This window comes from Nicotiana sylvestris, chromosome 10, assembly GCF_000393655.2.
Source record: "Nicotiana sylvestris chromosome 10, ASM39365v2, whole genome shotgun sequence".
Taxonomy (NCBI): domain Eukaryota; kingdom Viridiplantae; phylum Streptophyta; class Magnoliopsida; order Solanales; family Solanaceae; genus Nicotiana; species Nicotiana sylvestris.
Window position 1 is genome coordinate 86,395,886 of NC_091066.1, and position 72,089 is coordinate 86,467,974.

The following is a 72,089-nucleotide window of genomic DNA, read 5'->3' on the forward strand; positions in this document are numbered from 1 at the left end:
TTTTAAACCTCAACAACAACATGTTTCTTTAATTGTTCCAATTTCTCTCATTCTTGTCTACTTTTGCTTATGTTTCTGCATTCAAGTTATCTTACTAGCATGCTATATGTTACCTTCCCCCTTAGATTAATGCTTCCTTATGTGTGTACTCTGTCAGTCACTAGTTGTGTACTTGTTGTCTTATGAATCCCAAACCATATCCCCTCCAATGTACTTGTGTTCTCTGGCTGGTTTGTGATCATGCCAGCATCAGCTATTGCTGTAAATGACCAAACCTGACCCCTACTAGGGTCATATGCTTCAGACAAGTGTATTCCCAAAATCCCTTGCCCCTTTGAATGATTTTGTGTAGTTTGAGTTTTACTACTACTGTTTTCAAATCACCCTTGCCACTTACTATTTTCAACCCAGTTTTAAATGAATCTCTTTCAACTATGTTCTCCACTTTTACTATATTCTTAGAACCTAGGTTCTGCCCCTCTTGTGTGAGCCTTGCCTTGGGACCCTTGAGCTCCCTCTGAACTTGGACACATAAGGTCTGGCCCTTTCACACTGCACTAATTCTATTTGGTTATGTAAATCTGGGTGTGAGCACTGCCCGGGATCCCTTGAGGTCCTTAGGGAACTCTAACACACCCAGGTATGAGAAAAGGCTTTGAAATTCTGGCATTGAAGTGGTTCATTACATAACTCAGAGAGGAAGTCAAGATCAGGCTTTCCTTTGGTTGTAATTTCTTATTTCTGCACTTTTTTTGTAATTCAATCATTTGGGCTGTAATAATTTGTAAACAGTTATGGGGTGATTAGTGAAAAAGGTGGGTAATTGTATGTCATGGCCTTTTAGATATCATGCCTATAAGGTTTGCTCTGGTTTAAAATAAATTCTGCATGTTTTACTTCCACACTTAGATATCATGCTTATAGGATCTAAATGGCTATAATTAGATATCATGCCTATAGGGTTAAAAATCAGCTTTGTAATTAGATATCATGCCAATAGGGTTAAAATCAATTGAAGTTCAATTTTCATTAGAGCATGTATCCAGATTCGTTTCCCTTAGAAATCATGCCTATAAGTCCGAAGTCAGTTTTTAATAATTAGATACCACGCCTATAGGATTTAAAATTAGTTGTAATAGAAATCATGCCTATAAGGTCTAAAACCAGTTTAGTTAAAAATCATGTCTGAATCAGATTAAATAACATACTCTTTCCGTGTTAATCAATGTCATTAGAAATCATGCCTATATGATCCAAATCGCTTGTTTAAAATTAATCACTGCTTTACTGTATCAATATAGATATCATGCTCATTGGACATCACCATTACGCCTAGGCAAGCCTTAGGTAGCTACTTAAATAAAACTAGAATTGCCTTTGTTTAATTACCAATTGCTACAACCAGCAAGCAGGCCTGATTCAGACTTCTTTTCTGAGTTATATAATGAATCTGGTTCTGAATCAAACTCCTTGCTTTAGGATTTTTAAAATTTAGACCTTAAGTGTGTTTAAGTCGTGCTATTTATGTGTTTTATTTGCGGAGGTATACATGAGCTTATAGCTGCTTACATGTTTCCCTCTAAATGCAATCCTACATGTTTTTGTATGTCGCCTAGCCTTTTACCTTTAAACCTAAGAGTCAGCCTGAACCCTCCCTCTTATAGGAATAGTAGTCTCAAATTCCTCTGGGACTGATAGAAATGGGACGGGTAATAGCATGCAATAGAGGTCGAGACCAATCCGCGCTTTAATACCTTAACAGGGTGAGAAGGGTAGATATGGATATGATGACCGGTGTGCTAATACCACGTGTATCCCCTCTTCTGAGGAGTGTCACACCGGGTAATGCATTGAGGTGATCCATATTATAAACAAACCTAGGACCCCCCTTTTATTTCTTTACAAGCATATTTAGTTTATAACTCTTTCAAGCCTTGCCCTTCAATAATTGCTTTAAAACGCTTGTGTGTTTAACTTAAATCCCCTCTTACGTGAGCCTTTATTTATTTACTTGCTAATTGCACAAATTCACAAAAGAACCATCTAGCCGAGAACCACATTAGTGGATCCTGAGGGGTGCCTAACACCTTCCCCTTGGGATAACTTCAAGCCCTTACCCAATCTCTGGTTATCAAACCAAGTTGTAAATGAACTCTATAGGTGTCCTAATGCTCCTTAAATCATTAGGTGACGACTCTTCAAATACCCAATTCCCAAAAGGAAATGAGTCATTATACCCCATGAATATCGAAACCCCGAAACTCCTCTCCCAACGAAAAGGGGGAAAAAGGGGGCGCGACAATGATGAACGTCACATTCTGTGTAGAGAAGTGATAAGTGGGGATTTTGACTACTTATTAACGCATTTTAACTTTCGTTTTAGTCTAAAAGTGTTTAATTGTATTCCCAAAAACTGATGAAGTATGCTCAGTTGCAGGAATATCGAAAAATGAGCCACTAAGATGAAATCAAACTTAAGAAGGAGTGATCTGAACTCAAGGACAAAAATCAGGCAGAGGACTTAAAGTGCGGACCGCAGATTTCCATGATGTCGCAGAATGTGAAGGAAAATTTATCAGAGCTTAAGTTCAATGTGCGGTCGCAGAAGCTAGCCAAGAGCAGAAGTTCAGAGAGATATCATTTCGGGATTAAAAGAAACGCAGACCGCACAATTATTGTGCAGCCGCAGAAGTCACCTACATGGCCACACTAAAAAATGTACGGTCCGCGGAAAAGCCCTACGCGATCGCACCAATGTGTACCGCAGAACATAATAGATGCGACCGCATTTTAGAAATGTGCAACAGCATATTCAATTCCTGTCAAGACTGAAGCAAAATGCGGACCGCACATGGAATTATGTGGCCGCAGAACCTCCGAAAGGGCATTTTTGTCTGAAAATTTTAGCTTTGTATAAATAGAATAGTTGCATGAAATTAGGTAAAGTTTTGAATATTCAAAGTGATGTAGCCATTTTTCTTTGCTTCTTTAAGCAACTTTAGCTTATTTTGATGATTTAACATTGGATTTTTATATTTTAATCTTTCACTATGAGTTTTATTATCTTTTATTCCTTGTTTTCTTCTATACCCATTATGAATAGCTAGATTCCCACTAGGGTTGTATCCCGACCCTAAAGTGTAAACCTAATGGGTGTTTGATTTATGGATTTTTTAAGGTTGGGTGTTTATTATTTAGCCTTGTTCTTGCTTTAAATTGTAGAATTAATGGTTGCAAATATTAGTTCATGCCTATTTCACTTGGTCTCTTCTTGAGAAAGAGAGACTTAGTCTAGAAAAACTTGGCTAACAAAAAATTGGGACAAATCAAGAGATTAATAGTCCCAATTAAAGGGTTGAACCTAGAGATAGTAAAACCCGATTTGAGCATTTTATCAACTGTTTTATTCAATACTCATCACTCTCTTACAAAGAGGTATTGAGTGGGTACTTGAGTGTTAATAGCTATAATACACCCCAACCAAGAAAACAAGCTTTAAAGTTTACAACCCGCTACGCAAACACCTAGGTGAAGGTCATAGCCCTAGGCCTTTTACATTATTCGAAAACAACAACAAAAATAGCTGCTTAGTTTTAATTATTTATCTTGCAATCTTAATTTAAACTAGACCTGGAATCAACCAATTTTGTGGAAGTGTAATTTAAGATAGTTCAAGCTCATTCACCATAATATATAACTCTAAATCCCATTGGTATAGCTCCCTATAGAATTTGACCCCGACTCTCTGTTAGGTATTACTATTGCATTGACTATTTCATAACCTCAAATAGAGGTATGACTTAGACGAGATCAAGAAGCTCCATCATCACTAGCTTCTCCATCATCGTCGACCACCATGGTGTCTATAGTCGGCCCGGGAGGAGGGCTAGTGATCATAACTTACGGAGAAGACTCAGGGGCAATAGTCTTCTCCCTCTTATTCTTTTCCACGACCATAGAAGAATGCCTTCTTTTTAGTTGCTTGTTCTCCAACCGGGGACTCTATGGTAAAACATTTGTGACCGAAGCAGGCCTGGAGATACCTGTTCGAGTAAGTGCCTCTTGAAGCAGTCTCGTTGTATCAGCAGGATCAGCCAAGATGTTCTCCTCGGGGACAGCAACAGAGCCTGCGGCTAGACCTAATTTCGTATACAAGTCAGAAGGGTTCAACCAAGTTCTTCACATAAAAAATGGAAACAAGGTAAGTTTAAATTACCATGATTTTTGGCCTTCCACCAATATTTAAGGGCCAGTTCTTTCCACAAATGAGTTTCAGGCGTCGTAACATCCAAGATCTTATGAAACCACCAGTCCAAACCTTTCACCATCGGTGGGATCCATTGAGTTGCTGGAACATGCGGAGAGTAAAGGGTCAATACGGCCATAGAGGAATGTTGATACCCAATTTTTTCCTATATATTTTCAATATGCAAAATAACTTCAAAATAGCATATAAATTCATACATAAGCATATTCAAATGTTTTATTATTTTTTCATAATTTTTAAAGGTTTTTAAATTGATTTATTTCCCTTTTTCATCCATAAAATCCCAATAATTATGTCCAAAATTATTATTTTTGATGATTAATTTATTGTATCTTTATATTTATACCAAAATATGGCTAATATAATTTTTATATATTTTTATAATTTTATTTAGTATTTTTTAAAGCTAATTGCATATAATTGCAATATTAGTCTCTTTAAGGTTTAATTGTGTTTTATATTCATAAAATTAAGCCCTATATTTTTAAATTGTTATTTACATGCTGTGAATCATTTTAATACTTTCAATTTATTCCCAAAAATTTATTTACTATTTTTTATAATTTAAAAATGGGAAAATTGGCTATTTAAATAATAGCCCAATTGCATTTCAATTTTAGCCTAATTTTAACCCTAAATTAAACCCAATTTGCCCGACCCAATTTTAATTAAACCCGACCCCTAACCCAATTAAACCAACCCAACCCGAATTCCCCACCTACCCATTTTAATCTAGGTCGTTGATCATTCAGATCAACGGCCACCGTTCACCCTTCCTAAAATAAACCTAAACGACCCCTTACCCTAATTCACTTTTCACCGAACGCCGCCCTTGAATCCCTTCCCGCTCAATTCTCTCTGCATCCTCACATAAACCCTAGTCGTCGCCACCCCATTTCACCCTAATCCACTTTAATCCCTACCTAATCCATGGTCTCCCATGGCCGTTTGAGATGTATACCGGCCTCCTACATCTCCTGGTGGCCTGTTTGTGTGGTTTTTTGGCCAGATCTTAAAGAGATCTGGTCCAGTCCTTGCTCAGCCTCTATCTCTGGTCTTTTTTCGGCCATCCATGGCCGTTCAAGTCAGATCTTTGACTTTTCTGGCTAGATCGGTAACTTTTCAAGGCCTTTCTCACCTTTTTTGGGTTCTCTAAAACCCTAGCTTTAAGGTCTTTTGATTTTCTTTCAGATCTATCTTAGATCTGTGCTTATTATGAACTTCTTAAGTGTTTTCTTGAAGGTCCTTCGACTTTCTTTCAAAATGACTCTTCATTTTTCAACGATTAGGGTTTCTCTTAACCTCTTTTTAAAGATATCTTCTCTGATTGTTGGTGTTGTTTCATGATTTTACTATGTTTAAACAACTTGTTTATGCTTTCCTCCTACTTGATTCAGCATGTTGAAAGCCCTAGGTTCTTTTTGGTCTTATCCGAGTTCTGAAACTGTTTGTTTAAATGTGTACTTGTTCGATTAAGTTCTTTGTTTCTGACTTTCTTTTCCTTGTTTGACTAATTTGATTCTGAGTTCTTATCACCTCTTAAACTCGGATATTGTTGAAACTCAAATTTCTTAAAAGGTTTTCCTCACTTGCTACTGTGAGACCTTTACTTATTTCTGACTCTCTTACATGTTACTATGTTCTTCTTCACTTTTGATTCTATGTGACTACTTGACCTACTTGACTACTGTACTTCGAATAGGTCTGTTTTACTACTGAATCCTAGCTTACCCCTGTTGCTACTGTATGTTTGTGTTGCTTTTTTTGCCAACATGTTTTACCATGCATGCCTGTTCATTCCTTGCTATTTATATGTTGAGGTGGAGAATCATGACCCTTTCTTGATTGATTCTGACTCTCTCAATATTATAACTGATTGCAAATGGTTTTCTTACGAACCCTAATTTTTTACTCATTTATTTAAAATTAATTGATTCCTTTCATTTACTGTGATGTTTGATCTTGCTGAATCCTTTCCCAAAACTAAGCATATTTTGAACTTAGTCTTAATTATTTACTTCATACTTTTACTGCCCCCTTATATAGCAATAATCAATCTGTCCCAAATTGATTTCTTTCCTTAATTAAACCTGTTAGTATCCGTTAAGCAGTGATTCCTTAATTAAAGGGAATCACTTGTGTTAATTGATTCTGACTATGATTATTTCCATGTTTGTGTAAGAATTTACTTATTACCTTGTTCTTCACTCGTTTTTAAAAACTATAAATACTCACCCCTTCTTCTTTCAAACACAGGAACAATTTGAGTTCAGAACACACACTTACACTCAAAAACTCTCTCTTTCTTTACTACTACTTGTGTTACTGCTTTGTCTAGCCGGCTGAAAGCCAAGGGCTAGACTGTGGAATCTTACTTACTTTTCCTTTTTTCACTTTGCTTCTTTACTGGTGTGTCCTAGTTAATTTTTTTAAACCTCAACAACAACATGTTTCTTTGATTGTTCTAATTTCTCTCATCCTTTTCTACTTCTGCTTATGTTTCTGCATTCAAGTTACATTACTAGCATGCTGTAATATATTCCCTTCCCCATTAGATTAATGCTTCCCAATGTGTGTACTTTGTCAGTCACTGGTTGTGTACTTGTTGTCCTATGAGTCCCAAACCCTATCCCCTCCAATGTGTTTGTGTTCTCTGGTTGGTTTGTGATCATGCCAGCATCAGCTATTGTTGTGCATGACTAAACTAGACCCCTACTAGGGTCATGTGCTTACAGACAATGTATCCCAAAATCCCCCTTGACCCCTTTGTGTGACTGCTGATTCTGTGTGTTTGAGTTTTGTTCATTACCCCAGCTGATTTCAAACACTTCTGCTACTGATTACTTTTAAAAAATGGACTTTCCAGTCAAGTTTTAAATAAATCTCTTTCAACTTTCTGCATTTCCACTATATTCTTAAAACCTAGGTTTTGCCCCTCTTGTGTGAGCCTTGCCTAGGGACCCTTGAGCTCCCTCTAAACTTGGACACATAAGGGTTGGCCCTTCCACACTGCACTAATTCTGTTTGGTTATGAAAACCTGGGTGTGAGCACTGCCCGGGATCCCATGAGGTCCTTAGGGAACTTTGACACACCCAGGTATGAGAAAGGCTTTGAAATTCTGGCATTGAAGTGGTTCATTACATAACTCAGAGAAGAAATTGATCAGGCTTCCTTTGGTTATAATTTCTTATTTCTACACTTCTTTTGTAATTCAATTATTTGGGCTGTAATGATTTGTAAACAGTTATGGGTGATTAGTGAAAAGAGTGGGTAGTTGTATGTCATGGGTAAATTGGGTAGATAACATGCCTATAGGGTCTATTTTTAGTTCCAAACATGGCCTGTTAGATATCATGCTTATAGGGTCTGCTCTGGTTTAAAATAAATTCTACATGTTTTACTTCCACACTTAGATACCATGCATATAGGATTTAAATGGCTATAATTAGATATCATGCCTATAGGGTTAAAAATTAGCTTTGTAATTAGATACCATGCCTACAGGATAAAAAATCAGTTGTAATAGAAATCATGCCTATAAGGTCTAAAACCAGTTTAGTTAAAAATCAGTTTGGCGCGTGCCTGTCTGAATCAGATTAAATAACCTACTCTTTCTGTGTTAATCAATGTCATTAGAAAGCATGCCTATAGGATCCAAATTGTATGTTTAAAATTAATCACTGCTTTACTGCATCAATATAGATATCATGCTCATAGGACATCACCATTACGCCTAGGCAAGCCTTAGGTGACTACTTAAATAAAACTGGAATTGCCTTTGTTAATTACCAACTACTACAACCAACAAGTAGGCCTAATTCAGACTTCTTTTCTGAGTTATATAATGAATCTGGTTCTGAATCAAACTCCCTGCTTTAGGATTTTTAAAATTCAGACCTTAAGTGTGTTTAAGTCGTGCTATTTATGTGCTTTATTTGTGGAGGTATACATGAGCCTTATAGCTACTTACATGTTTCCCTCTAAATGCAGTCCTACATGTTTTTGTATGTCGCCTAGCCTTTTACCTTTAAACCTAAGAGTCAGCCTGAACCCTCCCTCTTATAGGAATAGTAGTCCCAAATTCCTCCGGAACTGATAGAAATGGGAAGGGTAATAGCACGGAATAGAGGTCGAGACCAATCCGCGCTTTAATACCTTAACGGGGTGGGAAGGGTAGATATGGATATGATAAGCGAAGCGCTAATATCACTTGCCCCTCTTCTGAGGAGTGTCATACCGGGTATTGCATTGAGGTGATCCATATTATAAACAAACCTAGGACGCCCCCTTTATTTTTTACAAGCATGTTTAGTTCATAACTCTTTCAAACCTTGCCTTTCAATAATTGCTTTCAAACGCTTGTGTGTTTAACTTAAATCCCCTCTTAATTGAGCCTTTATTTGTTTACTTGCTAATTGCACAAATTCACAAAATAACCATCTTGCCGGGAACCACACTAGTGGATCCTGAGGGGTGCCTAACACCTTTCCCTTGGGATAACTTCAAGCTCTTACCCAATCTCTGGTTATCAAACATATTTGTAAATGAACTCTATAGGTTTCCTAATGCTCCTTAAATCATTAGGTGACGACTCTTCAAATACCCAATTCCCAAAAGGAAATGAGTCATTATACCCCATAAATGTCGAAACCCGGAAACTTCTCTCCCGACGGAAAGGGGAAAAAAGGGGCGCAAAAAGGAATACTTAGTAAAAGAAATACTAAACGAAGATCTTACGAGTGTGGTTCCAAGCAGTCGAAAAGGATGAAGTCGTTGTTAGAATGATATTATTGGTGGCAACTGCAACAAATTGTTCCGTCCACCCACATCGCTATCCTCATCCATGCTAGTCATCAGAGCATGGTAGCCACGTTTGCAGATTAGAGATTCATCATACGAGATAAGGTTAGCTCCTTTCCAATCTCCTGGCACAAACACCGAAGGCAGGCGACCATCCTCCACACCGAAGGGCTTACTTGTGCCAAACACACTTAGCAGCAAAGGCAAAACTCCGCAATCACGAAATCAAGCTCTCCACTCAAAGAAAACGCACTTAAAGTAAAGGGATACGTGTAAAAATATGCAAAACCCTCCTTAGGAAGGGGCACTCACTTCGATAGATCAGGAGCAATGATATCCAACTCATGGCAGCGGCAATCTTCTTTCACAACAGGAATACTGAAAGGATGAATGGAAGAAGGGTACCTACTGACAGCCCATATACGAGGGTTAGCAGTAAGGAATTTCTCTTTGAAGTCTTTTATGGTATTGAGTCTTCTAGGAATGATGGAACCCATCGTTGGAGGAGCAGAGTTTTCGGCCTTGTTCTTATTCTTTGAAGAACTCGTGCACTTTGAAGAAGAAGCCAATGAATAGAAGAATGAAAAGGTTTTTTGTTTGAAGAGAATTAGAGAAAAGATGGAGAACAAAGATGCAAATCAGAAGCTCGAAAAATTATGAAATGCAAAGGAGAAGGATGATGCGTATAAGTAAATGTTTGGCGGCTAAATTCATGGCCATGATTACCTCGATAATCGGCAAAAGCTATGCTGAATCATGGGATGACGCGTGTTTGGGGCATTAAATGCGGAGAGACGTGCGTCTAATCAACTGTCAGAAGCCTTCAGAGGGAGTTATAGTAATTCTCGCCAAAAGAGTGTTTCTACCAACTTCCAAGTACCATAAAGTTATGTCACCGAAAAGCAGGGGGACTATCTGTATAGGGTAAAATATGATATGACGCGTGGTCATCTAAAGGAAGGATACGTGGAACCCAAGACGGAGATGGCCGAAGACCAAACACAGTTATTCCGCTTGTCACCGGAAGAGATAATGTTCATAAAGGTGTATTAAATGCTCTTCGCCCGGTAGCATTTAATAAAGAATATTCTGCGGTATTAAGAGCGACGGCCCGTTACAGAGAATTTGGTATTTATGTTCACCGTTACATCTTCATCAATGACCCTCATAATTGACATTAAAGGAGGGCACGATCCTACGACCTCATTTCCTATACACAACTATAAATAGTGAACTCAGTTATCATTGTAAATGATACAAATTTCCTGGCATACTTACACTATATTTTATACGAAGCTTAAATACAATCTTACTTTTTTGCTTTTTGATTTCACTATTGTGTCCAGAAACCTTGTTTCCGGAGCTGCCACTTCTGCCGTTTTGTCAATATTTTAAGGCTAAATATTGCATAATTCCTCGATTATCTTATTATTTCAGGATCAAATTAGTTCACTTGTCTAGAAACCACGTATAAATTCAACTGTATCGTTTTACGGCTATATATATATACAGCGAACAATGTAGATAATGGATAAATGGATTTATAAAGAGGGTACGAGATGCAAATCCCCTTTTGTTAATTTTGTATTGAAAATTGTTTTTTACATGAGAAAATGTTTGTATTATCTGTTATATAAAAGTAGAGGTTCAAGTATATTCTAGCTATAATTACAAAGATACTCCAGTGCAATACAACATTTTTCCCTCTTTTGAATTCTTCATTTGCCAAAGGGTTTTTAGGTTGAAATGATTAGAAATTATGTTCGAGACTTATAGTTGGAAAGAACCTGCAGTTCAATTTGAAGTAAATATTGAATAAAAATAAGTATTTTTAGTTGTTGCTGGAAAATGGAAAAGACAAGGGGACAAGAAGAAGGGTGGGGGAAGGTGGTAAGAGACATGGTGATGTAGTCCAGGGGTGAAGAACCTCGGACAAAGAGACATCCCCCTATTGCCAAAAGCACCATCATGCATATCAACTTGTCCCCACTTGATTAAGTAATTCACTGAATCCAACCCCACTTCAACCCCCTCTTTTCCTAACCCTCTCTAATTAGGAATATATAATACCAGCAGAAACCAGTAATATAATATTTCTCAAAGATATAGTGTAACCACCATATATCTATCCAAATCCCAACCAAAGGCCATATCCCAGAATTCCCAAAAAACAAGAAACATTTCATTAGTATCAACAATCAAAATTTTAAATCAAGAACACAACTCATTTCCTTTCATTCCTCTCCCCTATACCAAATCTTCTGCTTAATTTCCTTCTGGTTTCTTTCCTTTCCACCATAATATACAATTTATCATATAGCTGGTTGAAGAGAAACTACTTGCTGATACAACTCTTCCATATATTTACTGGATGTTACAAGATTTTGAGGAAATCACAAGATCCAAAATCAAGATTGGTTCAAGTCAAAGAATTACAAGCATCAAACACAAAATTGTGCAGATTAATCCGAATTCGCACCGTGTAGGACGTAGGTTCACACCCTAACAGGAATTTCTCCAATTAAGAATTTTTTTTAGTTCGGAACCCGAGCCCTCTAGTTAAGAGTCTAGCATGCACATGGAATCATCTGAAGCTAAATTGAGGTCATCCAACGGCTTTATTAATTTGGAACATAAGTATTTGAGCAACATTATGGATTTGAAAAGAGTAAACAAGTCTGGTGGTGTCCAAAGAAAGAATGTACAAGGAAAGAAGATGGATTCATTGACACAAGAGAATAGCAAAAGAATGTTATCCATGAGTTATTTCAGCTTAGAGTCAGTGCTTTTGCTCCTTTGTCTAACAGCATCTTTGCTACTTCTGCCATTGATTCTTCCACCATTGCCACCACCACCTTTCATGTTGCTGTTTGTCCCCATTTTCATACTGCTTCTTCTCATCATCTTAGCATTCATGCCTAATTCTAATGTGAGACATTCATATTTGTAATGTTGCTTAGAAGAAATTATCGCACATCACATATAGCTCTCTTGTTTTCTTATAGTGATAATACATTTTTTCATCTCCTTACAAAGTAATTTAGACTAGTTTGTTTATTTACATTCTAGTTTGTAGTTCCTCAATAGAGTTGAGGTTAATTTGTGGCAGTGTAAAAGAAGATGTAATAGAAAATCATCAAGTTCTCAAACGATGGATTAAGAGTATTTCTACAATTCTCCCTTTGCTCAACTGTCTTTTAAGGCTATGTTCAAGATGGTGAAATATTCTTGATTCAAGAGTTTGTATATGGGCATAATACCCACATCAGGACCCCTGGCTTTGACATTAATTATTCTGTGTACATATCTGAATTATTATGAATACACCTGAATTAATTTTTAGTCCTAATTATCCTGAAATACTCTTGACCTTGTATACTTTGTACCGGGCAGCACCATTTTGGATCATCCACTTAATTTGAATATCTTTTAACGTTTGAAGGTGTTGCACGACGGATGAACAAGGGGATAGATTATTTCGAAGAACAAAAAAGTGAAATTCTAACAAGTAATGTTCATGCCTTCGACCAATGATGCGTGTGATATGTAGCTATATAAGCAGAGAAAAACCCCCAAGCACGAGCTGCGATAGTCAGTGCCTCAAGTAGTCACATTCTAACAAACTAAAGACACGCGCCTTTGTTTACCTCGAAAATACGAGTAACAATTAAATTTAATTTGTGATTTTAAAGATATGTGATTTAGTTCAATAACAATTAATAATCGAAAAATATGAAGTAGAAATGAAAGATAGAGTGAATCAAACCAATGTTACTCAGCAGTAGTGACTTCGAGCTTAGTGGCCTCGAGGTGGCTTAGGACAGTGAAAACAATTAAGTAAGAAAAGTAAAGTAAGAAAAATAGATCTAAAAGACAATTCTGATGAACAGTAGGCAAAAGGTAGAGAGTATATTCTTTTCTCAATGATTAGATGATGTTAAAAATGATTGGGGTCCCCTTATATAATGGGGGAATTCCTAAATAAGGTATATTTCTATTTACAGTAAGGAATATCCTTGGTACATTTGTTTAACCGCCTAGTACGCAATCGTACAATCCTATTCCGGGATTTGCGCCATGATCTTTGAGACGTGACAGGAATCTAGCTCATTCTGTTACAAATTTATAACGGAATTATTTCGGGGTCGAGCATACTTGGCCTCAATATTCCTTGAACTCCTGTCTTCGGGCATTGCATTCTGTCTTCGAGCTCGAGTCTGATCCACCGGTCTCGAACTCGACCTCACCCGGACTCGGGCCTAGGACGGAACATCGAGCCCATAAATCGGAGGCATATGATTTTGACCGTATACAACCTTCACAAGTATACATGTCTCACAAACATTTTTTGCTGGAGTAGTAAATAACTTTTTTCCGGAAACATTTAAAAGGACTCACATTGCAGCAGCTTGTAATTACTACTCCATCTAGTGGATGCATTTATTAATGAAATCTCAATTTATCTGATTAAAAGAAGAAAAAAAAAAACTAAAGACGGACTCAAAAAACAAATAATTAAATCCAGAACTCGCCAGGATCAAAGTGTAACACGGTCAAACTTATATTTAATTAACTCCCATATAAACCACCCAGCAAGCCTGGCGTACAATCTCCCAAAGCTTGATAGTTGATCACTATAGAAACATTGCCCTCTCCTTAAAATATACGGAAGGGATGAGGAAAATATCTGGGGCCCAGCTTTGGTACTTTGCTTGATTATGCGCCTATTTAGAGTGAATTGAGGCTCAGAACAATAAGGACTGGACACATCAATGACTGAAGGGTGATTGAAGCTCGTGGGGACGGTATACCAGCAAGGTTTAAGCTGAGAAAAAGGTGGGATGTAAGGAAACATGCTGAGGAAGGGAGAGCTGGTAAGCAATAGGTCCAACTAGGGTGGCAAACGGGCTAGCCGGGTCGGATATGGACATATCGAAAACGAATAATATAAAAACGGATAAATTATTCGTCCCGACCCATATTTAATACGGAAAAAAACGGGTTAACCTGCGGATAATATCCATATTATCCATGGCTTCTTGAATATGATCACTTTTGGAAGAATTCCTAGTCTCTCAAACTTGAGGAACCTCCAATTTAAGGCTTTACAAATGTAAAAGTTAAACTCATTAGTTATGCTTTTTCTAAATGGATAATATGATTCTTATCCATATTTGATCCATTTTTAAAAAGTTCATTATCCAACCCATTTTTTAATGGATAATATGATTGAATAACTAATTTCTTTTAACCATTTTGCCACCGCTAGGTACAACCCTGTTAGAATTCAATAGTGTCCGCTGTCGGTAGTATTTAGCTGAGAGTTTAGGAGTGATTGGTAAGAGGAAGCTACCATTAAGGTTGAATCTTTAGGTACAGCCTATCTCCTAGCTGACACTAGAATATGTCATCCGCTTGTTAGCCAGAGTTGTGAGCTAGTGCTGTTAAATTATGCTGCGTAATCTGTGAGTTTTATGTAATGTAAATTGCGTGGAAATAAAAAATTGATCTCATTTATGTAGTGCATAATTCTGATAGTACATGATTACAAACAGATTTATCACTATTCATAATTCCCTCCAATAAAAGGGAAAGATAAAGAATCTCAATCTGCTTGGACTTTGGCACCCAAGTGGCAATCCTTTTGTTGAATATTAGCCCAATAGGTATATCGACAGCTGCAGGTCAAAAATATAGTTGAAAATCATAAGCTATTTTAAAGCCAAAATTGCATGAATGGATCTTGCATTTCCCAGTTAAGTCAATGATGAAGCAACTTCAATGGCACTGCCTAATGGCCACGCTGCTTCAACAAGGGAATTCTTGTACTGAACCTTTTTCACCAATGTGATTTCTTGCTGAGGATCAAGTCCTGCTCAGTGAAGAATAGCAGTGAATCACTCAAAATGCACTGAAATGAAAGTAGTGTCTACTTAGTACTTACTGAAATATGAACCTAGTCTTACTCACCGAATCCATCTACAAGTAGAGTGTACTGATAGACAAGATCCATGCACATGTATGGCAAGTTATCCGGATCCACACGAGGAAATGCAGATTTGGCACCCTCAAGTCCAGTTTCACAAGCACGCTTAGCTGCACTTTCATAATCAACTGGGCGAACTTTTGCCACAGCTAAACTTGGATTAATCATACCAGCCTATGCCCACAACATATATAATTTGTGTTAGACATTAGAGGAAGAAAAAATTTCCCATTCAGAACTACAAAATTAGAGTACTTTTCTAACTCATTAAATTTCCATTAGCAGCCTAACTCGAGCGATTCATACCTCAGCAGCTCTGTCAAAGAAAAATGAAGCAACAAACATATTCTTCTGGCCATCTCCCCCTCCACCATTCCACACCCCACCAAAGGTGCATTTCATGTGGGTACATGTTGGTTCATTAACTTTCAGAGCCTTCAGAGAAACCTCCATACAACTACTCAAGCTTGAACCTTGAGACATGGCCGATGCTGGGTAAACTGCTCCTCCATACTTGTATGACCCTTGAAAGAAAACATTGTTCATCTTCAATTGTATACTTGCTAATACAGGAAAATAAATACATATTTTTCAAATCACAGTAAGACTCAATGTAGATTAAGGATTCAGTGCTCCTACTTTCTGCACCTAATCAGTGAATAAGGTCAGATATGAAATTCAAGTAAGGGAAGGAGCTTTTTCTCTAGTTAACCTCCTTTTTTACTTCTTAGAGAGAGAAATGATGCTTCCAGAAAGCACTGCATCAGAAAAAACAAGTATAGAATGATCATTGCACCAGGAGAAAAATAGTAAATACCATGATAGCCTCCCAAGATGCAAGGATTTCCAGATTCATCGGTCGCCTTCAAGATCTCAGCTCGAGCTGCTAGTAAGCCGTAGTGCAAATAGCTGTAAACAATATATATATATATATATATATATATATATATATATATATATATATATATATATATATATATCACGTTAAGCTTGTATAGGATAAAGATGATAAAACACAAGATAAGCCCACTCCAAATAACAACTGAAATATGTTCTTGCCCACAAGTTGGATCAAAGATTCAAGAAATTATTTGGAGAGCGCAAATGTATACTCTGACATTCTCTAAATCATCACATAAGTATGCATAGAGGATGAGATGGACCTGTGAATGTAAAGGTAGTATTTTGTCCCCTTTAAATACATTTCCTGGACGTATGTATCCTCTCCATCTGATACCTTTGGAGCCTTTTGGGCATCTGACTCAGAGATGGCATACGCCATTTGTACAGATCCACCTCCAAGATCAACCACCCCAACTGTATCAGAGTATTTCTTGCCCAATTTGCCTAACAAATAATTGATGGTTACCTGCATTGATAGCAGAAACTAAACATCAGCTAGTTATACAATTGGTTGACCCATATATCAGACTGTATCAAGAGGTGATAGAAATTGTATACTCCATATGGTTAGGTTAAAGATCAAGAAAGGGTAATAAAAGTATACGTTTTTATTTGAATATGCAGATAATCCTATATAGTAAAACATTTTTTGTTAAAAAAGAAGCCTCCGCAACCTTTTCTAATATATTCTCCAAATTGGGAAAATTAGATTTAGGCATCGAAAGACAACTTGATTTTCAGATTTCAGAAAGTAAATTTTTTTAAAAATATTTCTAAACAAAGCACTCCAAATTTCCGATGCCTCTCTATTGTCCCAAAAGATAAAAGCTGAAGGGGAGGTTAATTAATTTTGTATATGTAGTGCAGGATTACTACAACAATAACTAAGCACCAATCCCAAACAAGTTGAGGTCAACTATATGAATCTTTACTGTCCATGTTGCTCCGCTCAAGCTCACCCCAGACCAAAATTATACAAAATAAAAAATAAATGTAAAAGTACTAGAAGTCCTTATATCTTCTATTGACATATAAATCTCTGATAGGACCCAAAAAGAAAACATAGGAACTAAAGTAAACATGCTAACATGACTAAAGTATTCCCAAATAACTGGTAGATCTTTTTCTTCCGTTGTGTCTATTTATGCTAATTCTACATGGATTCCAAGAGACAGTAGGCGTTTCAAGATAGCTTCCTTTCATGTGACTTTAGGTATCCCTCATCCCCTTTTAACACCCTCACTCACCATGGTTTCATATTTATGAACTGTTGCATCTCATGCAGGATTACTATTATCATCAACATGGCCTAACACAGTGTCCAATTGCAAAAGATTGAATGGGACAATGCATTCGATTTGCTTATTCTATCTTTTATTTCAATCACCACGGGTAGAAAATAGGATAAACTTAAAAAGCTCTCTATATTATCTCGACCATTTAGGATGGGACTAAACATGCAATTGTCAGTTTTATATAAAACTCCCCTTCATTTGTCACTCAAATAGGAAAAGATTCCCACCTTTGAGAACAGATGATTATTCCACTGGTAATCCCATCTTGCAGTATTAGGAAGGCAAAGGCTTTTAACGCTTGAACTTGAAGAAGAGGTTAGAGGAGGGTAGCTTAAGTTAGGTAAGTTTTTCACGAGTAAGAAGTCGAGGAAAATGTGAACTACTTGGCCATTCATTGTCATGTAGCACACCGATTATGTGGTGCACTGTTTGGAGTATCTTTGGTATTGAGTGGATTGTCAGCTTCTGCCAAGGTTTTGTCATGATATGGGCATTCGCAATGAGAAAAAGAAGTTGGAGCATAGGAAATGGCCCCTTTGGTTCTTGAATCGACAAATTAGAAAGAAGGAATCAAAGAGCTTTTGAAGGGGTTGAAAAATTCTATTTTACATATTAGAGAGTTACTTATGTTTCTTGTAAATATTTGGAGCACCTAGAAGATTCCTGAAAGTGTAGATTACTGAGCGCTTTTTACAGAAAATCACATTTTGTCTAGATCCTCTACTTCAGTATATAGCTTGTAAACCAGGTTGACGGAAATGGCCAAAAAGCTTGTAGGAGACCGTAGTACTTCTACCAGAAATCAAAGGTGGGGAAATGAATGCCACGAGAAGAAAGCATTCAGATGGAGAAAGAAACTTTTACTAGTATTATAATATTATGTCAATAAATTGCCTTTATCATCAAATTAATAAATAAACAAAAAAATTCCTTCTTCTCTGGTTCAATAGTTCCACCTTGACATGTTATTCAATAAACTTATTTTTGATAGGTTGCTATTCATAAAATTCTTCAAAGGCAACTTGAAGATATTGATTAGTAATAATTGTTTATCTACATAAAGAACCTAGCTCTTCCATTTTTCAAAAAAGAAAAAGAAAATCTACTTATATTATCCTCTTCTTGAACCTGAGCTAAAAATCACTCTTTACCATGATAATAATGCTAAATATTAGCAAAACGATCCACTAACCTTGACTTAACTAATCAACATTATATCAGAAGGAACTATACCCAATAAATAGCAGAAAAATGAATTCAAGACTAGAGATCAGAACAACTCCCCTTCAATTTTTTTTTTTTCATTCTCAGAATCTTTTTTTGCTCTTCTCTAATCTATAAGGAGGTCAACTTTATATTAAGCAAGCAACTCCACTTGAATAATAGTTTTATATACAAAGAAGCTAATAACAGCTTGAAGTTCATATAACATACCCACTGGTAAGCACCTTCTTGATTTCCATCAAGAACAGTGACCGCATCCGCCTTTGCTTTGAAACTGCTTTTGCTCTTCAGAAAATCCCTCACCTTCAAAACACACTTACATCTGTTACAAGTACTGACAAGCTTAAAGTAGAAAAAGCCACTTAAAATTTGAACATAAGACATGCCCAAACAGATGAAGGTCTAGGATATGAATCAATCTTACTGCTTGAAGAATCCTGTCAGATGCATCACCTTCCAACTGCCTCAAACCTGCAGTTGCCTAGATAGACTGCATATCAATACTGAGCATACAAGGCAGCTAAAATTTTTGAAATTGAATTATATGAAATATTTTAATAAAAAAGTACACTAACCCCAACTCTCACTGGCGTATTACTGCGCAAATTGCGTGGAACTACATTCTCTGCTTCCTTTAGAAGTGATAGAAGAGACTCCGCAGCAGCCTCAGGATCACTAGCATATGAACTCAAACCTGGTTTTTCCTGTGGTACCAAAGCCAATTATAGATGAACATCCGCTGTGAATTGAAAGCATTTACACAAACTATAGGAATTCATATGTAACAAACTAGAAAGAGGGAACATATAGGTTGTTCGTAGAGAATTACGGACTTCACCGAGATGCATTTCCATCAATCGATCAACTGCATTTGAATCCAGAACATAATCAACAAAGGTAGATACAAGATTTACAGCAAGTGGATTTGGAATTCCACCGTCGATCACGGACTCTATGACGCTTTTACGACCTCTCTAATCAGCTTTGCAATTTTTCGTTCATAAAGAATGAATCCCCCGATAAAGAAAAATTATCCCTCCCTTTTACTGAACCATGGAGAACCCCAAGTAGTTAACCGGACAAATTTAGTTGTCACATTCCACCAGCCATGTTGATTACCAAACTAGGTTAGCTATTCATATAGCTTGCTCAACACAAAATTTCGCTCAGTTGTACAGTAAACTCCAAATTAAACTGACGCAACGTCTCCCTAGCCACTGACCACTGTTACCCACCATCTTTTGAAGCATTATATATGTGTGTATACTTACTTTAATTGTCAGATGCAGTGGGTTCAGCTTTCATATATATATACACACTCTTACATTTTTCTTCCACTTACATTAAAGGTCTGACCCAGACACAATAGGTTGAGCCGAAGCCACAGTGTCCAAACTATTTTATTGTGATCAACAATATGAATCATCTATAAGCTAGTCATATGGCATATGCTACAGCACAAAGTTTATCTTGCTTTCTTTTTAAACTTTAAATTATACTAATGGGGCATCTCTCATAATACCATTATCCACCCTATAGCCCAGAGGCAGTAGGTTTGTCAGAGGGTTGATTTCATATATGATCGCTCAACTTTTATTTTATTTTATTTCCCCAAAGCCTCTGAACTATTTTTTGTAACAAAAAATCACTCAACTTTGCTCAAGCATCACAGAATGTCACTAAACTATTTTTTGTAACAAAAAATCATTCAACTTGCCTAAGAGTCACATAACAAGTCTCTAAAATTTTATTTTGTAACCAAAAGGTCATTCAACTTTTCCTAAGTATCATATAAAATGTCTCTTTTGTTTCCTCCTAATGACTTACTGTGATACTAGGCAAGTTGAGTGATTCTTTGGTTAAAAGGATAGTTTAGTATTTTTGTGATACTAAGGTAAAGTTGAGTGATTTTTTCGCTACAAGTGAGAGTTGAGTGACCATCTATGAAATCAAGCTCTCTGTTTTCAAACTAGACCCTGCTGGTATCGGCATTATGAATCAACTATAATGCTCGGGGAAAAGATTAGATTACATCAAAAGAGTAAAATTACCTGCACGAAAAGTTCGAGTTCATTGCCAATGGGAACGAGATCCAAGTTCTCATCGAAGCAGAAAACGTGAACTCTACTACCAGAACTACCAGCATCAAATATGACCGCGTATCTCATAGATCCGAGATTGGGAGAGAATTTCCGATTCAGAGACTCCATAGAATCAGAAGGAGAACGCGTAGGCATTACATAAAGCACGAGAGAAACAAGGAACAGAGGTACGCAGATCACGAGAATCACGCCTTTGTATCTCTGGATCTTATCGGAGAAGGATTCTCCACCTCCGTATTGCCTGTTTCGTTTCAATGTCTTCTCCATTTGAAGTGCTGGATCGAGCTGCTGTTGCGCCTCTAATAGCTCGGCTGCCGATGGTGATCGGTATCGGATCTTGCCGTTTCCCGGCGCCGGCGCCTGAGTCTCCTGTACGGCCTCCAGCTCGAATTCTTCTTCTCACTAGTTGTAGTGTCTCTGGATCACACACAATGCGCCGATCCGAGACTACAGGATAAGCAAATGCACCGGGAAGGAAAGAGAGACGCTTTTTCTATACGGTTTAGGAGTAGTATATGTCTGAACTCTACTGAGAGTATAACTGCTAAACCGGGCGGTCTGGCAAAAGTCCTCACACTTTTTCTAATTTTTCTATTTTCTATTCCCAAACGTGTAAAAATATTTAACTTCATTTTAGAAAGAGAAAAAATGGTCAAATTTAAATTAGGTAATTTTATTCTGGATCAAACTTTTAATTGAACATTACTCTATTTTTAGAAAAAAAATTATTTTTACACTTGACCACTAGAGTGGCTTCAGCAAGAAGATAACGTTAAACTATCGTCAAAAGTTGAGGAGTAAATTTTTTTTTTTCTTGAAGAATTTGAATACACGGAGTCCACTAATTTCACACTAAAATTTAGTTAGTGGTAAGAAAAAATACGAGACGATATATTAACCACAAAGGTATCAATGAACAAAAAGTATAATGGACATCAAAATTGAGCAATTTAGTTAGTATATATACAAATTTGGGTTTAAAACATATTTTTTTCACGAATTTTAAAACACGGCTTCTTTAAATTATTAATAATTTAAGTTTTACTGTGATGTTTTCTTAAATATAATTGCGATGTTTTCTTAATTTTAATTAGCTTTTCAAGTTACAAAATAGACCTAATTTCTCAACGATTTAAATTCAATAATCAATTATTTCAATATTTTCTTTTACCGTTGAATAATACAGTAATTGAACTTATTCGATCAAATAACTTTATATGAAACCAAAAGGGTAGTTGTTTACCCTAAAAATCGGATAACAATTGAGTTTATATGTTGTTTTTGTTAGTAAATCTGTATTGCTGTAATAAACAATAAAACAGTAAACTTTCTGGAAAAACAGAAACAGAAAGTTAGTAGAACCAGAACGACAAAATAAATTCTGAAAAAATAATACTCCCTCTGTTCCAGTTTATGTGAACCTATTTTCTTTTTGGTCCGTTCCAAAAAGAATGACCCCTTTCTAAATTTGGAAATAATTTTGCTTAAACTTATAATTCTACCCTTAATGAGAAACTTTTATAACCACACAAATACTCTAGGCCCCTTTTTAACTTGTTTAGGACCACAAATTTTAAAAGTCTTCATTTTTTCTTAAACTTCATGCCTAGTCAAACAGGTTCACATAAATTGGAACGGAGAGAGTATAGGAATAAATCGAGCCCACTGAATACACAGTGTGTCCTTAAGAAAATTATTCCCCTCAAGTACCCGAGGTGCTGGAATATACCCTCCCACGATAGAACGATTTAGCATATTAGTACAAAAAACTCTGGTGAACGGCGAACCACTCAATGATCGTAAAACACACTGGAAAATATTGTGCAGAAGAAGAAGAAAATAATCAGAAAATTTAGAAGTAAAAATTCTCGGATTCAAGGCATATTTATAGCAATTTGACATTGTTTCTGAAAAGGTTTGCAACCTTTTAGAACAACTATAGATGTTGGAACAGGTGGAAATATTGCGGGAAAATTAGAAAACGGATTTAAAATAATCCGGGAAAGAAAACGGACCGGACCGTACCGGGTCGCAGGTCATGGGTTATTTCGGATTGAATTTTCTTTAATTAATTAATTAAATAATTGAAAGGAATTTTGTCCAAAAAGATTAATCAATCAATCTGAAGCCGAAGCTGAAGCCGAACTGAGCGACGATGACGGCGCAAGGCTTGCCTTCTTCTTAACTTTTTAAGAGCTAGAAGAAGAGCAATTGTATATATACCCATCAAAAGTCTTTTCTTCCTCCAATATGGAACAATGTCCCTTTGCCAAGGAGGAAAAATTAAATATTTTATTTTCCCTCCATTTCCCATTCACTCTCTTTAAACTACACCAAGCTTAAAATTAAGCTACACCAAGCTTAAAGCCCAACAGTTTTAAGGATACGTGATATATATTGATACAAGAACGAGAAATTAGATTAATGTGGAAGTAAATGACAAAAAGATAAATATGACATTTGCATATTTAATAGCCTTTAGCCTTGTGAAATTAATCTACCTTGAACTAAAAATGATATTTGTGAATGAGAGAGTGGAATGGGTGACAAAGCTAGAAAATAACAGTATATTGCTCTTTGAGATATGTTACAATGTATCTCCATGAATAACTCAGTTCCCTCTATTTATTGGGGGGAAACCTACCTTTTTAGGCATTATATTGTAAGAAATAATAGTCTTGATTTAGTCGACCTTTGGCTCTTTTTTAGACTAATTCTGCACGCCATAATAATTAATTAGTGGCGAGAATCATGGACCCATGTTTGAAGAGCTGACAAAGCTTTTCTTCGAGGTCATTGGGAACGAGGTCGATTATATCTTCGATAAATACGAGGGCAAGTCTGAGGATCTCGATGGTCCGCTTTGATGGTGCTTTTGAGTTCGATATTATCATATTCCGATTCGGATGACTATGTTGGACATTAGATCGAACCCCGAACTTCGATATCGAGACAGGTGTCACCCGTGACTTCGATTTCTACCCAAATACAGATGTGTTGACTCTGGTCTATTGCTTCAGATGCCCAATCGAGCCTCGAGCTCTATTTTACCCATGTACAGATATTCCCCTCGTTTTTTGGAGAGTAGGCGATAAGAAACGATATGAATCCTCGATTTTCACTTCGATAAATTATGATGTAAGCGATAAAGGTACTGAAACATCCCGTCAATGCATATTTCAAGGCATTAAATGCGCGTCAGTCGACGATCAGCCATTACCGGCATTGAATCGTCATTTAAAATTTATAACTACCCCTTTTTTCATTTTTTTCAAGTTTTACTTTCAAGTCTTCTCCATTTTCTCCTTCAAAGATATTTGCCGTCCTCGGAGCTTTGTACCTGAAATTTCTGTGTTTCTTTGCTTGCTTTCATCTCAAAATACCAAGTATCCCTTTTTAATTTCCTCCTGTTCTTCTTTATCCATAAAAAGAGATGGCTAAAACCTCTAAAACTGTTTCATAAAAGGAGACTGCTTCTTCGTCATGGTCAGCCGGCGATAAACTAGCGGCAGAGCCACGCCCTGAAGAATTCTTTCCTAGAGGGTGCTCGACCAGTGCTGATTTCAAGATTGAAAAAACTTCCTCGGTACCAGGTCGATGTGAGCCGGTCTTGAGATATATATGCTCGATCACCGAAGATTTCCTCTCCACGGTCAAAAAAGACTATAAATGGGACGACAAACATGTGGTGTGCCCGCGCCCGAGGAAGCAATCACTACCCACCTGGAGGGTTTCTTAAGTGTTTACACTTACCCCTTCACGTTGGGTCCCTTAGATCCGATTATCATTGCTTTCTGCAAGAAGTACGAAAGTGACCCTCGGTCAAATTCACCATTCTTTCTGGAGGATAGTGATTCTTCTTTGCTTCTTTGTAAGCAAAATCGAGGGGTGTCCCTTCACCCTCGATCATCTTATACGTCTATACAGTCCCCGACTTTATCGAGGGGCTAATAAAACTTACCCGCCGGGCCACCAGGGCACCTTTCTCGAGCATAGACGAGGATTGAGACTGAGGCTGGATAGGCCAATTCATTCGAGTGAAGACCTCGGACCTGATCCCGGCCGAGGATATGTCATTTCTCGAGAAATGAAACATGAATTGTAAGTATAGCTTTGCTTTTTTTAAAAAAAAATTTTGTTTATTCTATTTTTCCTATTCCCTCTTTTATTAGCATTGTTCCTCGATGCTGACCGTTGCTTGGATGTCGGATGCAATTCCTTGACTCGAGGAGCAGGTCAGGGGCCTCATGTCACAGAGGACATATTCTGAGCACACATGGCGTGATTTGTCGAAGGGTCGGTGAGAGGCTCGTAACCACGGTAAGTTTCCTTTTCTGATTAATAATGGGCATTTTTCATGTTTTCTTCTCGAACTTACTCATCTTTTTTCCTTTATAGGTTTCGGAAAGTATGTTGCAATGAGGCCCCCTACTGGTTATGAAAACATCCTTCCCCGACCCCTTGCTCCGAAGCTGGCCAAAGCGAAGAAGAGAATGTGGGCTCTGGGTTCCTCGAACTTGGAGAAGCGGAAACCAAAAAAGAGGCGGGCGCGCAAACACAAAGGAAAGAACTGGTGCCCTCCCATCGGACTTAGTCCGAGGAGGAAGAAGAAAATTCCGAGCTGGTCACTCGTGTCTAGTCGGGTGTCATGATTCAAGAGATCCCCAAGCCAGTGAGAGCCGCAACCGAATTGCCTCGACTCAGGGATTTCAAGGGGGAAGTTTTAGCTGAAGCTCCAGAACCAGAAAGAGTCGAGGACACCTTGCCTCGAGGTGGGAAGGCTATCGAGGGGGCGGTTGGCGCTAGTGTAGAAACTGGGCTCGAGGCCTCCAAAAATGAAGGAGGTGCCCCAAAAGATTTACTTGGGGTAATAGATATTGACAATTCCTCCTCGTTTCCCTTGTTCACTAAGTCGATAATCAAAGAAGCTCAGGCGGTGGAGACTTGTCATGATGAAGGGGTCCATGGAGCAGAAACCCATGGAGCGGAGGACCCTTTCTATGGCTATTTTGTCGGTGTAGAGGATGTCACCGGTCTGGATGACATGGAAGTGTCGAGGAAGAGTTCAAATGAGGCTTCCTCGAGCCTTAAATTTATTGATCGATTTCCAGCTCCAAGCGTCGATCCCGATTGAAAGCGATCAGTTATCATCTTGGTCCCAGAGGATGCCCGGGTCCTCTCTACCCCTGTGAGGGTGGCTATCTACCTTCGGTGCTTGGTGACCGATGAGGACCAAACTAAGATAGACGAGGTGGAAACGCCATGCCTGTTCAATAAAGTTCAACATGTGTTAAATCGGGTAACCTTAGATTTCTTTTGACGATTTCGAGTTTGCACTTATGCTTTTTCATATAACTTCTTTTGCTATGTTTGAAGGCTTCAGTACTCCATCATGAGGCCTTTCTGCGATTCCGAGAGGAGTTGAGCTGATACGAGGCCGAGGTTCGAGGGATCACTGAGAAAAAAATATGCTTACAAACTTCTCAGTGAGCAAAGAGAATGTGAGGCTAAGGGCCTTCGGGCTGAGCTAGAGATGGCTCAGAAAGAGCATGCCGACCTGGCCGATCAGGTAAGAAGAATCTTTGAAGTTAGTGATGGTGAATCGAGCATGGTGACTAACGGTTCGAACCCACAGGTCCAAAAAAAGATCGACATAATTGGGCAGCTTCGTGAAGAGGTAGATGTTGTAAAGGTTGATGCTGAAGAATAGAAAAAGAACATGGATTGCCTGGCCTCAGAAAAGGAGACCGCCCGGGCCCAACTAGCTTCGCCGGAAGTCCAGCTCTGAGGTATACAAGAAAAGACCTTGATACAAGCCATGAAGATTGAGGATCTCTAGTCCCATTTAAGTTCGTAATTCCAATCGGGAGAGCCTGGTCACGGAGATCGAAGCGGCCAAGTCGGAGGTCAAAGAAACTAAGGCCAATGCTGATGCAGTGATGGCTATTTACATGGTCGATGCCGAGGCTGCTCAGGTTCGAGCAAAGGGCATCGCCAAGCATGCCAAATGGCAATCTCAAAGGGTGGCCCTCGAGGATATCCACGCTCGAGGTTTCAACCTATCAACCGATATCGAGAATGCTAAAAAATTTGAAGTTGAGGCCAGGAGGTTGTCTTAATCTGAGGATGATGATGATGATGAATCCAAGGGTTTAAGCGGGTCCGAAGGCGGGGAAGATCCCGAGGGTGGAGGCCAGGCCGTTTAGGTTCTGTTAATAGTTTTGCAATTCTGTTGAGGCCGTTCGGCCTTTGTAAAGAACTTTTCATCAAACCGTATGGCTGTTGTAAAAAGATTTTGAGATATATATGTATAAGGCTTTTTCCTTCTATGGCTTCTGAATCTTTGATTTTTTTGTTTGTTTATTTTCACGAATATCGAAGTGCCTTGGCGTGAAATAATTAGGTTGTGTTTGAATGATTTCTCTAACTTGGACAAAGGTGGCCCTTGGACTCAATATATAATCCTCGAGTGAGAATGATGTTTCTTGAACTCAAACTATGGTGTTGGGCTAGTCACCGAGTGAGAACGATATACTCGAACTCGGATTAAGGTAGCCTTTAGGCTTGTAGTCGAGTGAGAATGATTTGGTCGAACTCGAATTAAGGTAGCCCTTAGGCTTGTAGTTGAGTGAGAATAATTTGCTCGAACTCGAATTAAGGTAATCCTTAGGCTCGATATATAGTTGACGAGTGAGAGTGATTTCTCGAACTCGAATTAAGGTATCCCTTAGGCTTGTAGTCGAGTGAGAATGATTTGCTCGAACTCGAATTAAGGTAGCCCTTAGGCTCGATATATAGTTGTCGAGTGAGAGTGATTTCTCGAACTCGGATTAAGGTAGCCCTTAGTCTTGATACCTTTATAGGGATTAGATGTAGTAAATTCCTTAAGAAATGCAAGATTATCGATTTTACAACAGGATAATTATCTGTAGGAGAGGGACTTCTTTTCATTCTTGTGTAAAATAATTTTACATGCATACATGTTTTATTCCAAGGCTCGAACAATCCATACGGGCACAGTTCATTTGACCGTTTGACCTTTACAATAAATTCCTCCTATCAAGATCCAATTGCTTTTCCTTGCTTAAGCCATTATCCGAGGGTAATCTCCCCTAGTATTCGAAGTTTATTATAGAGAGAAATTTCAGATACTATCGATGTGATACTTAAAACTGATCCACTATTGCCTCGTTAAAAACCTTGCCGAAAATATCCATTTGGGATAAAAATCGATTCATGGGAAAAAGAGTGCAACGCATGCTTTCAAACCCTAAACTTTGTATGGTTCATTATTGGTTACCTACATTTGTTAGTTCTAAAAGTAAAAGAGAATGAATAGGGGTCGTACCTTAGTAGTAGTATCATTTTAGGTGAGTTACATTCCAATTGCTTGGTATTTTTTTTTACCGTTCATCGTTCCGAGCTTGTAGGATCCTTTCTTAGTGATCTCGAGAATTTGGTACGAACCTTCCCAGTTCGGGCCCAATTTTCCTTCGTTCGGGTTTCGAGTGTTCAATGTGACATTACTCAGTACTAAGTCTCCGGCGTTGAAGTATCCAAGGTGGATCCTTCGGTTGTAATACCTCTTGATCCTTTATTTTTGGGCGGCCAATCAAACATGGGCTGCTTCACGCCTTTCATCTAATAGCTCCAGGTTTGTATTCATGGCCTCGTTATTGGATTCCTTTGTTGTGTATTGGAATCGGATACTTGGCTCCCTGACTTCGATTAGTATTAGAGCTTAACCAAGGAGAACAAATTAGCCCCGGTACTAGATTTTGAAGTCGTGTGATACGCCCAAAGGACTTCGGACAGGATTTCCCTCCATCTCCCTTTGGCTTCGGTTAACCTTTTCTTAAGATTTTGGATTATGGTTTTGTTGGTCGATTAAGCTTGTCCGTTCCCACTAGGGTGATAAGGTGTTGATAAGATTCTTCTAATCTTATGATCTTTGAGAAATTTGGTCACCTTGCTGCCGATAAATTGTTTCCCGTTATCACATACAATTTCAGATGGCATCCCGAACCGGCATATGATGTGGTCCCAAATGAAGTCGATGACTTCCTTCTCCCTGACCTTCTCGTAAGCCTGTGCTTCTACCTACTTAGAAAAATATTCAGTCATAAATAAAACAAAGTGAGGCTTACCCGGTGCCCGTGGGAGAGGGCCAACGACGACTATTCCCCATTTCATGAAAGGCCATGGTGATAAGATCGAATGCAGTGGTTCCCTGGGCTGGTGAATCATCGGAGAATGTCTTTGGAACCCATCACATTTTCGAACGAACTCATTCGAATCTTTGCTCATATCGATCCAGTAATAGCCGACCCTGATTATTTTTCGAACTAATAATTTGGCACTTGAATGATTTTTGGGGGTGCCCTCATGGATTTCCCTTAGAACGTACTTAGTGTCTCCCAGTCCCAGACATATTGCTAGTGGGCCATTAAACATTTTCCTAAATAAAATTCCGTCCTTAGACAAGCTGAATCGGGCTGCCTTTATGCGTAGGGCCCTCGATTCTTTTGGATCCGAGGGTAGTTTCCTAGTCTTCAAATATTCTATGTATTTGTTTCTTTAATCCCAAGTTAGGCTCGTAGAGTTTATTTCGGCATGACCTTCTTTTACCACCGATCTCCTGAGTTATACAACTGCCCCCGAAGCGAGCTTGTTGTCTTCGACCAACGACCCTAAGTTTGCAAGGGCATCAGCCTCACTATTTTGATCTCAAGGTATATGCTGCAAAGTCCATTCTTTGAACTGGTGTAATGTGACCTGCAATTTATCCAGATACCTTTGCATTCGTTCTTCTCTGACTTCGAGCGTTCAGTTAACTTGGTTCACCACAAGGAGGGAGTCACACTTAGCTTCAATCACTTTCGCCCCCAAGCTTTTGGCCAGTTCGAGACCTACAATCATGGCCTTATATTCGGCCTCGTTGTTAGTCAATTTCACAGTTTTAATAGACTGTCTAACTATATTACCTATGGGTGGTTTCAACACGATGCCAAGTTTGGACCCCTTTACCTTCGAGGCACCATCCATAGAGAGGGTCCAAATTCTCGAGGATGTCCCCCAGTTTAACAACAATTCTTTTTCGACCTCGGGTATTAGGGCCGGTGTAAAGTCGACCACGAAATCTACCAAAATTTGAGACTTAATAGTTGTCTAGGGTCGATACTCAATATCGTTCCCACTGATTTCTACGGCCAATTTGGCCAATCATCTCGAGAGTTCGGGTTTATGCATTATATTTCTCAATGGGTAAGTTGTCACAACACGTATAGGATGGTACTAAAAATATGATTTCAGTTTGCTAGAGGCGCTGAGCAGAGCGAACGCCAATTTTTCTAGGTGAGCATATATAGTTTCGGCCTCACTAAAGGTTTTGCTAACATAATAAATTGGAAATTGCGCACCTTGTTCTTCTCGAACTAGGACTCCACTTACCGCTATCTCTGATACTACGAAGTATAAGTATTGTTGTTCATCCGTCTTTGGCATGTGAAGTAGCGGCGAGCTTGATAGATATTGCTTAAGTCCTTCCAATGCTAGTTGCCATTCCGGGGTCCATGTGAAGTTGTCCTTTTTCTTCAGTAATGAGAAAAATCGATGACTCTTATCGGAGGACCTCGAAATGAATCGTCCAGGGCGGCAATGTGCACGGTTAACCTTTTCACGACCTTCATGTTATCTACTACTGTGATATCTTCGATGTATTTGATCTTATTAGGGTTAATCTCAACTCCTCGATTGGATACCATGAACCCGAGAAATTTTCCTGACCTAATTCCGAAAGCACATTTTTCCGGATTTAGCTTCATGTTTTACTTCTTCAATATACTCAAGGTATCTTGCAAATGCTTTAAATGGTCCTCTTCTCGCAAGGACTTAAACAACATGTCAGCAATGTAAACTTCCGCTGTTTTTCCTATTTTTTCCTCGAATATTCGATTTACTAGGCGTTGATAAGTGGCACCAATGTTTTTTATTTTGAATGGCATTACATTATAGCAGTATGTGCCGTGTTTAGTGATGAATGAGGTTTTTTCCTGGTTATCCGGGTTTATCAGTATTTGGATATACCCGGAATAGACGTCAATAAAACTAAGGATCTCATGGCCTGCCGTGGCATCGATCATGCGATCAATGTTGGGCAAATGGAAAGAGTCTTTTTGGGGCATGCCTTATTTAAATATTTATAATCCATACACATTCTCAGTTTGTTTTCTTTCATAGGGACTACCACTATGTTTGCTAACCATTCTGGGTATTTAACCTCCCGAATGGACCCTATTTTAAGGAGTTTAGATACCTTGTCCTTGATGAAAGCATGCTTTACTTTGGACTAGGGCCTCCTCTTCTGTTTGACCGGATTGATTTTTGGGTCCAGGCTTAGCTTGTGGGTGGTTATCCCTGGTGGGATCCCTGTCATATCGAGATGGGACCAAGAGAAACATTCGATATTAGCTGTAAGAAATTGAATAAAAAATTTCCTGAGCTCGGGAGTTAATCTTGCGCCTAGGTATACCTTCCGATCGGGAAAATGCTTGGTTAATATAACTTGTTCCAGCTCTTCGACTGTCGATTTGGTTGCGTCGGATTCATCAGGAATTATAAAAGATTAGGGAATCCAGTAATCGTTGTCCCCATAAGTCTTTTACTTATCCGATCGGGTTGTGGCCGGTGTCGGCGATTACTATTTGGCCTCAGTGTTCGGGCTCGAATTTGGTTCCTTCAATGGTGTAAGTGCTGATATCAGAATTACTTCTTCAACGACAAACATATCCTTTGTCGCTGGTTATTCCCGTAGATTGTCTTGAACCCCCTCCCGAACCAGGAATTTTAGTACTTGGTGAAGAGTTGAGGGTACTGCCCTCATGTGGTGGATCCAGGGTCTTCAGAGAGGTGCATTGTATCTCATGTCTCCCTCGATCACATAAAACTTGGCCTCTCGTATGACTCCAGCGGTATTGACCGGTACCGTTATCTCTCCCTTAGTGGTTTCGCATGCCATGTTAAAACCATTTAGGACTCGGACTGCAGGCACGATCTTTTCTTGTGGGCCGAGTTGTTCTACGACCCTTGACTGAATAATGTTGGCCAAGCTACTTAGATCAATTAACATATGTTTAATTTTAGTTTTATTCACCAGATATTACCAATGCATCGTTGCGAGCTTGTATGATTCCTTTCGCATCCTCGTCCCCGAAAGATAAGCTTCCTTCTGGTATGTACTCTCGAGTTCATTTCTCCCTGGTGATGGATATTCTGGTGCATTTCGACATTAGTTCCTATGGGATATCGACCCCACTGATGATCATATTAATGACGTGTTGAGGTTCTATATCTTCTTGTTCTGTTTGCCTGTTAGAATCCATGTATATGAAATGATTCTTGGCCCGATCGCTCAAGAATTCTCGAAGTTCCTATTGTTGAATAGTCAAGCCACTTCTTCTCTCAGTTGTCGACAATCTTTCGTTCTATGACCGTGAGTCCCATGATATTTGCACACCTGGTTGGGATCTCTTTGAGCCGGATCAGATTGTAGAGGTCGAGGCCATTTGGTATCCTTGATTCAGCTGATAGCTGATATGATGGCGGCTGCATCGATATTAAAGTTGTACTCCGATAGTCTCGGCGCTTCTTTAGACCTGATGGACCTGTCAAAGCTGTTTTTGGTCATGAGCCCCCGATTATTTTGACCTTGGTCATTTCTCCTTTCATTTATAATAGGTCTTCGACCAGATCCACTACTCCTCCAATCTCTTTTATATGGCCGACATCGTTCCCTGTTTGATCATAGTTCATGATCAATGCCTCTCCTGATTCTTTCGAAGGTCCTGGCGGGATAAGCCGGCTCTGAACGAGCTCCGAGTTGGTCATCTTCGACTCTGATTTTCAATTGATACCGATTATATACATCGGCCCAGGTAATGGTAGAATATTCTATTGAATTTTGCTTCAATTGCTGTGAAGCCACCGAGCTTCGAACATTGAGTCCCTAAGTAAAAGCTTGAACGGCCCTTTAGCGACCGGTGGCAGATCCATTCATTCCATTTGAAAACAGGATACAAACTCTCTAAGCATCTCGTTATCCTTTTGTTTGACATTGAAAAGGTCTGATTTCCTGGTTTCTACCTTGATGGCGCCTGCATGAGATTTTATGAAAGAATCTGCAAGCATAGCAAACGAGTCAATAAAATTAGGAGGTAGGATGTGATACCATATCATGGCTCCCTTTGACACGGTCTCCCCAAATATTTTCAGTAGAACAGACTCGATCTCATCATCTTCCAAGTTGTTTCCTTTGATGGCACATGTACAAGAGGTTACATGATCATTTGGATCGGTCATTCCATTGTACTTAGGTATTTCAGGCATATGAAATATCTTAGGGATCGGTTTTGGGGAAGCTCTAGGAGGAAAAGGCTTTTGCACAAACTTCCTAGAATCTAGACCCTTCAATACCGGGGGTGCTCCTGAGATTTGATCTACCCCGGAGTTATAGGTTTCGACATTCTTGTCGTTTGTTTCGATCTTCTTCTCTCCCGATTCTACCCGCTTTGTCAACTCCTCAAGCATCTTTATAATTTCGGAGTTAGTGCCCGATTCTTGTTCATTCAACCTCGCCAGGACCAGTTCCGTTCTGCGGGTGACTTCTCGAGGTGGATCGGGTTCAACCCTACTCGGTACCTAGCTTAGGTTCTGCAACTAATCTATTGCCACCTGCTGAGCTTGTAGCATTTCGAATATCATACATATATCCCATCTTTTTCAATATTTTGTGTGTTTCGAGCTGCCGATCAGGCTCCACTACGAACGATGTTCTCAGGGTCGATAACCAAGTTTGCATCGATGGCCACATATGAATTACATCATTTAGATATGCGGTCTGAATTCCAACAGCATTAGCGGGTGGCCCTACATTTTCGAGCGCCATGTTTTTATTTTCACCTTGGTGACCGGACTCGTTGTTGATATGTAGGCGTGCTAATTGAGAGTTTGCATTTTCAGCCTGAAATCATAGATACTCCAAAGAACAAGTGTAAAGAAGTGTGTGTTATGTAGACTTATATTAAATAACCACTATGATCCTTAGGCCCACGGTGGGCGCCAAACTGTTTACCCTTAAAATCGGATAACGATTGAATTTATATACGATTTTAAGGATACGTGATATAAATTGATACAAGAATGAGAAATTAGATTAATGTGGAAGTAAATGACAAAAAGATAAATATGACCTTTGCCTATTTAATAGCCTTTAGCCTTGTGAAATTAATCTACCTTGAACTAGAAATGATATTTGTGAATGAGAGAGTGGAATGGGTGACAAAGCTAGGAAATAACAATATATTGCTCTTTGAGATATGTTACAATGTGTCCCCTTGAATAACTCAGTTTGCTCTATTTATTGGGGGGAAACCTACCTTTTTAGGCATTATATTGTAAGAAATAATAGTCTTGATTTAGTAGACCTTTGGCACCTTTTTAGACTAATTTCGCACGCCATAATGATTAGTTAGTGGCGAGAATCATGGACCCCTGTCTGAAAAGCTGGCAAAGCTTTTCTTCGAGGTCATTGGGAACGAGGTCGGTTATGTCTTCGATAAATACGAGAGCAAGTCTGAGGATCTCGATGGCCGACTTCGATGGTGCTTTTGAGTCCGATATTATCATATTCCGATTTGGCTGACTATGCTGGACATTAGATCGAACCCCAAACTTCGATATCGAGAACGGTATCACCCGTGACTTCGATTTCTATCTAGATATAGATGTGTCGACTCTGGTCAATTGCTTCAGATGCTCGATCGAGCCTCGAGCTTGATTTTACCCGTGTATAGTAGTAATTAGAAAAAATATTTTATTATTTAAGTTGTACCATAGGTCTACTAGTACTTTTTGTTAAATTTGATTCTACAATCAAAATCATATATGATTGGTCATCTGAAAAGTATTACCAAGATATGAGTCTTGAAATCTGATAAAAATGGTTCCTTATGTGGTGAAGGTGATTGGCTGTGGTGTTCATACGATGGTAATCAATGGAAAAAGTAGTTGATGATGTTGGGTGTTTGGTGAAGGCTAGGGTGGCCTTTTACCTCCAAAGCAAACAACCACAATAACACAATACTATTATTATCACCAACTACCTTCACTTATTAGCCCCTTCTATTCCTAGTCACCACTAGTGTCAATTGCATATAATTGTTGTCAAACAATCATAAGAAAGTATCACCACCAGCCACCATTACCAACAACCTCTACTTACTAGACACTTATAAAATCATCTCCTCTATTTGTCTTTATCGTACAATAACTGCCAACCACTTCTGTTGCTAGCCACCGCTGTCAGTCAACATTATTACAATTATCACCTATGACCACCATTGTAAGACAACTACCATCCACCTGCACCAACCACAACCACCATTAATCACCAAAGTCACCACCAATATAAGCATACCACCACATTACCATTAGTCACCAAAGTCACAGCCATTATAAGTGGGCGTTTGGATATAAAAATTGTAAAATTTCAGAAAAAAGTAAAAAAATAAATTCGAGTGAAAATGACATTTGAAAATTAGAGTTGTGTTTTGAACATGAATATAGTTTTGGGTTATTTTTGAAGTTTTGTGGGTGATCTGAGTGAAAATTTTAAAAATTGTTTTTTGGAGTTTTTCAAATTTTTGAAAATTTCCAAAATTCATCTTCAAATGAAAATTGGAAATTTTATGGCTAAACACTGATTCCCCAAAAAAGTAAAATTTTTCGAAAAAAGTGAAAAAATTCTTATATTCAAACGGGCTCTAAATACACCACCAGCTCCAATCACTAGGCTTTAAAGTGTGCTTCATTAAACAAATGAATTTTATGACACCGTGTAAATTAAGATCTTCTCCAATACATTGTGATTGTAATATTTAATTACTACTATTATATTTGAAATTAATTTTATAATTTTTTAAATAAAGATAAAATTTGCACTACTTAAAAAGCAAACAATTTAAGTTATTCAATGTTCAGATACGTAGTAAAGATATGTTCAATTTAAGTCAGAACATTTTTGTGGTTAACCCACTTTGACCTTTTATAGTGTGATGACAACTAGATGACACTTGGCACTCCAGTAAAATCAGCATTTTATATATGCACCATATTATTTAGTAGTATATCTTTAAAAAATTAAATAAAAATATTATAAAAAATGAGAATGGAAATTCCTTGTGGTAATATGGGAGATTGAGACATACTTACTCCATTCCACATTAAGTAATCAATTTACCCTCTTATTTTGGTCCACAATAAGTGTCCATTTATATTATAAAAAAAAAATTCAATTTGTTTTTTCAAATTTGCCCTTGTGTATGTATCCTTAAAAAGTCTTTTATTCCTCACATTAAATTATGCTGTAACATTTAATTACGAATAATTTAGTAACACTAACTATTTTTGTTTAGAATTTAATATTTTATTAATGGGTGTGGCGAGGACAAATTGGTCAATTATGGACAGAAGAAGGGAGTAATTAATTTTCTGAAAAATCTTTCTTGTATTTTGTGTGGCTATCATTGGTTCGACTGAACAAGAAGCAACAGTAGTCTTTTACATTTCGACTGCTACTACATGTGTCTCTAATGCATCCCACTCCTTTTCTTCTCTGCCACCTACATATCATATTCTCTCTTCCCCAAACACACACTTCATTAACATCAAATCACCCATAACTATGGCTTTACAGCAACCATTTCTCTCTGAGTTACTCCACTTAACTTCAAAGAGGTCACTGCCAATTACATTGACCACAAGAAGTACTATTCTTTCTCTACATCTACCTCAAAAACACAATCTTTATCTTCACAACAAGCAGTTGAAGAAACAGGAGAGAATAAGTTGTTATGCAATTGCAGAGAATATTGGGGGTGGGATCTCTTCATCTGAAAATGATGATCAAAGTGTGCTTTTGGAAAATTCAAGCTTAGAGGAATTGAGGGGACAAAGGGAAATTGTTGGTTATGATTGGACAGAAGAGTGGTATCCTCTGTATTTGACCAAGAATGTTCCTGATGATGCACCTTTGGGTCTCACTGTCTTTGATAAACAAGTTGTTTTGTACAAGGATGGCAGTGGTGAACTCAGATGCTTTGAAGATCGATGTCCACATAGGTAACCATATTTGTGTCTGATTTATTGTATTTACACTGAGGGTGAGTTTAGTGAGTTCAACTTTGTTTTCCGCTCGAACGATGTATAAATAAATATTCAAATAAATCGGGGTCGGCTATATGAATTCTCAGTGATTATGTTTTTCCATTTAGATTCATGTCAGACCAGCATTAATGAAAATATCTACTGGGCTAAAAAACTCCTAGAAAACATAGGACCTGAAGTAAATTGTACTAACATGACAAACATATTCCCAGCTATTTGGTATTGCCTATATAGATATTTTTTGCTATTAAATGTGCATGAATCCTAAGAGATTGTAGGTCTTTCGCCACAATTTCCTCACTTGTGATTTCAGGTATATCTCATCCCCTTTTAACACTGCTAGTTATTGTTTCATACCAATGGGCTATGGACCGGTGCATCTCGAAGTCAACGTAGGACATAATCAAACTATCTCAAGCAAATCTTCTTTCATTTTATCCTCGATGTGTGCAATACAGTAGGAAATTAAGACCACACAACCAGGGTAAATACCTAAACTCCTAAGAGAAATCAACGGGTTTCTTCCTCCTTCACTCTTCTCCTCCCATCATGGGTCAGTCTTGAAAGTAAAATCTTGGTGAAGTTGGAAGGAAGAAAAGTTTTGGAAGGACAAAAGAATTGTTTAAAGGTACCAATATCTTCACTTTTACTTACTATACAAAACATGGAAAGTTAATTGTAACTCTCCTCTTTTACTACTTGTCCTCCCATCCTTCAGAGTTACCACAAGTTGCTGGTTCATTCTTGCCTTGGTATGGTGAGCATCTCAATCGGAACCTCGTATTGGAGAATGTTGGGTGTACGAACAAAGTCCCATATTGATAGCTGAAATGTTGGGAGTCAACATATGAGATGTATGGATCTCTTGATAGTGTGAGGTCTTTAAGGGAAAACTGTGTCGGCTTGTCCCAAAGTGGACAATATCTCTTTGGGTGGCACATAGTGATCTCGAAACTTGACTCATAGATTGTGGTAATGGGCCACATGGAACATAGTTCGAGGGGGAGACCTCTGAATTGTGATAATGGGCCACATGGAACTTAGTTCGAGGGGGAAATGGGAGAGCCCAATGTTATATAAACCCCACACCAACACATTGCAATACTGAAATGGGACTCAAGTTCCATACGTTGCAATGGACCATAGCAAATCACCACGCTCCGCATCCATCGTCCCCAATGGCTGTGCGCTAATACCGGCATCACCATTCATGGCACGTGGGCATGGAGGGCGGTGGGTGGCTTTGATACCATTGATACAACCCAAGTAGAACCACACCCCAAGCTAAAATGGTCCAACAGAGAAGATAGTTTCTAGGAGTAGTGTTTTGGTACAATTAAATTGTCTACTTCACGAATGAAGCTTGATATTTATTCTTAATCTTTTAATGTTTTCTCTCTATTTGATTCTCTAATTTCAAACACTCCTCCATCTTTCTTTTTGGTTTTGCTATTTAGTAGACTTCCTAAGAAGATTTTATTAATCTGTTTGGCTCCCTCTCTATCTATAGCATATCGTCGAAACGTGTTCTCACCTTCTCAGACATCCAGTGTCTACCACAAAACTGGTTCTTATCAAATTGTTCTGCCTTGTTTTAACCAGTCCACTCCCCCTCCGTTATTTGCATTTCTGCATTAATTTTCCAGTTGTTGTCTACTTACTAGTTAGCTGTGTGCAATTTCTCTTTCTATATCTGTCATCTGCGAAGATGAATGTAAGAAATACATACACTGAAATCTTGGAATGCCTATGGTTTTAGATCTTTGAATCAGTTGGAGCGAATAAAAGGATGCACTTTTCTTAGATCATGTAGATATGGCTATCATAAAGTCTTATAACATGGCAGACTAAATTACTAATATACTTGGAAGAAAGTTATCGCTCATAAATATGAGTTGCAGCAAAAGGAGTGAAAATGAATCAATGCTCTTCCCCTCCTTTTTTAATAATGCAATAAGAATCCATTTGATGACCAATGAAGTATTGAAGATTGATACGCATCAAATTTGTGGAATGTAGTATTGAACTTGTGACTAGTACAGTAAAGAAGTATATACGTCAGTCTTTTATTTTTTAATTCTTCAAAATCTGTATCAAGGGTCGTGTCACGTCACAAGTGTGAAGTTGGTGAAATCATAGGCTTCTCTTTTTAACTTTATCTGTGGATTTTCAAAAATCCAACTTTGATAATCCTCTTTTGTTAAGCCATGACACAGAATTTTATTGTCCACAACGAATACGCTACTGCATCGCTGAAGCTGCAGCTATTCTGCCTATTTACATCAACCGATCAACTGTTGCCTTAAAAAATATTAAAAAATTTATACCCCCAAAATTTGTTGACAATGTGCGAAATAATCTCTATATTTGGGCAGAACTCCTGTTTTTCTCCCTCACCTGGATGTAACTTATGTCTGTCTATTGGTTAAGGATTCAACTAGTGTCTATCGATTAGTCAAGGATTCAGCTAAACTGACTTACAGATTGTTGCGAGATCGCCTGTTTTGACTTCTATGCTTTTCGAAAAAGTTAACTCCGGAATCCTGACCACAAATTCCTTTCATTCAGATTAGCCAAACTCTCTGAAGGACAACTGTACGACGGCAAACTGGAATGCTTATATCATGGTTGGCAGTTTGAAGGAGATGGTAAATGTGTGAAGATACCACAGGTTGGTTTTATGCATCTTCCATTGTGTTTCATGTTGCTAATGTTAAACTCCATTTTCATTCCCTATCTTTAATTTTGTCCCAACCAGCTACCTGAAAATGCTAGAATTCCTCGATCAGCTTGTGCTAAGAAATATGAAATTAGGGATTCCCAGGGAGTAGTTTGGATATGGATGTCTCAAAGAACACCACCTAATATCAACAAAATCCCCTGGTTTGAAAACTTTGAAAGGGAAGGATTTCGAGACATTTCTACAACTCACGAGCTCCCTTATGACCACTCTATTCTTCTGGAAAACCTCATGGACCCAGCTCATGTCCCGATATCACACGATAGAACAGATTTTACAGCAAAAAGGGAAGATGCTGGACCACTATTTTTCGAGGTAACAGAAAGGACTAACCGGGGGTTCGCAGGATGGTGGGGCAAGGAAAAAGATCAAGGCAAAGCAAACTATACGCCGAACTTCCTACGTTTTGAAGCTCCTTGTGTTCTTCATAATAGCAGAGAAATTGTTGATGAGAATGGGGAGAAGCATTACTTTTCAGGTCTATTTCTTTGTAGGCCATCTGGTCAGGGAAAATCCATGCTTATTGTCCGGTTCGGAAACACAAGAAAAAGAACTGGGATACTTAAATTTATCCCAAACTGGTTCTTGCATCAGAATGCAGGCAAAGTTTTTGAGCAAGATATGGGGTTCCTTTCGTCCCAAAACGAAATCCTAATGAAAGAAAAGGTTCCCACTAAGAAATTGTACTTGAATCTAAAGTCGTCGGATACGTGGGTAGCTGAATACAGGAAGTGGATGGACAAAGTTGGACATGGAATGCCTTATCATTTTGGTCACAGCACCATTTACCTGCCCCAACAACCTGCTGTTGTCGAGCACGCCCCTGCTGGTTTCGTTGCCAATTTTTCGGCAGCTCAGCCAGCTAAGGGAGGAATCGGTGGAATGTATGCTCCGAATCCCGCCAACAGATATTTCAGGCATGTAGTCCATTGCAAGGATTGCAGAAATGTAGTTAAAGCTTTTGAGACTTGGAAAAAAGCTCTCTCTTTTGTAGCTGTAGTGTCAACTGCATTGGCAATTCTAGTGTCAGGAAGACAGTGGAAGGCCCTACTTTTGCTTTCAACATCACTATGTTTGGCTGGAATATATGCCTGCTCAACAGCCATTGCTATGAATACAACCAACTTCATAAGGATTCATAGAAGATTGTAAACTTAAAGAGTTTTGAATTCCTTTGCCTATTCAGTATGTTTTCCTTCCACTTCCTTTTTTGCTGCTTCTTAGGACTAGAATTTTGTGGACTCTTAAACTCAGTTTCTTCATACTGTTGAAATATGTATATATACTCAAATTGCACTCAACAAACATATAGTAATACTCTTGACATATTTTAATGTATTATATTAAAGGTTTTTTTTTTTAAAATTATTGTACTAACACATCCTAATGACAGTGTGAATCTTACATGACATTTTAAAAATAAAATACCCAAAATTAGCCGAATCGCACCGATGCCGAAAAAAATCAAGATGATTAGAGCGATTTCGAAAATTTTAAATAGGTATGATATTAAATTTCTTAAAAATAACCACCAGAACGAAACCATCGACTAAAATTCTTAATTCTTATAAGAGACTGTCAAGAAACGTTCTCATCTTTTCTGAGTGCATATATTTAACTTCTTCGCATTATGTAAGAAAATACATTTTATATTGTTCAGTGTGATTTTTTTTTTGTTTTCCGCCTAGTATCTAGTACCCGCTTTGAGTCCCCCAATTAATTAGGATTCACATTGTGGAAGATCCACTAAAGAATGAAGTGTTTTATATTTTTTTTTTCATATTCATTGCTTGAACCCGAAAATTCTAATTAAAGGCACAGGGATCTTTTCATACCACCACGACACTTGCCGGTTACATTCATTTGTGGTTGATGGTCAAGGAAATCATAGTATTGTTTAACCAAAAAATAGAATTTTAGTCAAATCTAGAATTTAGAAGAACACGGGTTACTGATAATCGAAAGAATGTAGAAATTGGTTTTCAACAATAACAAGATGAGCAGAAGAAAGCAAAGTAAATCAGTATATTCCAATAGTCTTCTCTGTCCTTACAAAAGCATTCTCCCTTTTATAATGGTTTTCTTGGAGATATGTTTATTGCCTTTGTCTTAATAAGGCAATTATGAACAATAAATGACAATAAAAGAAACGTTACTCAATCATATGTATTAAATACAAATTCTCTAACGTACTAGGTATTTAATATATGTTAAATACTGAATTTGGACTCTCATGCGTCGTCAGATTCATTTCCTTGATTCTTCTTGATCTTTGAGCTTTAAATGATTTAAATAGGTACGGGCACCAAACTATTTGAATAACTGCCCGTGCTTCTTTCATCACCTTCTCTCGTATCTGTTGTTGCTCGTGCCTCTTGGCTAATTATAACTCTTTGACCATTTGACTAATCCACGTGTCATGACACGTCACCTCCAATATGCAAACTTTAATTTTACCCAATACAGATAGTCCCCCCACTTTTTATTTATTTATCAATTAAATATTTGGGAAGTGGATTTCATTAAAAAGGGAATTTATGTCATCATTAATGCTATGACAACATGGACGCTTCAATTGTCTCTTCTATTAAATGCTTTATACACGTGTCATTCTCCCACCGGTTCTGCAGTTTTGCAGCCTTTTTTCAAGGCTTTTACAGCTCCACTATTCACGAAGAGCTAGTTGCCTTTATTATAGGCTTTCCATCATTTACACTTCTTGCCTTTGACGGTCGTTTTCTCACATAAATATAACCTTTTTCTCTTGTCCTCCTTTTCATAAAGTTTTATTGAATACTTTATTCTTCGATACTGTTCACTTCTTCCTTAATTCGACCTTCTTCATCATGTCTTCTTCAAACCCTAACCCTAGAAGAGTTCCTATCTTGGATAACTTCCCCAATGCCCTTGTTAGACATAGAAGGGGTCGGGGTGGTAGACTCCGTAGTTTAGGATCTGCCCGTGGCGGCAGTTCTTCTGCTGGTTCTTCTACTCAGAAATCATCTTCTAAGGGTAAAGAAACTTCTGAACCTTTGCAAGAACCTTTGATAGAAGAGATAGTTCCTAGCGACTTATCTTTTACCCATGATAGAGAATCACTTCAAAAACAAGTTTCTGAGTTGAGTCATGCTGATACCTACCCTACCATGATTACAGAGGTTTTAACCCCCATAGTTTGTAACGACTGTCATTGGAATAGTGACTTCCCAATTGTTGTTCCTAATCCAAATCAAAGAATTACTTCTTATATGACTGGTTTTTCTTTCGTTTATACTTATCCCTTTACTCTAGGATTTAAACAAGCCATTGATCCAGTAATTCTTGATTTTTGCCGTTTTTTCCAAGTTTGTTTAGCACAAATCGGCCCGCTCGTTTGGAGAGCTGTGGCTTGCTTAAGACATTTATCAAGCAAGGCTGGTGTTGATTTTACTTTCCCTCATCTAATTCATCTTTACCCCCCTAGGCTCTTTCGCATCAGTGTTTTTACTTTAGTAGCCAGGAGTAAAAGGGTTTTGGTAAGCCCAGAAGATGATAAGGATCGTGGCTGGTATGCTCGATTCGTTGCTGCCCCCACTGTTGGTTTGGTGGGTGAAGAAAACGTTCCTTTTCCCGAGAAATGAAATTTTGCATGTAAGTCTTTTATTCTTCTCGTACCTTTTTCTTTCAATTTTGACATTTTTTTTTTAATTTTCTCTCCCTCTCCTCTTTGTAGCAATCATGGGAGTTGTGGATAAAGTTCCCAACTTTCGTGGTTGGGTAGAGAAATTATTGAAGGCCGCACCTATGGAGGCCAGGTCTTGGAAATATATTTCCAATCAGTACGGTTGGAAAGTGAAAACTCATGGTAAGGGTTTTTTATTTTCTCGTATGTAAAATCTTCTGTTTATCACCTTAATTTTCATCCTTCTTTTTGTCAGGATTTTCAATTCGAGGCGTTTCTGCTGAAGCAGTTGCGGCCTCTCGAACCTCTACAGGAGCTCAACTCACTTTAAAGAGGGCTCAGGACATACTTGTGAAGAGGAAGACCATCGATGAATATTTCGAGGAGGAAGATGAAGATGGCTCTTTGATAAAGAGGCCAAGTTTTAGAAGACGTGTTATGTTTGATGATGAGGCTGAAGTCTCTCCCCGTGCCTCTTCTGCCGAGCCTGTTCATCTCATCTCAGATGACGATGTTACCCCCCGAGATACTCGTGAATCCACAGACCAACTTTTTGCTAGTGGTTTTGATAGTGGTGACCTCGGGCCTGTTTTAGATGAAGTGCCTTTATCGTCTTTTTCATCACCCGTTCATGTGATTCTTTCTTTACTGGCCCCTGTTATTTCCTTTCCTTCTTCTATTGCACTCACCTCTTCTCCAGCTCCTTCTTTGATTATTCCCCCTCCTATTGTTCATCATACTGAAGTTGGTTCTACAAGCAGAACTACTGCCATGAGGAGCGTGACTATTGAAGTTCCCGCCAACAACAACCTTTTGATAAAATCTGGTCAGGCAGACGTTTGGCTCGAGCCTTTGATTGGATCAATTGAAAAAGAGAAGATGAATAGCCATAGCTGCTTGACTTTGATGAACGACATTGTTCATGCCACTTTGAAGGTATTTTCCTCCTTTATTTAAAAAGAATTCTTTTTTTTTATTCTTAAATTCTTACTTTCCTTCTTCACTATTCTCAGGCCAACCTCATTGGTACATAGTTGATGGGCAGAATTTCTCTTTTAGAGAAAGTGGCCCGTGACTCTGAGAAAGTAATTCTTGAGGCCGAAAAAGTGACTCATGAAGCTCAACTAGAAGCGGCTAATTGGAAATGGCAATTTGATAGTGCACAAATCGCTATTGAAGATATGCAAGAGAATAGGAGTAACCTGGAGCAGCAGGTGCGTGCATTGACTTTGGAATTGGCAGTGGCCAAGGCTTCTTCAAGCCAAGCAGAGAGGGACAAAGAATACCATGAATCTTCTTTCTCAGATCAGCTATCTAAGGCAAATGAGGAGATTAAAGAATTGAAGGCACTCTTGAGTCAAAAGGAGGTTTATGAGAAAGATCTTGCACAGAGCTTGACCCAAACTCAAATGGACTTGAGGGCCTCTACTGATAAAATCCGTGCTTTGGAAAGTTCCAATGCCGTTCTTCAAATATCTTTCAATTCCACCTTGGCTGAAAATGAAGAGCTCAAAAGTGAAATTGCTATTTGGGAAAGAGACTACGAGCTTCTCGAGGATAAAATGGTTGTTGAGGTAAGTTGGACTTTTCTGAACTCTCGCCGTGATGCCTTAACTGAGGCTAGCCAAGAGAACGTTAATTTAGAGTTAGAATTGGCTAAAGTCATGGAGACTATTGAGAAAACTCAACAACCACTGGACTTTCCTTCTCCCATAATTGAGGCTCTCGTGGTTGAAGCTCCTGAAACTGATGTAGCCTTGGTTCAAGTTCCTGAAGTTGAAGCTACCGTGGATAAAGCTCCCGAAGGTGAAGCTTCCGTGACTCTTGCTCACCTCATCGAGCCTGCTGTTTCAAGTCAAGTTGACACCGTGCTTGTGGCTGCTCCTTCTGATGTTGGCACCGTTACTTCTGATGCTCCTGCCTCCCAATGACCAGTTTTTATAACTTAACTTGTTTTTTCTTTTTTTTTTCTTTTTGGAAGATAATGATCAAACCCTTAGTTTGTTTTTAAGGGTTTTTTTAGAAGGAAAAAGTCCCTAGTTCTTATTATGGGGCATCTATATAAAACAATTTTGATGACTAAGTTTATACTTAGTCTTTAGATATTAAGAAGTTTTTATTACTTCTATTCGTTCTATTCTTGCCTTTTATTTTTAAAGACTTAAAGAATAGCTTGCATTTTTATCCTTTGAAAATGCTCTATGATTAATATCATGACTTAATAACATGAGTTTTATAAAAGAGGGCCCTTTTATATTTTCGACACTTAATGAAGAAGACGTCTCAACTTCATAATGGTGTTATAATACGATGAAAGGAATAGGAACACACATGTTTTTTTTGAAATAACTTTGACATGTTTTTATTTATGAACCTTGACAAGTTTTTGAATAATACTTTACATGTATTTGGATTACATCTATAGCTTTCTCGTAACTGTTTTTCTTGTAACAGATTTTTACAAAAGAAAAATAATACACACAAGGTTTTTCCTTATAACCCGTTTCAGTACATAGTCATTACCCTAACTCCATGTATTAGGAAGAGTTTGAGAAGTGACTCCGTTGTTCTCATGAGAAAGAACACTATGATGAATGCCATAGCTCTTCATTGTCTTAATGGGAAAGAACACTATGGTGAATGCTATGAATGCCGTAACTTCGTAACTTTTGCTCTGCACTTGTTTCTTCTAAACTTGATTTTTTCCTCAAATCTTTGCTTGATTTTTACACATATGTCTGTGTATATTATGTAGTCCCCCAAGTGTTTGAACGTTGAAGTTTGAAACCTCAAGCACTTGTTTGTTTCTCTCATCTTGATCCTTTTCCTGAAAAGGAAAAACATACGGGACTCGGAGGGACGATTATAGATGAAGACTGCATAACCCGTTTTCGTTTCTATCAGAATAATTGTAACCCTAGACCAGAAATTTTAGGTTACTCCGTGTGCCTTACAGGTCGTGACTCATCATTTAGTACGGGCTAGCTTTTTGCCTATCATCTAAAATCGTTAGTAAAATTAATAATTCAAAAATGAAATTTAAAATGGTTATACCTGACCGTGGGTTTTCCTTAGAAATAGTATATCTAATGAACAACATTCCAATGTGAAGACAGTATCTTGCCATCCATTGTTTCCAGTTCATACGCTCCCTTTCCTGCAACATCACTAATTATGTAGGGTCCTTCCCATGTTGGACTTAATTTCCATGATTAGTTACCTTTGTAGATTGAAAGACCTTTTTAAGCACAAAGTCCCCAATTTTGAAGAATCTGAGGTGCGCTTTTCGGTTGTAATATCGTTCAATAACTTGCTTTTGTGCTGCCATCCTTATTAATGCAGCTTCTCTTCTTCCCTCGAGTAAATCAAGATTGACCCGCATCTCTTCGCTATTAGACTCCTCCGTTGCCTGCATGAATCGTGTGCTCGGCTCTCCTATCTCAACTGGAATCAAGGCTTCGGCTCCTTAAACCAACGAGAATGGTGTTTCGCCCGTACTTGTTTTAGCAGTTGTTCGATATGCCCATAAAATCCTAGGTAACACTTCAGGCCAGTTACCTTTTGCTTCTTGTAAACGCTTTTTCAAATTGTTAATGATAATCTTGTTTGTTGACTCTGCCTTCCCATTACCCACTGGATGGTATGGTGTTGACGTAATACTTTTAATTTGCCAGCTTTGAAAAAATTCCGTGATCTGAGCTCCAATAAATTAAGGACCATTATCACATACGATTTCCTTTGGTACGCCGAATCGACATATGATATTTCGCCAAATAAAATCTCTAACTTCCTTTTCTCGCACCTGTTTGAATGCGCCTGCCTCTACCCATTTAGTAAAATAATCAGTGAGAACAAGCAAAAATATTACCTATCCTTTTGCTTGCGGTAATGGACCCACGATATCCATTCCCCATTTCATAAATGGCCATAGTGCAATGACCGGATGTAACAATTCCGCAGGTCTATGCATATTGTTACCGTACCTTTGGCATTTATCACATTTGGCCACGAAACTTTCTGCTTCTTCTTCCATTTTAGGCCAGTAATAACCTGCCCTAATCAAGGTTCTTACCAATGATCTGCCACCTGCGTTATTCCCGCAATGACCCTCGTGTACTTCTCTCATTACATACTCTGTTTGCGAAGGTCCAAGACATCTTGCTAATGGACCACCGAACATTTTACGATATAAATTTCCTTGTTTTAAGCAGTACCAAGCAGCTTTTCTTCGAAGCGCACAAGCCTTTTTCTTGTCATCATGAACGGTTCCATACTGCAAAAAAGCAACAATTTCGTTCCTCCAATCCCAAGTTAAATTATTAAAATTTACCTCGTTAACATCAGGATCAAGAACTAAATGAAATAAATGTATCACTGAGGCATTTGCATCGTTTGCCACGTCGGCCGCGGATGCGAGATTAGCTTGGGCGTCTGCTTCAAGATTTTCATCCCTGGGTATTTGTCTAATTTTCCAATCTTGAAATTATTTTATCAATTCTCGTACCTTTTATAAATACTGCTGCATGCTTGCTTCCCTGGCTGTATAAGTCCCCAGCATTTGATTAACTACGAGTTGTGAATCACTCTTGATTATAATCTGATCTATGCCAAGTTCCCGTGCCAGTTCTAAACCTGCAATCATAGCCTCATATTCTGCCTCATTGTTAGTTATGGAATGACATTTAATAGCTTGCCGAATGGTTTCACCCGTAGGTGGTACCAATACTATCCCCAAACCTGCTCCTATCACGTTAGATGAGCCATCAGTGAATAAAGTCCAAGTTCCTGGGTTGGCTCCATTGAACACCAGTAATTCTCTTTCTGCTTCTAACTGTATTCCCTGACTAAAATCAGCCGCGAAATCAGCTAATACTTGCAATTTTATAGCAGTTCTAGGTTGGTATGCAATTTCGTATTCACTTAACTCTATTGCCCACTTAGCTAACCTACCTAATAACTCATGCTTATGTAGTATGTTACGTAAAGGGTAGGTAGTTACCACAACGATATGATGACATTGAAAGTAAGGTCTTAACTTCCTAGATGCCATGATTAACGCAAGTGCAAGTTTTTCTAACTGAGGATACCTCGTTTCTGCATCTAACAAAGATTTACTTACGTAATAGATAGGTGATTGCTTACCTTGCTCTTCTCGGACCAGAACATCACTTACCGCCACCTCTGAAATAGCAAGGTATAGGAGTAGCTTTTCCCCAGCCTTTGGTTTTGCCAATAGAGGCGGATTTGATAAGTACGTTTTCAAATTCCTAAGTGCTTGTTGGCATTCCACATTCCATTCAAAATGATCCTGCTTTTTAAGAGTTGAGAAGAATTTAAAACACTTCTCTGATGATTTAGAGATGAATCTTCCCAAGGCCGCAATTCTCCCTGTTAATCTTTGAACTTCTTTCTTGTTTAAAAGTATGTCAGGGATTTCTTCAATGGCTTTAATCTGTGCAGGATTTACTTCAATTCCACGGTTAGAAACAAGAAAACCCAAAAACTTTCCTGATACAATGCCAAATGCACATTTTTCGGGATTTAACTTCATATTATATTTACGTAGAATTGAAAATATGTCAGACAAGTGTGATATGTGATTTTTTGAGTGCTGAGTTTTAACAAGCATATCATCTATATATACCTCCATTGTCTTTTTTAAATATTCCTGAAACATTTTGGTAACTAACCTCTGGTACGTTACACCTGCATTCTTGAGACCAAAAGGTATTACTTTATAACAATAAGTCCCCCTGTCTGTTATGAATGAAGTTTTTTCTTCATCTGCTGGATCCATTTTAATCTGATTATATCCTGAATATGCATCTAGAAAACTTAACAATTCATGACCTGCAGTTGCATCAATCAATTGATCTATGTGTGGTAATGGAAAAGAATCTTTAGGGCAGGCTTTGTTAAGATCTGTATAATCCACACAAACCCGCCACTTACCATTTTTCTTTGGAACCACAACAGTATTAGCTAACCAGTTAGGATACTTTACCTCTCGAATGGAACCAATTTTCAGCAATTTTTGGACTTATTCTTGAATCACCTGATTCTTGAAAATTCCTTGCTTTCTTTTCTTTTGCTTCACAGGAGGATATGACGGATCTTCATTTAGTTTATGAGTCATCACCTCCGGTGGTATTCCTGTCATGTCAGAGTGGGACCAAGCAAAGCAGTCCATGTTAGTTTTCAAAAATTCGATTAACTTACCTTTCATTCCTTGGTCAAGAATAGCCCCGACATAGACTTTTTTATCAGGCCACTGAGCAAACAACACGACAGGTTCTAATTCCTCTATCGTTGTTTTGATGTCTTCATTCTCTTCTGGTTCTTGAATGGTATCAGGTCTTGAGTCTACATCTGTTCGCACTTGTTCAGTTGAGGTCTGTGTTGTGGTGTCCTCAACTGCCTTCTGTGATTACTATTTGCCTTCATTTCTTATGCTTGTATCTGCAACGGAATTAATATCCCTGGATGTATGTTGATCTCCGCGAATTTGACAAATTCCCCATGGCGATGGGAATTTGATAACTTGATGCAAGGTTGAAGGAACAACATCCATTTCATGGATCCATGGTCTCCCCAGAATCATGTTGTAAGCCATCTCCATGTCTACTACCTGGAACTTTGTATCTTTAACGACCCCTTCAGCAAAAGTGGTGAGTGTTACTTCTCCTTTTGTGACGACACTGGAATTATCAAATCCAGATAGAGTATGCACCTTTGGTATTATTTTCTCTTCAACTTGCATCTCACGTAATACTCTTAGAAAAATAATATTCACGGAACTACCTGGATCAATTAAAACTCGTTTCACAATAGTATCAAAAATAATTAGAGATATTACCAGTGCATCGTTATGAGGGGTTAATACATCGTCAGCATCTGCATCATTGAATGTAATATTGTCTTCTTCTAGAACCTGCTGCAACCGTTTCCCTTGGGTAATAGTTACTTTGGAAACTTTGTTAGCTGCAGTATATGATACACCATTGATGCCTTCATCCCCACTTATAACATTAACAATTCTTTTGGGAGAGGGGGGGGGGGGCTTTTGAGGCTCCTGCCTGTTTTTCATATAAGCTTGCTTGCCTTTCTCACTGAATAACTCGGTGAGATATCCTTGTTTTAATAAATGATCAACGTCACTTTGTAAAAATCTACAATCTGCTATTTTATGTCCATGGTCATTATGGAACTCGCACCAATGGTCAGGGTTGCACCTGTTTGGATTCGACCTCATTTCCTTTGGCCATCGAACCTTATCTCCCATACTTCTCAAAACGGCTACGAGCTCAGAAGTGCTGACGTTAAAGTTGTAACCTCCAAACCTCGCTTTTAAACTTCTATCATCGTCCCGTGACTCATAATGGTTTCGCTCGTTCCTGAATCTTGATGAGGAACCTGCTTCTCTGTTCCTTGGTTTGCGGTCGTGCCTTTGGTCGTCCTATTTTGATCGTGAGTCTTTTCCCGCAGGTCCCATATAAGGCTCGTACCTATTTTTACCGGACCTTTTGTCGGTCTCTGCCCATCTCGAACATATATTTTCTTCTTTTTGAGATCGTGGCACAGTATCTTCCTCAATCCTCAACTTCGTACTATACCTGTTGTAAACATCATTCCACGTTGTAGCTGGGAATTCACGAAGGGTTTCCTTGAGCCTCCTCGTAGCTTCCGAACTTTTTTCATTCAAATTGTTTGTAAAGGCTATAGCTGCCCAGTTGTCAGGTACACGCGGCAATGTCATTCTTTCACGTTGAAATCTGTCCACGAACTCTCTAAGCAATTCTGAATCTCCCTGCTTGATTTTGAAAATATCCTCCATTCTTTTTTCCACTTTTTGAGCTCCCGAGTGTGCTTTGATGAAAGAATCTGCAAGCTCAGCAAAAGAATTTATAGAATTTTCAGGTAGAAGAGAATACCATGTTATTGCTCCTTTGGTGAGCGTTTCACCAAATTTCTTGACTAGAACCGATTCAATCTCCTGCTTAGTCAAATCGTGGCCCTTTACACCCGTTGTGAAGGCAGTCACGTGGTCTTGTGGGTCTGTTGTTCTATCATACTTTGGAATATCAGACATTTTGAACTTTTTTGGGATTGGGAGCGGAGCAGCACTTGGCTTCCAGGGTTGTTGTGAATACCTATCCATGTCTACCCCCTTGATTATAGGTGGCACCCCAGGTATCTGCTCTATGCGTTCACTTTGCTCCTTGAGCTGTTTCTACAAAGTTAGTACTAAAGTTTGCAAATCAGAATTAATTGCATTACCTGGTTCTCCCTCCTGTGAGTTATTGGGGGTTCCACCACTGCCTGAGTTAACGAGCTCGGAACGAGGGTTTTCTATAGTGTTATTATTTGGAGTAGGTGCGGGTGTTGCAACAGGTAACCGGTTAACAAGTGCCGCAACGGCTCTGTTGACCTGAGCAGTAATTAATTTCTGCAAAGCTTCATCAGCGGCTTCCATGTTTTGAAATTGAGCATACTTGTTTGTTTGAGATTCATCAGGAGAACCCTCGCGAGATTGTCGTGGAAAGTCTTGCGGAGCAGGAACTTGAATGTTGATATTTTGTGGATCCCCCTGACTTTGTTGGTTCTCTTGGTTTCCTTGAGTATTGACATCGTTAGTCGACATAGTTGATGCAACAAGGAAGGTTAGGTGAAAAGAAAATAGATTATCAGATTTCCGGTAACGGAACCAATTTGTTTAACCAAAAAATAAAATTTTAGTCAAAGTTAGAATTTAGAAGAACACGGGTTACTGATAATCGAAAGAATGTAGAAATTGGCTTTCAACAATAACAAGACGAGCAGAAGAAAGCAAAGTAAATCAGTATATTCCAATAGTCTTCTCTGTCCTTACAAAAGCATTCTCCCTTTTATAATGGTTTTCTTGGAGATATGTTTATTGCCTTTGTCTTAATAAGGCAATTATGAGCAATAAATAACAATAAAAGAAACGTTACTCAATCATATGTATTAAATACAAATTCTCTAACGTACTAGGTATTTAATATATGTTAAATACTGAATTTGGACTCTCATGCGTCGTCAGATTCATTTCCTTGATTCTTCTTGATCTTTGAGCTTTAAATGATTTAAATAGGTACGGGCGCCAAACTATTTGAATAATTGCCCGTGCTTCTTTCATCACCTTCTCTCGTATCTGTTGTTGCTTGTGCCTCTTGATTAATTATAACTCTTTGACCATTTGACTAATCCACGTGTCATGACACGTCACCTCCAATATGCAAACTTTAATTTTACCCAATACAAGTATGTTTATCAACCGCAAGCTTCACAACCATAAAGTTGCAGAAAGCATAACTAAACTAGTATTCCATTTGTCCATTTTTGTGACAGAGTTCCTTGAGCAAAATAAAGACTTTCATGGACTGTATTTTCTAAACCATTTTTTTAGAAGTTTTAAATTTTGTTAAAGGCATCCCAAAACACCTTTAAATTCGTCGAATATACAAAAAAAAAAAAACAAAAAAAAACTTTAGATTAAACAATTTAACCCATATAAACATTAAACTACATATAATTCACTTTAGTAGCGTTCGACACAGAACATAAATTATCCAGGCTGGTAGTTGGGGTTGGGTAACGTGTTTACTAATTTTAATAAGATGAAAGTATAGAAGTGGAGTACAATAAATATAGCACGTTAATTTATCAACTACTATAGGAATAACATTAAAATTTAGCTGGAGTAAATGGAGTGGTGAAACAGTGCAGTTTTGGCCTGACTATCAGTTTGGTTAAGTAAGGGTTTATTTTCTGTAAACCAAACACACTATTAAATCTCCTTAAAGATGATAATTTATTAAATATAGCTATTCATAATTAGTATACTTAGTAATTCTATAACGTATTAAATTACAATGTTTTGTGTAAAAAAAATTCGCACAGTAATCAGTGGATACAAGATAAATCCGTTAAATAATATAACTAGTCAGGAGTGGAAGCTAGAAGCTTTTCATGCATTTATTGGGTTTTTATGGAAATAACGAGCATGGGTAAGTTGACCTTGATTATATGACAAGATCTTATATAAAAGACATATTATGAAGGGAAACTTATACCAATGTCCCGAATTAAGTCTTAACTTACCAATCTCTAGCCATTAGTCATAGACTTATCAAAACTAGCCAAACACATATAAAAATTGAAAAACCAAATAAATAAGGTTTTTTCCCTCAAAGAATCACATGCAAAAATCACCTTCTATATTTTTAAGCATGATTAACAACATTAGATGCAAGACGAAATGGAAATTTCACGGATGAAGTAGCAAATAAGGTGATGAATTACAAAAAAAATACAATATTCCAAAAATCTAAGCAAAAAAGGAACTTTTCAATGGGTATAGTTGAAATTAATTGAAAACACATAGATAAGTCAATATACGAAATTTGAGGAAGATTGGTTTGGACTGGTTTTGTATCAAAATTCATAATTAAATCGAGTTCAAAAAATTCTTTTGCGACACATGTATCAAACATGTATCACGCATGTATCTCACATACATGTATATATGTAATACACAATTGAGACAAATATGATACACAGTGTGATACACATATCATTTTTTTCATGTATAGTTTTTACTTCGAATTTTCAATTCAAACCACCTCAAAACTTCACCAAATCATCCCATAATTGAGATCCAAGCTCCTTAAGATATACACAATCTATTCTAATAACACCCACTCAAAAGAAAGTAAGAATTTAACCTTTTTTTTTTTCCTACAAATAGCTAATTGGCTAGTATTAGTAATATTGGGCTAATATTAGTAATATTTTATGAATTGGCCAATTTTTGTAATGAACTACTTATAAATGAACATAGCTGGTAGTTTCCTTATTATGAATCTACAGTTATGAAGGTGTCACGACCCCGGTTCGTCATCCGTGAACCATCGTGACGGCACCTAGTCTCTACGACTAGGTAAGCCTAAATTGCGGAAGATAAACCAAATTGCGGAAATTAAATGATTTTAAAACAGAATTAGAGTAATAAAACAATGTTAAAAGTGCCGTTCGGCATACACAATATCTAACTCCCAAAACTAATACATATGCCCTAAACCCGGAAACCTATGAATCACAAGCTAAGGATCAATACACAGTGCTCTAACTCCAGAATAGTCTAAACAAAAATAAATACAGAAGGGTTGTAACTATAAGAGAGAGTGGAGAGAGACTCCTCGGTCTGCGGACGCGGCAAATATACCTCAAAGTCTCCGAACAGTCGCCTTGCCTCAAAGATGGTGAGTCTGAGTCGAAGTACCTGGATCTGCACATGAAAAACATGCGCAGGAAGGGCATGAGTACACCACAGCGGTACTCAGTAAGTGCCAAGCCTAACCTCGGTCGGGTAGTGATGAGGAAGGTCAGGGACCTATTGAGATAAAATAAAAATATAAGATATGATAGTATAAGATAAGCAGTACAGTCGAAAACTAACACTAATAATTTAATATAGGAAAACAAGGAGTTCAATAACTGAAACAGAGGCAAACACAATCACAAAGAAATAACCGGGGATCTCTCAGTATCTCGAGGATCTATTAGTACCCTCAATATATGCCAGGGATCTCTTGGTATCCCGAGGATCTCTCGGTATCCTCAATATATGCTAGGGATCTCTTGGTATCCTCAATATATGCTAGGGATCTCTTGGTATCCCGAAGATCTCTTGGTATCCTCAATATACGTGCTAGGGATCTCTCGGTATCCCGAGGATCTCTTAGTATCCTCAATATCCATGCTAGGGATCTCTCGGTATCCCACACCTCAGCTTAAATCATAAATACGTGCAGGGGATCTCCCGGGATGCCGTCCCGTAGTCCCACAGTAAAACACGTAGCAACAACACAAGGAATATTCATTTAAGCTCAATTTCGTACCAAGTAAATAGGTAATTCTAACCTAATATGCTTCACGTAATACAATTAAGGCAAGTTAAGAAAGTAAGCAATTAAGTCAATTAAACATGCTTTTCTAGGCTAACAACAGGCTTAAATTGCAAGTAGTATAAGACAGGAAAAAGTAACACAATTAAAATTACTTAAAGAAAACCGGATTTTCAACAATTAGCTCAAGTACCCACTCGTCACCTCACGTAAAAGGCTTTTCAATTATCAAATATACCCAATCCTAAGGGGAAGGTCCCCCACACAAGGTTAGACAAGCCACTTACCTCGAACCAGCTCAATAATCAACCCGAGACCACGTTCTTGCCACGAGTACTCGACTTCAAATAGCCTAAATCTATTCAATTCAATTGCATAATGTAAATAACACTTCAAGTAAATGATTCTACAAAGAATTTCTAAGCTAATACACGAAATTAGGTAAAATGACCAAAATGGCCCTCGGGCCCACGTCTCGGAATCGGGTAAAATTTATATTTTCAGAATCCTCATACTCTGATGAGTTTATGAATACCAAAATTATCCAAATCTAAGGTCAAATTTCCAATCAAAAGTCGAATTCTAGGTCTAAGAACTTTCTTCCAACTTTTCCCCAATTTTCATCTCCAATCCGAAATTAAATGATGAAACTAACTATAGATTGATGGAATATAACTTGAAAGGGTTAAAGAATTGTTACCCAATGATCTCCTCTTCAATTTCCTCCCAAAATCGCCCTCTCCCGAGCTCTAAATCGAATTTTTAACTTTTGAAACCAAACCTCGAAATTTCATATTTCTGCCCAGCTATTACTGCATCTGCGGTCCTGGGACCGCTTTTGCGGACACACGGGTCGCATCTGCGACTTCTCACTTAAACCAAATCTTCCGCATCTGCGACTCCCATCCGCAGATGCGGTACAGCTCCTGCGGAAATCCTACCGCTTCTGCAATCCCTGCTGAACTTCCCCATTTCTGCTTTTGCGATAGATTCGCCGCTTCTGCGGCTCCGCACCTGCGGTCCCACATTCGCAGGTGCGGTTATGACAAAGAACAGCTGAAGTTGCAACTCCAAAATTCCAAAAATCTTTCCGTCAACCATCCGAAATCATCCCAAGGCCCCCGGGACCTCAACAAACCTACCAACATATCCCATAGCTTTATTCAAACTTGTTCCAACCTTTGGAATGCTCGAAACAACATCAAAACACCTATTTTTCATCAGATTCAAGCCTAAGAATTCTAAAAACTCTAAAAATATGCTTTCGATCAAAAAGTTTATCAAATCTCGTCCGAATGACCTGAAATTTTGCACACACGTCATATTCAACACTATGGAGCTACTCTAACTTCCGGAATTCCATTCCGACCCTCGGATCAAAATCTCACTATTGAACCGGAAAACTTCAAAATTTAACTTTCAGCATTTCAAGCCTAAATTACCTACAGACCTCCAAAACTCAATCCGAACACGCCCCTAAGCCCCAAATCACCCAACGGAGCTAACAGAACCATCAGATTTCCATTCCAAGGCCGTCTTCACACTGTTCTGACTACGGTCAACTTTCCGACACTTAAGCTCTCATTTAGGGACTAAGTGTCCCAAAACTCTCCGAAACTCAAAATCGAACATCCCGACAAATCAAAATAGCAGAAATAAACTTGGGAAAAGTAGTTAATAGGGGATCAGTGCATAAATTCTTAAGACGACCGGACGGGTCATCACATCCTCCTACACTTATACATTCATTCGTCCTCGAACGAGCATAGAGATATACATGAAGTAGTGAAAAGATGAGGGTAACGGCTGCGCATATGCTACTCGATCTCCTAGGTCGCCTCCTCGACCGGCTGACCCCGCCACTGAACCTTTACCGATGCAATGTTCTTTGACCTTAGCTTTCTAACATACATGTCCAATATTGCCACTGGCTCCTCAACATAATATAGCTCCTTGTCCAACTGGACTGAACTGAAATCTAACACGTGCGACGAATCGCCGTGATACCTCCGGAGCATCGAGACATGAAATACCGGATGAAGTCCTGCCAAGCTGGGAGGTAAGGTAAGATCATAAGCAAGCTCCCCAACACGCCTCAATATCTCAAAAGGCCCAATAAACCTCGGACTCAACTTTCCCTTCTTCCTAAATCTCATAACGCCCTTCATAGGCAAAACTCGAAGTAGAACCCACTCTCCAACCATATAGGAAACATCACGAACCTTCCGGTCCGCGTAACTCTTCTGTCTGGACTGGGCTGTATGGAGTCTATCCCGAATCACCTTGACCTTCTCCAAACCATCCTGAACCAAGTCTGTGCCCAATAATCTGGTCTCATCCGCTCAAACCAACCCACCGGTGATCTACACCGTCTACCATATAAAGCCTCATACGGTGCCATCTGAATGTTGGACTGATAGCTGTTATTGTAAGCAAACTCCGCCAATGGCAAGAACTGATCCCAAGACCCTCCATACTCAATCACACACACACGGAGCATATCCTCAAGAATCTGAATAGTGCGCTCGAACTGTCCGTTCGTCTGAGGGTGAAATGTTGTAGTCAACTCTAGGCGAGTACCCAACTCATGCTGAACGACTCTCTAGAACCGTGATGTGAACTGAGCACCCCTATCTGAAATGATGGACACTGGAATACCATGCAGACGTACAATCTCCCGGATGTAAATCTCTGCCAATCGCTTTGAAGAATAAGTAGTACACACAAGAATAAAGTAAGCGGACTTGGTCAGCCGATCCACAATCATCCAACTAGCGTCGAACTTTCTCAAAGTCCGCGGGATCCCAACCACAAAGTCCATGGTGATCCGCTCCCACTTCCACTCCGGAATCTCTATCTGCTGAAGCAATCCACCCGGTCTCTGGTACTCATACTTCACCTGCTGACAGTTGAGGCATTGAGCTACAAATCCAACTATGTCCTTCTTCATCCGCCTCCACCAGTAGTGCTTCCTCAAATCCTAATACATCTCAGCGACACCCAGATGAATGGAATACTGCGAGCTATGGGCCTCCTCCAGAATCAACTCCCAAAGCCCATCAACATTGGGTACACAAATTCGACCCCGCATCCTCAATACACCATCATCGCCAATAGTCACATCTCTGGCATCAACGTGCTGAACCTTGTCCTTGAGGACAAGCAAATAAGGATCATCATACTGATGCTACCTGATACGATCAATAAGGAAGACCGAGAAACCACGTAAGCTAGAACCCGACTGGGCTCCGAAAGATCCAATCTCACAAACTGGCTGGCTAAGGCCTGAACATCCATCGCCATAGATCTCTCTGATACTGGTAAATAAGCCAAACTCCCCAAACTCTCTCCCCAGCGACTCAAATCATCGGCCACCATATTGCCTTGCCCGGGTGATATAAAATAGTGATATCGTAGTCCTTCAGCAACTCTAACCACCTCTTCTGGAGCAAATTTAGATCCTTTTGCTTGAACAGGTACTGCAAGCTCCGATGGTCAGTATAAATCTCACAAGGAACCTCGTATACGTAATGGCGCCAGATCTTCAGGGAGTGAACAATGGCAGCTAACTCAAGGTCGTGGATAGGGTAATTCTTCTCATATACCTTCAACTGTCTGGACGCGTAGGCAATCACCCTACCGTCCTACATCAATACCGCTCCGAGGCCAATCCTCGAGGCATCACAGTACACCGTATAAGACCCCGAACCTGTAGGTAGTATCAAAATTGGGGCTGTAGTCAAAGCTGTCTTGAGCATCTGAAAGCTCGCCTCACACTCCTCTGTCCACTGGAATGGAGCACCCTTCTAGGTCAACCTGGTCATAGAGGCTGCAGTCGAAGAAAACCCCTCCACAAAATGACGGTAGTAACTCGCCAAGCCAAGGAAACTGCAGATCTGTGTAGCTGAGGATGGTCTGGGCCAATACTGCACGACCTCTATTTTCTTTGGATCCACCTAAATACCCTCACTCGATACCACGTGACCTAAGAATGCCATTGAATCCAACCAAAACTCACATTTCGAGAATTTAGCATATAACTTCTTCTCTCTTAGAGTCTGAAGCAGAGTCCTCAGGTGCTGTGAGCACGTGAATTTTGCCCTATATATGAATTATTCCCAAAAATTCAAACAAAATGATTTTTCTTGATTTTACAACTTTTGTGAATTTTATGGCATTTTCTGGTAACTGTTGCATTTTATTTGTGCATTTTAATCCATATAAAAAAATATAAAAATACATTTGCATTTAGGATTTAATTTCATATTTTTAGTATTAATTAGGGGATAATTTGTTTTTAGAATAAAATATGAAAAATAACAAAAATAGTTCGCTTTCGCATTTTATTGTTTAATTGTGAAATCGTCACGAAATAGTTTTTAAAACAATTTTAGGCATTAATTAGTTTTAGTTTAATCGTTAGTTTAATTTTGCATCTTTGTAAAAAATCAGAAAAATTAATACAAAAATACAAAATGAAATAACAAGGAAAAGAAACAAAACAAAAAGAAAACATTTTTTAAAAGTGATCTTTGTTGAAGACCCAAATTTGGGCTAATTTTAATGTCCCTGCCCACTTCAATCACCCACATCATCCACCTCACCCAAGCCCAATCCAACACAGACCCGGTCCGGATCTTCAAAAAGTCCAAATGACGTCGTTTTCAGGAGTCCATCTCAGCCGTTGTTTCTTGATCAAACGGATGAGATCGTCTTAGGATGTTTTATATATATATATGTCCGAATCTGAGCCCCCACCCCATTTTCAGTCGTCTCCCTCACCCCACCCTTCCTCTCACAAACCCTAATGGCGTCGCCCCAAAACTCTAAGCCGCCGGTGGGGGTGCCGCCTCCAATCGCTCCCAAATTCACGCCACAACTCCCTCTCCTCTCCCTCATCACGAATCCCCCATCATATTCCCTCGAATCACATCAAAACTCATTGAATATGTGTCTGAAACTCGGGTCCAAAACACAAACTCGTCCAAATGATCCCAAATCGATACCAGATAGTCCCCTGACTTTCCTCACCTCAAATCCTTGGTTGAAACTCCTCGAATCTTACTAGAGCTTAGGGATTTTCGGATCTAGGGTTGCTGTCGAGGTTATGGGAATTTCTAGGGTTGGCCAGGGCTTGCATGGTTTTAAAATTGTATTATGTGTTTGTTCTTGGTAAGAGCAAACACATAATACTATTTGAAGACCACATATGAATTCCGTCGAGTTGAAGACTTGAACCAGTGAGTCGCCCGTTATTCTTTTGTTTGAATCATCCTTTTCTTCATGCATTGAGTGTCGTTTTTATTTTTAATCAATTTGTTCTTTTCTGTGTTGATTTGTTCGGTTAATTGATGACTTGAGTTTGTTTGTTTAATTCTGTCATTCGTTCAAGCACAGTTATCGTTGAATCATCTATAGTCGTTGATTCTGGTTTTAGTTTAAGTTTTCTTTGGGATTTTCGTTTTCTTAGTAAGGTTCATTTCGTACTTGATTGATTTTTCTTCGTGATTAATTGTTTCTGTTTTACTTTGGTCTTTAGTTTTGGATTAATTTTGTTCTGTTTCTTGATTTTCTGTTGGGTTGATTCGATTTGGTTGCTGGAAATTAGATCATAGTTTAATCCCATTAAAATGGCTAATTTGTATAGTGAATAAGTTTAGTGTGGATTAATAGATTAATGGGATTCCATTGACCTGTTTTGATTAGTTCATTGTTCACCTTAGGTGGTAATTAGAGTGGATTAGTTGGGATGATTTTATTAGATTTGTTTGGATTTAGCTGAATCTTTCTGATCCTTTGAACAATTGACACAGTTAATAACTAGGGTGAAAGGGCTGGGTTCAGTTGACACTAGTTTGTAAATTTTAGACTAGTAGAAGGGTAGTTTAGGCATGGGAAAAGGTAGTTTTATTAAGAATGGTAATTTCAAAACAAAGAAAGGATAGTATAGGTATTGCATGGGTAGAAGAACACCCTAGGGCCTTCTAGAATAGGATTTTAGTGTACATTTCAGCACAATAGAGGTACTTACTTGAGTAACAAGTTAGAAATAAGAGGACTAAACTGAAAATAAAGAAGGACTAAAAAAGAAAACCAAAAATCTGATTATTCACTCTTGGGTTGCCTATAAATTGGCATTCTCATGCCTTAGAGAGGGGTCTGGCTGGGGAGCCAAAATTTCCCTCATTAGTTTTATTTCCGAATCTGAAATAGGATTCAAATCTCAAAAAAAAAACCAACAAAAAGAAAACAAAAAGAAAACACAAAAAAAAAATCAACAATGCTACTGTTCCATTGATTCTCACTCTGTTGTGGTTTGTTTGCTGAAGCTTCTCGAGTGTCACTGGTTTGATTTCGAGTTTTTTTTGGGTCAGCCATAGGGTGCTAGGTTCTGGGTTGTGTTCTGTGTTGAATCTCTAGGTTTTGAAGTGATTTTGGTCCAAAATTGTTCCTGATTGTTGCTGCCCGTGACTGTTGGTTACCACTGGCTATTACAATTGCTATTGTTGACCTTTTCTTCTTCTTACTTCACTTCAAACTACAGGTACATGTTCTGAACCTCAGCATCATGTAGAATTTCAGCTGAAATGAGAATGAAATTGAAGCTTTCTATAGATCTGCTGTTGAATAGCCTTATTGCGTTTAAGTAGATCTGCTTTCTATGATTTGGTTGGTTATTCAGTGTAGTCATAATTTGGACTGTAATTAGGACTGTTTCTTCGGAGTTGATTATTTGTTAAATGTTGTAATATTTAAACTGTTGAGTTGAACCCTCCAATGTTGAAAGGCAGTTAGTTCAACAGGCTCGTGGAATTAGGGGTTGAAGTGATTTGAAGGTTCATTGCCTTACATGAATTCAGTAGTGATCTTATAGTGAAATTTCAATTCATGAACTGGTTGGATCATTCATCCTAATTACTAGTAACTTTGTCATTAGTCATACTAGTGTAATGAAAATCTGCGTTTGAATAAAGGCATTGAGTTCAATTAGTGTAAACTTGGCTTGTTGTTAGAAATTAACGTTGAAATTGGTTTAAAGGTTAAGAAACCAAGGTTCACCTACATTGAATCAACTCATTAAGATCGTTAGTTTGTGTTAGCTGATTAATATAATAAACTGATTTAGAAAGTCTGGAGCTCAAGTTCATCGGTTAAAGTAAGGGTGAGTTTTGTCATTTGTGTCTCGTTGTGGCTATTGCGTGATTTGTTGCAGTTAGAATCGTAGCAGCCCCTGGGATTCGATCCCTCGTTTTTCTTGCGCGGTTGGCTGGCTTTGGACTTGGGCTAGTTTCAGGCCCAGTTTTGAGATTTTTCGGAAGTTTCTGCTTGAGACGTGTGATTGGGCTCTTTGGGACCATTATTTTTAAAAAATAACCATTGGTCCATTAGTTTTCTAAATGGCACGTTTTGGCTTCGAGTTAGGTAGCAGGCTCAAACTAAAGTGCTCCAACCTTAGAATTTTCTTTATTATAGAGATAAATAACATAGAAAATCATAGTTTACTTCAGGGTGGACTTTTAAATAAAAAATGTTGAGACGAGCCTCGCTGAATAAAATGTACAAAACTGTGGGGCCCTCAGTAAAAGTTAAAAAAAATGCTTAGAATTCGGGATGGGCCATTTAGTGAATTTCACGGCCCTCCCCAAAAATAATAACACGTTAGACTCTTTAGACGCGATTTAATTAAATTATTATCTTGAACTCGGGTGCGCATTGATGCGACCCAAATCCAAATCTCAACGGAGTCAAAATGTGTTGACAATCACGGGTGCATTGATTGCGACGTGATTCGTGACACACTTTCACGACGTTGCAATTCTTTTAAAATAATAATAAAAGTGGTTTACGAATAAAAGGAACATAAGCTAGCATGTATTACAAGCAGATAAAATCAAATACAACAGTTAAGCGATCGTGCTAGAACCACGGAGCCCGGGAATGCCTAACACCTTCTCCCGGGTTAACAGAATTCCTTACTCGGAGTTCTGGTTCGCGGATTGTTAACAGAGTCATATTTTTCCTCGGTTCGGGATTCAACCGGTGACTTGGGACGCCATTAATCTCCCAAGTGGCGACTTTGATTTTTTAATAAATAAACGATCCCGTTTCGATTGTCCTTTAATTGGAAAAACTCCCTTGTACTTATACACCCTTTCGGGGGTGTAGGTAAAAAGGAGGTGTGACAGCTCTGGCGACTCTGCTGGGGACCGAACCCAGGATATCTGGTTCAGGGTTCAGAATTCGAGCTCAGATAAATTGTTGTATTTGGTTATATCCGATCTTCCTACATGTTTTGTGCTGAATATGCTAAATACTATCGTTTTGATATCATTTGAACTGTATATAAACTGTGCCGACAACCTTATCTCTTCATCTCCGGGGATGTGCTTACTGGTTGAGACTCCCTATTCTATTAGTGTCATACCCTGAAATAAAAAAGAGGCTTGGATAAGTTGCAAAGCCGGACGATCTCGCGGGTCCCCGGTACGCTGCCCCCTCCTCGACTCGAGTTGTCCGCTTGAGTGCACGTTTAGAACACATACCCAGGATTTGAACCTAGAATAACTTGACTTCATGCCAGATCCCTGGTAGGAGCGCTTAATTGCATCTGCCGCATTTGACTTAGGGGACTCAACACGGGGGTTGGGTCCGTCTAGGGCTAGCAACCTGAAATGAAAAGACCATCCTGATGCATCCTATTTGTTCTGTACATATATTTGTTTCGAACCAGTATGTTGACCAGCTTTTGAATCTTGGGAATGTTGGAAAATTGAGAAAAAGAGGAAAAGAGGAAAGAGAGAAATAACAGTTATGGGGTTAATTGATTATTTTAGAAAAACCAATGACCAAATACTGACGAAACTCGATCGAAATTTTGAGAAAATGAAAAGAAAAATGCTTTATTAGTCTGTTTTACTAAAAGCAAAAGAAAAATAGAAAAAGAGTTTTTATTTTTGGAAAACTGTTTGTTGAAAAGGAAAAGGAAAAAGAGTCTTTATTTTAGTTTGGGAAAAATAGGTTGTTTCTTGTTTGACGAAAATGAAAAAGAAAAAAAAATCGTTATTTTGTCTTGTTTTCAAAATACAGAAAGGGAAAAATAGTTTGTCTTGCCATGGAAAATGAAAAAAGGGTTTTGTTTTCAAAATATAGTTAGTTTCTTTGCCCGAACTACACAGGTTTGATTCTCACAGCGCGTGAGATATGTAGGCAACCCCCATCGGGTCCAACCTCCCTTTTGCAAAAAATAGCAAAAAAAAAAAAATATATATTTCGTCGTAAATAAGTTAGGTGATGCCGTTTTTGTCAAAAATAGCCGAATGTTCCCGAAAGGGACGTCGGAAGGCTGACTTTGCAAAGAAAGCCATTTTTGGTCATTTTGATTTTTGATTGGTTGACTCTCACAGCCTTAAAATCTTCGTTCTTCGGAGTGCTGAAAGGCTGTGTTTGAAAACCGAGTCTGTCATTTTAAATTTGGAAAAAGAAATAATAAATTTTGTTTTGAGTCAAATAAAAGTTTTGTTTTTACTTAAAACACTTTAATAAATGTGCAGGATGAGCACGATGCAAAATGAACCTTTCTCAATAATGACTAAAATCCCTTTCAAGTTGCGGCTATGGTGGAACGATTTAGGCAAAGAAGGACAAGACGAAGTCAAGAAATATATGAAAGGTCTCACGGGCTTATGGGAAATCAAGCCTCGGGGTGATATTATAAGAGCATTGGTCACTTGTTGGGACCCGACGCACAATGTCTTCCACTTCTCAGATTTTGAGCTCACCCCAACTCTGGAGGAAATCGCCGGGTACATCGGAAATGCTGAGGTTCCGTTAAGAGGAAAATATCTGGTTGCTCCAAGAGCCATCACGGTGCATCGGTTTTTAGATTCATTAAAGATACCCAGGACAGTCCATAATCCAGATTTGGCAAAAGGCTTCTGCACTCTGCGCTTCATATACGACAGGTACGACCACGTGGGAAGGTTTAACAAGACAGACATCAAGCTATGCAGTAAAAATAACCGTAAAAAATGGGATGAGCACAGACGGGTGGCTTTCATGATAACCTTTTTGGGCCTTTTGGTGTTCCCAAGGAAAGACGAGAATATTGATATAAAAGTAGTCGGGGTCGTCAGTACCTTGCTTACTCAAGATGAAAGCACTCTTGCGCCTATGATCGTGTCTGAAATTTTCCGAGCTCTCACTGCCTGCAAAGCTGGAGGCAACTTTTTTGAGGGGTGTAACTTGTTGCTACAAATGTGGATGACCGAGCATCTATGCCATCGTTCCCAGCTTTTGAGTTATGGTTCGTCTGACAAAACCTGTATAGGAGAGTTTTACACAAGGATTGATGGGGTTAGTCCGCCTGAAGGAGTAACAACGTGGATATTATACTTTCGTACTCTCAAGGACAGTCAGATACAGTGGACGTTGGGATGGTTTCCTGTTGAAGAAATCATATACATGCCAGCAGCTAGGTCGCATTTTCTTTTGATGGGACTTAAGAGCATCCAACCTTATGCTCCATGTCAGGTTCTGAGACAACTCGGGAGATGCCAAACAGTGCCACGGGAGGAAATCTTAGTGCTCAAGTAATTGAGATTAGCCCTGACAGACAGTTTCCCGAAGTAAAAGTCCGCGAGATTTGGAATGAATGTCAATATCTACAAGCAAATACTTGTGTGTAGGATCGGGCCAAAGGAGAAATGTCGCCGAAAAGAGAACTTGAGCATCAGAGGCCAGCTAAAAGACCCCACATCTAGGATTTCACGGAATGATCACAAGAACAATGGGGTTGGCTAGCAAAAGAAGAAGGCTATCAGGCTGAAATCGGCAAACTGAAACAACAGATTGGAGCTCTGAAATTTGAGAACAGTGTGCAAGTTGCTGTTGATCAGGGAGAAAAGAACAGGTTGGCCCAAGAAAACGAGGCGCTTAGGGCCCAAATCCAGCAAATGAGGATAGCTGCCAATAACCAACAATGGAGTCGGTCGGATGAGCGGTTGATAAAGGGGTTGAAAAAGGAAATCAGTGAGTGCTGGGATGAGCTGGAAAAATCCGAAGGCACCATAGCGGGACTCCGGGCACAGTGGGTAAAAAGAATAGAAGAACGCACCCATTACATGCAACAATTAAAGAAGGATCATGAAAAGACCATTGCTAGTCTGAAAAGAAAAGTGGTCACCCTTGAGGATAAGGCAGCTAAGCAAGCTAAAGCTTTTGAGACCGAAAGTGGACACTGCTATGACTTACTGGCCCGAATGGAAGTAGAAATACAGTAGCTGCAGGATCAGCATCTTCAGGATTCTCATGTGTTAGAGGCTTGCAATACTCAAGTAAGGCGATTGCTTATAGAAAAGGGTCGAACAAGAGACAGGATTGAGACCATTGCCCACGCCATCCTTAGGAGATGTCGGGCATGTGAAGACATGACCCGCACTACCTTCTTCTCAGCAGTGATGATTTACATCAAGAGAACCATGTATGAGCTGGAGCAACTTGAAAGGGATTTGGCACCTAAGCCCGCGGTGAGGCCGAACTATGCCCCGCGGGCACCCACTTTTGAAGCACTAATGTATTCATAGATCGAGTCTGTATTTTTCATTTTAGAGTTTGTTGTTTGTCAGTCTGTTTTCTTTTTGCGTCCAATTATGCTAGTATGTTCAGAGTCTGTATTTGAGTTTAGTTGGAGTCTGTTATTTTCCATTTCAGAATGTTTAGTTTGTAATAGAATGTTGTGGTAATGAAAATTTGAAAATTCCAAAAAAATTGTTCCTTTATTTTGGCACTTATTTTCACGAACTACGCCTAGTCTGATTTGTGTGGGGTCACGATACGTAGAAAATCTCCATAGGATTCTACCATAACCAAATGAAGAGAGAAAGAAAGAAGAAAAACAAGAGAGGATGGAGAAAGAATAAGAAAAGAGAAGAGCGGAAAAACAAGAAAGGAATAGAGGAGAAAAGAAAGAGAAAAGAAAACAAAAAGAAAAAGAGAAAGCTTACAGTTGGAACTACGGAAATGCCGGGATGACGCATGCGGTCAAACAAATGCATAATAGAAATGGTTAACTGTATAGATGCATTCATTCCCGATATGCGGTTATCCAATCTGTTAAAGCCTAACCGCTAACGGAATTGTTGTCTAAATGTGTGAGTCCAGGTAGGTGGTTAGTTGTTTGGCATTCTGGCAACTCATCCATACAACACCCGGTCTAAAGATAAAGCGAACATGACTGGCCCGGAATCTGATACGAGTATTGTTGACCCATCGAAAGAAGTAGAAGAAATGGACGTTCATGCAATGAGGGAGGAAATGTATAAGTTGAAACAACAGATGGCTGAAATGTACCAAGCCTGGGCGAAGGGGCATCCACCGCCAGTTTATCCCACTAACCCCGCTTATATCCCACCATTGGCTCAGCCTCAGGAGCCACCCACTGTGAATTCATCTCCAGCATTTCCCCTCTACCAACAATGCCAAGGCACCACTTCTCATACATCACAGGCTCCTCAATCCAAACAAGTCTCATACCCTCCTCCACCAATCACTCTCGTTTTTGTAGCACCTCCGCCTGCTACCCTACACCGATCCCCCAGTGAACTTTTGTTCCAGACGTACGACAACCAGAATTAGCCCCCTGAGCCTACCTTCAAAGTACCAGAACCCTACTCTTATACCCCTCATCTTGATCTCACGGCAGGCACCGAGAAGCCGCCCAAAAACCCTGAGCAGGAGGAGATGATCAGAAAGGTCAAAAGCCTGGAGCAATCATTCCGAGACATGAGGGGGTTAGGGGGCCAAGTAAGTGTGGCCTATAAAGATTTATGTTTGTTCCCAGATGTTCAGTTACCGGCCGGGTTCAAGATGCCTAAGTTTGATTTGTACGATGGGCATGGCGACCCAGTAGCACATTTAAGAGGATTTTGTAGCAAAATGAGAGGAACAGGAGGGAGAGATGAATTGCTGATGGCATATTTCAGCCAAAGTTTGAGCGGATCGACGTTGGAATGATACACTATACAAGACCATAGCAGGTGGTACACCTGGGATGACTTGGCCCAAGCCTTCGCCTGTCAATTTCAATACAATCTTGAAATCATCCCAGATCGACTGTCATTGACAAAGATCGAGAAGAAGCCCGGTGAGAGCTTTCGAGAATATGGGTTCCGTTGGAGAGAGCAAGCGGCGAAGGGTTGACCCCCCGATGAAAGAGAGTGAAATGGTTGATTATTTCTTGCAGGCTCTGGAGCCCACCTATTTTGGTCATTTGGTGTCAGCAGTGGGCAAGTCCTTTAATGAAGTCGTGAAAATGGGAGGCATGGTTGAGGAGGGACTCAAATCCAATAAGATCATGAGTTATTCAGCAATCAAAGCAACCACCTAAGCCATTCAAAATGGCACTGGGGGTGTGCTTGGGAAGAAGAAGAAAGAAGAGGTTGCAACTGTCGAATCCGGAGTATGGTCCAGGTCTAGAAGCCCTTCACCCTATTACAACCAACCCAGAACCCACCACCCAAATTACCCGTATACCCCATATGGCTCTCCTCAACACTATTATCCCCCACCAGAGCCACACTTTTCCGTCCATCATGCCCAAACTTATACCCAGTCTCCGGCTCACCCGCAATGGCGTGCGCCGGCTACCCAAAACACATACCCAGCTCCACAAAACACATATCTACACCCGAGGGCTTATGGGCCAGGATCCGGCTTCCGCCCAAACCAGGCTTTCAGAAACGAGAGAATGCAGAAACAGAAAACATTCACTCCGCTGGGAGAATCCTATACCACTCTTTTCCACAAACTGAGACAGGTAGGCCTGTTGAACCCGGTTGAGGCCAAAATGCCAAATCCCCTTCCTAGAAATCTGGACCATTCAGTGAGCTGTGAGTATTGTTCAGGGGCTCCCGGACATGATACTGAGAAATGTTGGAAATTGAAAACTGCTGTGCAAGAGCTTATTGACACAAACAGAATCGAGGTTCAGGCCCCGGAGGCGCCCAATATCAACCAGAACCCGTTGCTAGCGCATCATGAGACCAACATGATTGAACTTATACATAAGGGAGCAGAGTTTAAGAAGCCCTCACAGGCAGTCATGATGATCCATTCTAGTGAAGCCAAAGTGAATGAAAAGTCAGCTAGTGTGAAACCATCGGTTCAGTCGAAAAGAATAGACAACAAGCCCGTTGTGGTGATAGGGAAAGGATCTTCCATTGTTGCGAAGAAACCAGAGCCGATCAAGGTAGTGGTTCCTAGAGTATCAAGCACACCTACGGCAGTCATGAAGGGGGCTCACATAGAACCAATTGTTATAAAACCAGTAACCCAGTTACCAGTAATTGACAGTAAAGCCATCCCGTGGAAGTATGAACAGGTAGTTGTGACCTACAAGGGGAAGGAAATCAAAGAGGAAGTCTGTGAAACACAAGGTTTAACTCGCTTGGGACATTGTTTTGCCCCAGAAGAGTTGAGAAGGGCTAGGGATCCCAAGGAAAATCCGGCGCCAGTTAAGAAAGCTATTACGGAGGAAGAGGCAGAAGAGTTCTTGAAAAAGATGAAAGTGCAAGATTATTCTATTGTTGAGCAACTAAGGAAAACGCCAGCCCAAATCTCGTTGCTTTCGTTGCTTATCCACTCGGATGAATATCGCCGGGCTCTGACGAAGATATTGAACGAAGCTCATGTCCCCGATAAAATTTTAGTGAATCATTTGGAGAAAATTGCGAACAAAATTTTTGAGGTAAACAGAGTGACATTTTCTGATGATGAATTGCCCGTGGAGGGTACAGAACATAATAAAGCTCTTTATTTGACCGTGAAATGTGAAGATTCGATAGTCACTCGAGTACTGATTGATAATGGGTCCAGTGCCAATATCTGTCCTTTGTCTACATTGAACAAGTTGAAGGTTGATGATGACAGAATTCATAAGAATAGCATTTGCGTTCGGGGGTTTGATGGTTGTGGTACATACATAGTGGGTGACATCATACTTGAATTGACAATTGGTCCGGTCGAGTTCACCATGGAGTTTTAGGTGTTAGACGTGGCGGTGTCTTATAATCTTTTGTTGGGGTGACCATGGATCCATGCTGCCAAAGCAGTGCCTTCTACACTACATCAGATGGTTAAATTCGAGTGGGGTAGACAAGAGATCGTAGTACATGGGGAAGACAACATGAGCATTGTAAGTGATACCATCGTACCCTTCATAGAGACTGATGATGATAAAGGGCCGTGGGTTTACCAGGTTTTTGATACAGTCTCGGTAGAAAAGGACTGCAACTATCATGGTAGCCTCTGAAATGTTGAAAAATGGGTTTGTACCAGGCAAAGGGTTGGGTGCTGATTTGCAAGGTATTGTTCAGCCAGTTTATTTGCCCAAGAATCTGGATACCTTTGGGCTGGGTTTCAAGCCTACGGTGGCGGATGTAAGATGAGCCCGCAAGATGAAGAAAAGAGGCTGGGTTCTTCCCAAACCAATTCCACGTTTGTCTAGGTCCTTCGTCAGGCCAGGTATCGGGAAGCAATTATTGGCAAAGGTGTTCGGTCCACTGATTGGTGCGGATGGGAACTTGGAGAAAGGGCTTGAGAAGGTATTTGCTGAGGTGAACATGGTTGAGGCCGGGGAAGGGTCGATCAAAGCAGATATACAGTACATCGGGCCACGTACTAATGTCAACAACTAGGAAGCCACTCCTCTTCCATCTCGGAGGGAGTCGCGGTAGTGGGTTTTGTTTTCCTTTTGTTCACCTGGATTATTCCAGGGTTTGTAATTTAGTTGCTATGTTCCGTCCGTTTGGATGAGTTAAAACTCTGTTATCTTTACATTCAATGAAATGAAATTCCTTTTCTTTCTTAATTCCTAATTTTGTTTCCATTTCTTTTTCTATTCTTTTCTGTACAGTTCTTTTTATGCTGATATCGATGACATGACATGCATGAGGAATCTTCGGCCCAGTTTTAAAAGCCAATCTAACTCAGAAATAATAGTGCAAGAAATCAAGTGTCATGCTGAGGTGGAATATGATGATGGCGAGGCCTATGAGGAAGTTAGTAAAGAATTAAGTCACTTTGAAGAAAAACCCAAACCTAACCTAAATGACACAGAAACAGTTAATCTATGGGACCAAGACAATGTCCGTGAAACTAAAATAAGTGTTCATATGGAGCCACAGCTCAAGGAGGAGATAATCAAAGCATTGTTTGAGTACAAGGATTTTTTTGCATGGTCGTATGATGATATGCCGGGGCTAAGTACCGATTTAGTGGTTCACAAATTGCCCACTAACCCAGCATTCCTCCGGTCAAGCAGAAGCTGAGAAAGTTCAAAACGGACATAAGTGTAAATATCAAAGAAGAGATCACCAAGAAGTTCGATGCGAAGGTCATTCGGGTTACACGGTATCCCACCTGGTTAGCTAATATTATGCCTGTGCCGAAGAAAGATGGCAAGACCAGGGTGTGTGTTGATTATCGGGATCTTAACAAGGCAAGTCCAAAAGATAATTTTCCACTGCCGAACATCCACATATTGATTGATAATTGTGCCAAACATGAGATTGGTTCTTTTGTGGATTGTTACGCGGGTTATCATCAGATTTTAATGGATGAGGAAGATGCTGAAAAGACGACATTCATCACACCATGGGGAACATACTACTATCGGGTCGTGCCGTTTGGTTTGAAAAATGCTGGGGCAACTTTTATGAGGGCAATGACAACAATATTCCATGATATGATACACAAGGAAAGGTGTATGTGGACGATGTGATTGTAAAGTCTAGACAGCAATCTGACCATGTCAGGGATCTGAGAAAGTTCTTCCAAAGGCTTCGAAAGTACAATCTCAAGCTTAATCCTGCAAAATGCGCGTTCGGGGTGCCGTCTAGAAAGTTGTTAGGGTTCGTAGTCAGCCGTCGGGGTATTGAGCTGGATCCATCAAAAATCAAGTCCATC

At 39.1% G+C, this 72,089-nt stretch overlaps 4 protein-coding genes across 4 annotated transcripts; 3 read left to right on the forward strand and 1 right to left on the reverse strand.

The window, feature by feature from the left end:
- Positions 1 to 11,164: 11,164 nt before the first annotated feature.
- On the forward strand, positions 11,165 to 12,410 carry LOC104221380 (ARGOS-like protein). Its single transcript, XM_009772443.2, has one exon. It carries the CDS (start codon positions 11,641 to 11,643, stop codon positions 12,016 to 12,018), a length of 378 nt encoding a protein of 125 aa, XP_009770745.1. The 5' UTR covers positions 11,165 to 11,640; the 3' UTR covers positions 12,019 to 12,410.
- A 2,149-nt stretch (positions 12,411 to 14,559) lies between these two features.
- On the reverse strand, positions 14,560 to 21,149 carry LOC104221379 (apyrase 2-like). Its single transcript, XM_009772442.2, has 9 exons — positions 20,528 to 21,149; positions 19,052 to 19,180; positions 18,901 to 18,957; positions 18,687 to 18,779; positions 16,218 to 16,423; positions 15,872 to 15,963; positions 15,361 to 15,578; positions 15,039 to 15,228; positions 14,560 to 14,940 (listed from the first exon to the last, which is right to left on the reverse strand). Exons 1-9 carry the CDS (start codon positions 20,843 to 20,845, stop codon positions 14,825 to 14,827), a joined length of 1,419 nt encoding a protein of 472 aa, XP_009770744.1. The 5' UTR covers positions 20,846 to 21,149; the 3' UTR covers positions 14,560 to 14,824.
- Positions 21,150 to 36,198: 15,049 nt separating this feature from the next.
- On the forward strand, positions 36,199 to 40,880 carry LOC104221378 (protein TIC 55, chloroplastic). Its single transcript, XM_009772441.2, has 3 exons — positions 36,199 to 36,754; positions 39,368 to 39,470; positions 39,558 to 40,880. Exons 1-3 carry the CDS (start codon positions 36,318 to 36,320, stop codon positions 40,689 to 40,691), a joined length of 1,674 nt encoding a protein of 557 aa, XP_009770743.1. The 5' UTR covers positions 36,199 to 36,317; the 3' UTR covers positions 40,692 to 40,880.
- Positions 40,881 to 44,237: 3,357 nt separating this feature from the next.
- LOC138879633 (uncharacterized) lies at positions 44,238 to 45,131 on the forward strand. The gene has a single exon (XM_070159251.1). The coding sequence runs from the start codon at positions 44,238 to 44,240 to the stop codon at positions 45,129 to 45,131; it is 894 nt and encodes a 297-aa protein (XP_070015352.1).
- Positions 45,132 to 72,089: the final 26,958 nt, after the last annotated feature.

Excerpts from the sequence above, each read along its gene's own strand:
- LOC104221380 (XM_009772443.2), top strand. The coding sequence starts at position 11,641 with ATGCACATGGAATCATCTGAAGCTAAATTGAGGTCATCCAACGGCTTT.
- LOC104221379 (XM_009772442.2), bottom strand. The coding sequence starts at position 20,845 with ATGGAGAAGACATTGAAACGAAACAGGCAATACGGAGGTGGAGAATCC. Across the intron at positions 18,958-19,051 it reads ATACGCCAGTGAGAGTTGGG|GCAACTGCAGGTTTGAGGCA; the intron begins GTTAGTGTACTT and ends CAGTCTATCTAG. Across the intron at positions 14,941-15,038 it reads TCTACTTGTAGATGGATTCG|GACTTGATCCTCAGCAAGAA; the intron begins GTGAGTAAGACT and ends TTCACTGAGCAG.
- LOC104221378 (XM_009772441.2), top strand. The coding sequence starts at position 36,318 with ATGGCTTTACAGCAACCATTTCTCTCTGAGTTACTCCACTTAACTTCA. Across the intron at positions 36,755-39,367 it reads GAAGATCGATGTCCACATAG|ATTAGCCAAACTCTCTGAAG; the intron begins GTAACCATATTT and ends CCTTTCATTCAG. Across the intron at positions 39,471-39,557 it reads AATGTGTGAAGATACCACAG|CTACCTGAAAATGCTAGAAT; the intron begins GTTGGTTTTATG and ends TGTCCCAACCAG.
- LOC138879633 (XM_070159251.1), top strand. The coding sequence starts at position 44,238 with ATGGGCAGAATTTCTCTTTTAGAGAAAGTGGCCCGTGACTCTGAGAAA.